General features: G+C 47.8%; 1 long non-coding RNA gene across 4 annotated transcripts; it reads left to right on the top strand.

Annotated features, from left to right (window-relative positions):
• Window positions 1-29,420: 29,420 nt before the first annotated feature.
• LOC125156726 (uncharacterized) lies at window positions 29,421-41,145 on the top strand. Of its 4 annotated transcripts, XR_007148745.1 has the most exons (5): window positions 29,421-29,649; window positions 29,956-30,032; window positions 31,717-33,793; window positions 36,220-36,445; window positions 37,351-41,145. It is a non-coding gene; the product is annotated as an uncharacterized LOC125156726 (long non-coding RNA). The 4 variants fall into 4 exon arrangements; XR_007148746.1 differs by having other exon boundaries at window positions 29,421-30,032; window positions 33,696-33,793; XR_007148743.1 differs by having other exon boundaries at window positions 29,421-30,032.
• The last annotated feature ends 30,135 nt before the right edge of the window (window positions 41,146-71,280 follow it).

Genomic DNA, 71,280 nt, shown 5'->3' with positions numbered 1-71,280 from the left:
AGCTCAGTCATTCTAAAGGCAGCAAGAGATTTCTTTCATTTCTCATTGTTTTTCCTGAAGTTTGGTCTATTTTAGGTGTACAGAGTACTTAACAAGGGGAAAGGAAAAGGTTGTCATTCTGAAGCCTTCCTGTGTAGAGTAAGTGTAAGTTGTTGGAAGAGAGAAGTAATTGGCTATTAATATAAAAATAATACTAAAATGAAAAATGTTTAGGTCAATAAATTGAATGGGTAAGTCCTTTAGGACACAGACTCCAATTTGAGATAACACTTTGCTTTTATATTAAGGCTACTGCATAGCTAGTTAATCACATCATAATGCAAACTTGAGCTATATGTAGCATGAATAAAATAGAATTTCCAATGTTACTATTTTGGCGAAAAGAATTCTTGTGTTTCATTTTTATTAGTATGTGGAATATGCTCTGTTTTAAAATGCAGTTAATGTCAAAGCCTTTTTCTAAAATACAGTGATAGCCACAGTCCAAACTATAACTAAAATACCATTATTTAAATTTAATCTGAATAATTTATTTGTGCTAGAATTTTCATTTTGGGGAGTTTTTGGTTTGGTTTGATTTTAGTCAGACATACACTTTTTTGAGTGTATAGAAATGAAGATTAACACTAGGGGTTGTGTTTACTGGAATCTTTCAGGCTTCCCTAATTTTATCTGTTGTAAATGTTTCAGAAAAACCTTAGCCCTTCCTATGTATAGATTTAATAAAACATCTATATACTTTATTGAGAAAATAGATGTTTTATTAATGAAAGTTCAACCTGTCATTAGTTGCAGATTACCATATTGAACTGAAATGTCTTCTATTTTAAATGTTCTTTGGGTAAGCTTTTTACTGAGTTACCATCTTTTTGGTTTTTTTAATTTTTGGTTTTGAATAGGCATTCTCCAATTTTTTGTACATAGTAGGGCTCCAAATTTAAAATCTGCATATATGGAGCCAGACTTTAATCATTTGTGTCCATATGGGCATATCTGCAATGTGAAGTAATTGTGTTAAAATCCTATTACTTTCTCATCATTTTTTTATGTATACACCATCATTGTTTTTATAGGTGATATCATTAGTAAGCTTAGGTTTTTGTAGACCAAATAAGTACCTTACTTTGTCACTGTCTTCAGTCTTATAAAATTCTAAGTGTGACTTGCTTTTTGGATTCCGTATTATTAAAATTTTAATTAGTAAGTGGGCCATCATCATATTTCCTCTACAAGAATATAATGGTGTTTCTCAAAATTAGATTTACAGTTAGGGTGACCATGCATCCTGGTTTGCCAAAGATAGTCTTGGTTTAAATATTAATTTAGTACTAAATATCAAACTTAAACTAGATATTAAGGTTCTTCATTATAAATCTTAACATTACCTCCTTTTACTTACACATGTCGAGCAGTTCATTGGTCACTTGTCAAACAACCAAGGTCTTTTTTTTTTTTAAATGTACATTTTTGGGGCACCTGGGTGGCTCAGTCGGTCTAGTGTCCGACTTTGGCTCAGGTCATGATCTTGCGGTCCATGAGTTCGAGCCCTGCATCAGGCTCTGTGCTGACAGCTTGGAGCCTGGAGCCTGCTTTGGATTCTGTGTCTTCTTCTCTCTCTGCCCCTCCCCCGCTCGCACTCTGTCTCTCAAGCATAAATAAACATCAAAAAAAAAGGTTTTTTTAATGTACATTTTTTTAAAAACCTTATGGCACCCGTACTGCTTAGGTTTTGCCTTTTAAAGTCTTTCCATCTATTTTTATTTAAGTTTGTTGGTTGGTTGTTTTTTTAAATCCTACTGAGACTTAAATATCTGGTCAAATGAACTAGATTCCAAAACCTTGAAATGCCTTTATTCACAAGCATTCATATGAACTTAATATTGTTTGTGCTGAGTTGTTCAGACTTTATTTTTTTTTTTTTAGTGTTTATTTTTGAGAGAGAGACACAGCACGAGCAAGGGAGGGGCAGAGAGAGAGGGAGACACAGAATCCGAAACAGGCTCCAGGCTCTGCACTGTCAGCCCAGAGCCCGACGCAGGGCTTGAATCCATGAACCGCGAGATCACGACCTGAGCCGAAGTCGGACGCTTAACCGACTGGGCCACCCAGGTGCCCCACAGACTTATTTTCTGACCATCTTTTCACCCAGAGGACTTAAGGAAAATGTCCAGTTGGGATTAGAGGTACTGCCGCTTAGTACATACAGAACATTTTTACTGAGGAGGGAAGGGAGACCTGCAGTCTTGGCTGCAGGTTAGGTGTCCCCTGGGCTAATAATAGCAGTGAACACTTGAGGCAAAGCTTGTGATTTTTGATACAGGAAGTTTTAAAGGTGTAGAATAAAGGCGTTCTCATCCCCGTGCCCAGTATCAGTTTATCCTACTGTTACAATCTTAAACATTACTGTGCTGCGTTTATCACAGCCAGGAAACCAGCATTGGTATTTTACCATTTATATTACCATTACCAGTTTGTCTGTTAATTTTTTTTTTTTTTGTTCTTAAAAGATCCAGTCCAGAATACCACATTGCACTTAGTTGGCATTCCTCCTTGGTCTCTTGCGGTCTACAGTGGATTCTCAGTCTTCTCTTTGTTTTCCATGACCTTGACACTTGAGGTGTGTGGCAGCATGTTGTATAAGGTTCCCAGTTCGGATTTGTTTTTCTCGCGATTGCATTAGGGTACCAGGTTTTAGTGAGGAAGACCACAGATAAAGTGCCCTTCTCGTTGCATCCTGGGGGAAGATGATCCCCACATGACATCATGGGTGATGTTAGCCTTCATGGTGAAGGTGCTGTCTGCTAGGTTTCTCCACTGGAAAGTAACATTTTTTTTTTTTTTTTTTCCCCTTTTTTCAAAGTCCGGCCCTTAACTTAAGGTGAGTGGGGATTTGGCTCCACCTCCTGGAAGGGAGTATCTATGTGTATTATTTGGAATTCTTCTATATGGAAGATTTGTTCTTCCTGTTATTTATCCATATGCACTCTTGATATTATTTATTTTGTTATTCAAATTAGTTCAGCTTTGGCCAGTGAGAGCTCTTTCAGATTGGCACCTGTATCCCTTTCATATGCCCCCTCTTTTTTTGATCATTTCCTTACTTTTTACTATAAGAATTGCATGCTCATCTTGTATTTTCTCTGCCCTGGTCCTCAAATGAGCCATTTCTCCAGAGTCCTGAGTCCTTTTATTAGAGAATGGTGTTTAAAAACCGAGATCTGGGGGCACCTGAGTGGCTCAGTTGATAAAGTGTCCAACTTTGATTTCAGCCCAGGTCATGATCTAACAGTGGGATCAATCCCGGCATCAGGCTCTGCACTGAGCCTGCTCGCACTCGCTCAAAATAAAGAAATAAACTTTAAAAATAAATAAAGACCAAGATGTGGCCACTAAGTAGGAGGTTGTTTTAAGTCACCAGGATATTTATTGAGAATAATACATGTGAAATTGCTTTATAAACTGTAAAGCATAATATAGAAGTAATTCATTACCATGAAAGAAATAAGCAAAGGTCAAAAAACAAAACAAAACAAAACAAAGGTCCTTTATCTTTAGAAATTAAAATGCATTTTACATAATTTTAGGCTATGCGGTTAAGTGGTGTGTTTTATAAATAAGAACTTCTACAGGAATATATACAAGGGAGAAGACTTGTGGGTTAGAGAGGTTGATTTGTGCCTGGAAGGTGGGGAGTCAGCTGGGGAGGAGTGGGAGTAAGTGGGGGGAGTCCAAATGAGGGTGGCTGAGTGAGCAAAAGCTCCGTTTAAGTACATAAAGTTTCTTTGCAAGAAAGTGAGTAGGCCAGCCAGAGCATAAGGCTTGAGAATGAGAGCCTTTGAGCCCATGGGTGGGAGTAGGGAGCAGTCATTAGAATGGGGCCAGACTGCAATGTGTGCACATCATAATAAATAGTTCAAATTACTCCCAACGCTGTCAGGACACTTTCAGGGTTTGGGGGCAGGAGAGTGACACGATGCTAGGAAGACTCATATTTAGCAAATATTCAGTTGGTGCTTTTTATTTTTAATAGAGATCTTTTTACAACTTTTTCGACTTTTTTTTTTTTTTAACAGTATACTGTCTGTGGTTTCACTCTTGATTATGCAAGTTCATTATGTATGCAGATTTACAGGCAAAAATTTTGTCCTGCTATAATGCAATGTTACAGCTGGGCCCAAAGAGCTGTATTTTGAGATGTTTGCTTGGCCCTAAATGGTCCCAGACTACAATGTATCTCTACATGATCCTTTTTGTGTTCTGCTTCATTACAAAAATAACATCTTCAGTGTGTACAGAAATTGGAAGAATATAGTAAAGTTGGGTTTTATGTAGTTGCTTTTTGCACATTATGTTTTCCGTGTCACTTAATATTATAACAGGTGGGGTCTTTTCATGTTACAAAGTTTGTATAGGCCATTTTTGTGGCTGTTTAATGATCCATGCAGTAGATTTGCTATAGTCGGTGTTTTTTCTTATGTTTTTAGATTCCACTAAGTTTGTACGTTAGGTCAATTCAGGAAGTTGCAGTAAAACAACCTTTCATGTTTCTAGAGCTTATTGCTGATCCGCATTTTGTTCAGTTCTGATATTTCATGTTTCTGTATATGTATATGGATTTTCATAGTAACAAAAGAAATTGTATTTAAGTCTTGTTTTGAATAGCCAGGAATATTTCTAATAGAAACGGTTTCTCAACTAGGATAGGAGGTTGTAAAACATTTAAGGCGGTAGTTGAATGACCAGTAAGAAAAATGGCATCATTAAGGTTCAAATTCGCCCCTGCTTTTTCCCAGCTGAGTGAATGTGGACAGGTTACTTCACCCTTCCGAGCTACCGTATCTTGTCACATTAGGAAACACAGAACCCAATCTCTACCTCAAAGGATGGTTCTAACTTAAAGAGAAAATGACATACAAGTTCTTACGCAGTCAGTTGGTGCTCAAGAACTTAGCTCTCTTCCCACTATCTTCCTTCTGCTAAAAGTTAGTACGTAATACGTCTCACACACGCCCTTCTTATTTTTTCCCATTTCTGCTTGTGTTTTTTCTTACCGAAATAGCTTTTTTCCCCTCTAACTCCAGTCTCTTCCTGTGGAAATGCAACCCATTCTTCAGGGCTCAACTCAACTGCTGATGTTTTTCTGAAAAGCAGTAAAAAGGAATGGGTGTTGGAGAGCACTACCTCAGCAATGTCTATTTACTTGCCATGTATTCTGTAAAAGGGAAACAAACCCAATATGATGGAGCCCTGAAGGGGAACAGGATTTCCCTGGGTCTTCACTTGGCCCTGGTCAATCACAACTCAGAAGGCTGTAGGAATTTGCAGTTTGCCAGTAAGTCTGAAGCGCTGTCATTAATTTTTTTTTTTTTTAACATTTATTCATTTTTTGAGAGACAGAGTGAGACACAGAGTATGAGCCGGGGAGGGGCAGAGAGAGGGAGACACAGAATCTGAAGCAGGCTCTAGGCTCTGAGCTGTCCACACAGAGCCCGATGTGGGGCTCGAATTCACAGACTGTGAGAACATGACCTGAGCCAAAGTCAGACGCTTAACCGACTGAGCCACCCAGGCGCCCCTGAAGCACTGTCATTCTAGGAAAGTAATACCAATGAGAAGCTATTCTAAAAAATATAGATAGGTAATCTGTCTTGATTTTCATAAAGCACAAAAGAGGAGATGAAAGAAAGGATAGGATTTTAAATTTTCTCAGTTTCTGGGTAATGAATTGCGTGCATTAGCTTTTAATTGTGAATCCCCTTTTCCTCACCTGCACTGGTTTTTGTGTGTAGTTTTCTAATCTCTTCCCCCAACTACATTTACTTTCCCTGCAATAAGAAACTCTCTGGAAGCACAGTTCAAGCCACATCCCCGCCTCTGAAGCTGTCAGGTGTTCCCACCACATGGATATACCCCCGTGCTGTGGGACTGACAAGTCGTCTGCAGTCTGGTCACTGCACTTCCTGCCAGCCCCTTCTGCTGCCCTGTCTGATCCCATGCTGTTCCTTGAGTAACTCTCACTACCCTTTCCCTGCGTCCACATGATTTTTCTGTCTCTTAACTAGTGTGCCATCTTTCTCGTCCTAACTCTAACTTTTCCTGGCGCCTAGGATCACTCTTTCTAGCTCTCCAGTCTCCTAGGATCACTCTTTCTAGCTCTCAGCCACTTGGAATAGTCTTTTATTTTTCCAGCATGATGTATATATACTGTTCTTTCTTAGGATTCTTAGGAACCAGGAATTGTCTCGTTATGTGCCTACTTGAATGTTTATGATGGAGTATGCAACTGTTCATTACCTTTAAGTGGAATATTCCCTGAATTGTAAGAAGTCGTTCTTGTTGCTTTTGTGGATTACTTTTTAAATTTTTTGGATTTCCTTTTTTTAGATTCCTAAAGTCATACCGAGTGCTTGTTACAGGCAGTGCCATACATGTGGAGTACTTCATGGTTTTCAAAGTCGTTTTTCTTTTTTGAAATGCACACAAAACATGAAGTCGAGGGACAGCTTGATAATACATCTTAATTTCATCAGGGCAGAGTAATGTAATATAAGTGGACTTAAGCTAATTTTGAACTTCTGTACTGATACATTTAATAGATGTTGTCAACATATCAACTTCCATAAACCTCTGTCTTGTTCAGTTTAAAGTGTGTGTGTGTGTATTAGCAGTTTGCAGGTACCACAAAATATGGAGGGAAGCCAATAGAGAATTACAGTTCGGAAAGATTTTAGGCTGAAACACTAAAGTGACACCAACAAGAATTAGTTTAAATGGAATAAACGTTAAGTCCAATTAGGATTAATAAAAATCGTATTGTATGAGCCTAAAATATGGACAGAAATCTGTCTTTTATTTTCTTTCTTTCTTTCTTTCTTTTTTTTTTTTTTTTTTTGATGTGAGAGCCAATGTGTTTGTTATAGGCACATTTTGAGTCATATTTTGATTCAGATAGGATTTCCTTGCTTTAAAAGGTGGGAATGCAGCCTTACTTTAGGAGAACACACATAATTACACACAGTGTTCCTCATTCATTGATAGCCAGTTTTCATGTGAAATTGGTGTTTGATTCTTGGTGTCTTTGTTTTTGGTGTTTTCAAATGGAACAGTGCTTGGCTAAATTCCATTCGGTGGGAAAAGAGGTTTAGTATGTTGAGTTGACTTGAAGCTATGTTTGCAAGGGAGACACTTGGAAAGTTGTTGATTGTTCTAGGGGCTGGTCTAGAAGATCATGGAAGTCATTACCTGACTGTAAGAAACGTCGTCACAATGCTGGATCTGGCCCAGGAGCAGAATGACTGGTTATGGACTGAGCTTCCCTTCCCTCAAGTTCTTAGCAAGGCAGCTGTCTGATCATGTCTGGGACAGCGCAGCAGGGCTTTCTAGCACATGGAGGGAGGTAAAGTAAATCAATTCCAAGATCCCTTCTCATTCAATAATCCTATGATACCAGGGCATGCACAGTGCAGGAGCTATGTAGGTAGTTCTGTACTTGAACAAGCTTTGTCAAGAGAGAAATAGAAAAAGTAGTGGGAAGAACTACTCTTATATTGACTTATTTTAACATAAAAACCACTTGGTCTTTAATTTGTCCTCATCTTTCTCAGATATTTATAAGCTTTACATGGGGAGAATGTTGAGTCAGGATAGGTGTCCGTATGTCTTTATCACATTTGGACTTGAGATGTACATCCAACTATAGGGTATATTTGTGTTCAGTATTTTAATAGGCTCTTAGATCTCAAACTTAGTTTAGAAGTGTTTCTTTCGGGGGCACCTGGGTAGGTTAAGTGTCCAGCTCTTGAATTTGGCTCAGGTCATGATCTCATGGTTCATGAGTTCAAGCCCCACATCGGGCTCCACACTGAAGATGTGGAGCCTGCTTGGGATTCTTTCTCTCCCTCTCCTTCCTTTCCCCACTCACACACTCTCTCAAAATAAGTAAACTTTTAAAAAAATGCTTATTTTTGTCACCTGGTGAATGGTATATAATAATATATATATAGGTTTAAGTCAGGACTATTCTTCATGTCCGTGGACTCCAAACTTCAATTATAAAATTATGCGACTAAAAAAATTCTTGACTGGGGCACCTGGGTGGCTCAGTCACTTGAGCATCCAACTTCATCTCAGGTCATGATCTCACAGTTTGTGAGTTCGAGCCTCACGTCAGGCTCTCTGCTGTCAGCCTATCAGCATAGAGTCTGCTTCAGATCCTCTGCCCCTGTCTCTACCCCTCCCCTGCTTGTGCTCTCCCAAAAAGTACATAAATATTTTTAAAAATTCTTGAATATACACTACTAATGTATTTATAAATTGTATACGTGTGTGTTCATTGTAATTATAAAGCAACACAAAAATAGACCTTAAATTAGGATGAGATGAAAAAATTCTTTTTCTTTTCCGTTTTTTAATTGTGGTAAAAGACACATAACAACATTTACAATCTTAATCATTTTTTAAATTTACTTATTTTTTAATTTATATCCAAGTTAGCATGTAGTGCTAAAATGATTTCAGGAGTAGATTCCAGTGATTCATCCCCTACATATAACACCCAGTGCTCATCCCAACAAGTATCCTCCCTAATGCCCCTTACCCATTTAAGCTCATCCCCCCATCCACAACCCCTCCAGCAACCCTCAGTTTGTTCTCTGTACTTAAGAGTCTCTTACGTTTTGTCCCCCTCCTTGCTTTTATATTATTTTTGCTTCCCTTCCCTTATGTTCATCTGTTTGGTCTCTTAAAGTCCTCATATGAGTGAAGTCATAACGATACTTGTCTTTCTCAGACTGGCTAATTTCGCTTAGCTTAATACCCTCTAGTTCCATCCACGTAGTTGCAAATGGCAAGATTTCATTCTTTTTGATTGCCGAGTAATACTCCATTGTGTATATATATATATATATATATATATATATATATACATATATATATATATATATATATATATATATATATATATATACCACACCTTTATCCATTCATCCGTTGATGGACAATTGGGCTCTTTCCATACTTTGGCTATTGTTGATAGTGCTGCTATAAACATTGGGGTATGTGTGCCCCTTCGAAACCTGTATCCCTTGGATAAATACATAGTAGTGCAATTGCTGGGTCGTAGGTTAGTTCTGTTTTTAATTTTTCGAGGAACCTCCATACTGTTTTCCAGAGTGGCTGCACCAGCTTGCATTCCCACCAGCAGTGCAAAAGAGATCCTCTTACTCCGCATGCTCACCAACATCTGTTGTTGCCTGAGTTGTTTATTTTAGCCATTCTGACTGGTGTGAGGTGGTATCTCGCTGTGGTTTTAGAAAGAACATTTTAATAATTTTTTTCCAACATCCCACTGAATCGTATTAGCAGCTGGAACACACACACCTCACTTTTTTTTTTAATATATGAAGTTTATTGTCAAATTGGTTTCCATACAACACCCAGTGCTCATCCCAAAAGGTGCCCTCCTCAATACCCATCACCCACCCTCCCCTCCCTCCCACCCCCCATCAACCCTCAGTTTGTTCTCAGTTTTTAAGAGTCTCTTACGCTTTGGCTCTCTTCTACTCTAACCTCTTTTTTTTTTTTTTTCCTTCCCCTCCCCCATGGGTTTCTGTTAAGTTTCTCAGGATCCACATAAGAGTGAAGCCATATGGTATCTGTCTTTCTCTGTATGGCTTATTTCACTTAGCATCACACTCTCCAGTTCCATCCATGTTGCTACAAAGGGCCATATTTCATTCTTGTTGCCACGTAGTACTCCATTGTGTATATAAACCACAATTTTTTTTTATCCGTTCATCAGTTGATGGACATTTAGGCTCTTTCCATAATTTGGCTATTGTTGAGAGTGCTGCTATAAACATTGGGGGTACAAGTGCCCCTGTGCATCAGTACTCCTGTATCCCTTGGGTAAATTCCTAGCAGTGCTATTGCTGGGTGATAGGGTAGGTCTACTTTTAATTTTTTGAGTAACCTCCACACTGTTTTCCAGAGTGGCTGCACCAATTTGCATTCCCACCAACAGTGCAAGAGGGTTCCCGTGTCTCCACATCCTCTCCAGCATCTATAGTCTCCTGATTTGTTCATTTTGGCCACTCTGACTGGCGTGAGGTGATATCTGAGTGTGGTTTTGATTTGTATTTCCCTGATGAGGAGCGACGTTAAGCATCTTTTCATGTGCCTATTGGCCATCCGGATGTCTTCTTCAGAGAAGTGTCTATTCATGTTTTCTGCCCATTTCTTCACTGGGTTATTTGTTTTTCGGGTGGGGAGTTTGGTGAGCTCTTGATAGATTTTGGATACTAGCCCTTTGTCCGATATGTCATTTGCGAATATCTTTTCCCATTCTGTTAGTTGCCTTTTAGTTTTGTTGGTTGTTGCCTTTGCTGTGCAGAAGCTTTTTATCTTCATAAGGTCCCAGTAGTTCATTTTTGCTTTTAATTCCCTTGCCTTTGGGGATGCACACACACCTCACTTTGGAAACCATTGTTCTTTGGCATAGAACTTGGGACCTTGGTTTCCCATTTGTTTTTAAGCTGAAGAGCTTCTAGCAACTTAAGGATGCATATGGATCCATAAAAGAGTAAAAGCAAGTGAAATGTATAAAGGGTCCACGCTGCATATAAAACATGCAAAGCCTGCAAAAAGTATAAGACCCAGTGTACCCTTGAAAAAGTAGACTGGTAGAAGGTACACGGCCTCACTTCTTGAGTAGTTAGCCCATTTAGTTTGGAATGTGACACTGTGACTTAAGACTGAAGAGAGAGATTTTCCTTAATGTGCATAATGGTGATCTTTGAAACCATAGAAATGGTGTTTATTTCTAAGGCAGTCTATAGTAAAAAGAAAAAGCTGTGTGTAAAACTTTGGAAAGCCTTGCCGTTTGGAAGATGGGTAGAGAAGGAGCCAGGAACAGTGACTAAAAGAGCAGGTGACAGGGACACATTGAGCGTACCAGGATACTACGGGCTCTGGGAGTCCTGTGAGAAGAGTGAGCAAAGGCCAGGCAGTCAGAGGCGTGAACTGCCATCATTCAGTGAATGCCTGCTTCGTGCCAGGGTGTGGATTAGATGCATTTCTGAACTGCAGCGGTCGTCATCCCAAATGCTGCTCTGAGGTCAAGGAAATGCGGTTTCGGGAAAATAGACGGGTTAGAACCTGGGTAGCAAGGAAGCAGATATAGACCACTGACTTGAGAAGCCCAGGAAGTGTCCTGTGGTAAATGTCCATACCTAAGTCAAGGCTTCCTTCAGAGAGGCCCGGACCCCTGATGGCCAGGGAAACCTGATTGTAGTTCGGCACCAGTGCTCGAGCTTAAAATGTACTTGGCGTTGTCTATTTTTTAGGCACAACTAGCTTAATTTATATTTAAAGTGTTGGCATAAAATACTTAGAAACAAATATGCCAAATTCAAATATAGCATCTTAACCGGCGTTTTCAGTGTTTTAGTCCTCGGTGACATAAAATATACTAGTCATTCTAGGTAGCATGAAAATAGAGGATACCAAGTTATTGATTCATTTATTTAGGAATATATTGACATTACGATATCCTTCCTGGCCAGTTGTTTAAACTATGAGACTTATTTTAGTCTTTTAACTCAAATGTAATAGTGGTTATTTTCTCAAGAAAACTCCCAGAAGTGCAATTTTGGAGTTAAAGGTCTATACACAAGCTTCCACCCTGGCTGTCCTTTGACGTGGGTGAGGAGGCCATGCTTCCCAACGTGTTTTGCGTGGATAAATGGCAGAGGAGCCGTTCGGAAGCTCTTGTTAGCGGTGCAAGGAGGGTATTTTTAAAATCTATGTTAAAGTGTTTTTGTAAAGTTTCGAGCCCTTTGAGGTGTAGTGCAGTGGTTCTCCAAGACCGTGTGCGATGTGCTGGTGTGTGCTTTCACGCTATGAAAAGCAAGCTGTTAACTAGTGATTGCTGTAAAGTACCAAAGCTTGTAGACTCTTTTATGAATTAGAATGGTTTCAAGACTGTCTGTCCCCTGCAAGAACACCACTTAGTAGCATTTCAGCATGCTTTCTTCAGAGGGAAAGAAAGAGCTCGAATTCCATGCAGCAGGTAGAGAACCACACATATAAACTCTAGGTATGCCTGGTTGTCACCGATGCGAATGTGAAATCGCATGTGCATCATAGCAGGAAGAAGATAGTTAAGAGTCACTGATGCGGGGGAAATCGCCTAGGTCTGCGTCAGTCGGGCGAACTTAGATTTGAATCTATCCCTGCCATTGAGAATCTGAGTGACTCTGAGCAGTAAACTCACTGCACATCTCTGAATCCCACTGTTCTCGTCTCTGAAATGAGGGTAACCACCAGCTATTACATGGTAGAAAGGAAAACCCTCAAACGTGGCCCTTGGCCATCTGACAGGTAGCAGCACTCCCTGGAAAAGGAGGTTGTGCAGATACATTCTGGCCCAGGGCATCCGGTCTGGATAGGTGCAGATATTCAAAATATTTGATGCTGTTTTGTGTTTTGAATGGATAGGCGGTGGGAAATACCTGTCTTAATTTGGAGCTTTTCTTCCCTTCCCTTGTTCTTTACAGTCTGGGTGGTGGTAATTAGTTTGTAGACAATAAAAGTAACTCGTGCTTTGTGGTAAATCATTCAGTCCGTACAGACAGATGGAAATAGAAGCCCCTTACTTTTCCATCCATACTGTGAAACTGGTTTTGTTTGTTGGTTGGTTTGGTTTGATCGGTTTGGGTTTCGGCTTCCAAATTCAAAGTGCCACTGTTTTTTAATGGTTTGTTTGCACTGTGTAAAGGGGAAAATTCCCATGACCAGAGTCACCCTGCTCAGCTGGGCCTCTGTGATTTAAAACACCTTGAAAGCTCTAACTACAAAACTCACCAACTCAATATAAAACCGGATTTTAATCGGCCCGCGTTGTGAAAGGCTCTAATTGAAGAGCCGGCCACTTGAGGGAAATGCCACAGCCCGCTGGACACGCCCAACGTGAGGGACGCCTTGCCTCCAAATCCACTTCCATAAGGGTGTTTGGTTGCATGAGCAAAGAACTTGAGGTTTACTAGTATTTTGTTGTTTTGTTCTCGAAAGTCTAACTACAGGCCTAAAAGAATTAATCTTCCTGTTGTGGGATTGATGTGACTACCGTCAGATCCCTGGGGGAAGATAGATTACAAGGAAAACTTGGAGTTTCAAAGGAAATGGTTTTAACGTACCAAGACCACCGAGTGACGCTTACGTCGAAATACAGAGGTTTGCCTTTCATATTCTAAGCTAGTTCTTCATTAACATAACTTGATCTAACATGAAATAAAAAGTCCAGGGTCAAACGTTTTCACCCAAGAGGTTTGAAATTAGGATCCAATTAACCTGTATCCAAAGCTGATTAGTGGCTGTACCAGTCTGACCAGCCCTGCCACTTACCATATTAAGATGCTTCTACCCAGTAGGGAATAACTTAACCGATTATCCCAAATGATGCCCACTCCTCAGCCACGCGATTAATCCACAACCAACATTTGGCAGTTTTCCCCTTAAGACTGAACAGAGGAATGTGATGTATGCTTTAAATGGTCAAATGCAAAACCGGCAATGGCAAATCTCAGGGGAAAACCACACGCTTGCTTCACTCTCGTAATTCTTCTGTATTGTCCTCTGTTCCTTCTCCCTTTTCCATCTACTCAAATCTTCTCTTATGGCAGCCTGAGAGGACACTGCCCCATTTTGTTTGGTCCATGTATCATCGGGTCTTGACGTGGGTACCTCGAGTCGGTCAGTGTCAGTGTCAGCTGTTCGACTGTCAGTGACGGGATCGCTGGCAGTGTTGATCTTACTGAGCTACTGTTCTAACACTGAGATCCACTTATTTTTTCTTCTAAGGAAAGGCAAAATGTAATTCTGCCCTGTGGCTTACTGCTGCTACCAGATGTTTTATCGACCTTTCATTAGCCTCCCAAAGATCTAACAGTCTATTCTTTTCAGTTCTGATCGTGTCGAGGGGAATGATTGTTTCTTGTCATTTGGGATGAAGCAGTATGGTGTGAGAATTTAGAACGTGGGCTCTGACCTCACCTGTGTTTGAGTTTCAGCCCTGCCTTTTCCCTTGTGACTTCAGGTAAGTCACCTAACCTGGCCAGACCTATGTAGTCATCGGCAAAGTAGGGACGATGATGAGAGTTAGTTACCTCTTAAATGGGATGTAAGCACTGGGTGCTTAGAGCGAGTGTTCAGTAAATGTTAACCACACACAATAAGCAATCTACTTTTCTGACCCTGGCAGATAAGCCACTTGAATGGGAAAGTCACTTGATTACTCTGAGTTTCAGAAAATGGGAAAGCACCTATGGGACAATTTGCTCAGCAATTGCCGAGTGCCTTTATGGGACATGATAATGGACAAAACAGACCATCGGTGTTCATGGCGCTTACACAGAAGTAGGGCAAAAAGGATTGATTTTTCAGCCAGAGAAGGTGAAGAAATGCCACGTATACAAGTTATAGAGCCAAATGTGCTTCTCCCTCGCAAGAGAGTAGGTTTTATTCTCCACAACACGAGTGAAGCCTTCTAGGAGCTACAGAGACAACGTCAGTAGAACCAAACAAGGACCAGTAGTTGGTGACTTCATTTACCGAGGGGTTTATAGATGCCTGCGTATGAACCTAACGCTGCCTGTCTGGAGCACGGGCCTCAGTTGTGCCAGAACTGACCAGGTCAGCCAGTGGTTACCTATTCTGCTAGCTCCTGTGGGGACAAAGGTTAAGTGACATCTGGAATGTATCTGAGTGATCTGGAACCCTAGGTGGTAAACCAGAAGTTCCGGGGCACAGGTGGTGTTTTTTTTATCTCTTCTAGTTGAAGGTCTTGCCTAGAGGAGGCATGGGAAGGGAGCAGATGGTTTTACACACAGTATCAGGTAAGAGTTTGTTTTTCTGGACTGCGGTTTATAGTATCAATATTTCAAGGCTCTAAAGGGGCACCTGGGAAACTGATGCCAAAACAGGACTAGAAGTGCAACAGGGTAGGGGACATGCCTGTGAAGGACCGAGGGAGAGGGTAGGAATATTCCTGGAAAGCCTCCAGACTACCAGGCAGGTCTCACGCCTGTGAAGGGAGAACTGATACGAAAGGAAGAACTGGGGAGAAGCGTCAGACTGCCACACAGTCCTGAGAAAGCTTTCTGCCAGGCCCATGGGGTGTTCCTAAGCAGAAGTCGCCCGAGAGAGGCCTCCTGTGCAGGGGAGGGCTGGGCAGTGGTTGGGAGCCGGGTGGGCAGTGGGTAGAGGGTGGCCCCAGAAGGAAGACCGCTGGATCCAAGGGGCCACAACTGGGGCTGTCAGCTGGGTTCCCATGGCCTAGGAGATTTGAGCAGCACGCTTTCACAGGTGCCAGAGATCCTACAACCGCATACCTTTATGGGGAGCTGTGACATATGAAGGTCGGTCCTTAGGAATCTGTAGACAAAAGACCCACCTCTGGATCATCATTCAGTACCAATCAGCCACGTATCAGGGCCTGGGGGTGCAACCCTAGGCTTGATAGACAGGTCCTTGCCTTCATGGAGTTTGTAGTCCGCTGGGAAGACGTATTGTGAAAGTACCACAGGCGTGCCCTCCTCTAGATAGGTGGCCATCAGATTCCTCTCAGGAGGCCAGGTAACCTCGGCCTTGCAGGCTGAGGAAACAGCAAGTACAGAGCCCGGAGGCAAGAAAGAGCCTAGCCTGTTCTAGGACTGGAAGGGCCCCGTGTGCTGGAGTGAAAGGAACATTCGGGATGGTGTGGCATGGGATGAGGTTTGGAGGTGGGCAGGAACCAGATAAGGCAACGTTTTGTCACCTGTGGTGATGCTTTTGGACTTTATTTCAAATGCAGCGGGAAGAATGGAAGATGTTCTGAGAAGGAGAGGGATGTGACTCTATTGGCATTTTGTCAGGAGCACCCTTCCTGCCGTGTGGAGGATCATCTGGAACGTGGCGAGCGTGGGAGTGGGAGACAATTAGGAGACTAACAACAATCCTGGGAGATGGCGGTGGAGACTTGGTCCTGGGTGGTGGCAGGAGACGAATGGGCTGACTGAAAAGATTTTAGAGGTAGAACCAACAAGACTTGCCGATGGCTTCTCTATGAATGAAAGAAAAGGAGGAATCGGAGCCCACTGCCAGGCTTCTGGCTTGGTCAGCTGGGCAGGTGGTGACGCCATAAACTGATCTTATAGGGAAGATGGGTGAGGGGAGAGTTTTGGGAACAGCACGTCAGGAATTTAAGAACTCACCTCTGGACAGGTTTGCGATGGCCATTAGCCCAGTGGCAATGTCAAGTACGTCGTACTTGAAGCACATGGGTCTGGGTGCGTATATGATTCTCAGGGAGGGATTGGCTGAAGATAGAAATTACAGAGTGGTCAAACATGCAGACGGTATTTATTTAAAAAAAAAATTTTTTTTTTTAATGTTTATTTATTTTTGAGACAGAGAGAGACAGAGCATGAATGGGGGAGGGTCAGAGAGAGGGAGACACAGAATCGGAAGCAGGCTCCAGGCTCTGAGCCGTCAGCACAGAGCCCGACGCGGGGCTCGAACTCACGGACCGTGAGATGGTGACCTGAGCCGAAGTCGGACGCTCAACCGACTGAGCCACCCAGACGCCCCCATGCAGAAGGTATTTAAAGCTATGGTACTGGGTAAGACCACTTCGAGGAGAGGAGCCCTGAGCAGAAGCCAGCAGTCAGATGAAGTAGAGGAAGAGGAGTCAAGAAAGGAGAGCAGAACCAGGGAGGAACAAGTCGAGCAGCTCAGAGAGGAGGGTGCCTCAGGGAGGGAGCACTCACTCACTGGTAAGTGTCTCAGAGAGGAGAGCCAGGAAGAGGAAGCTAGCACAGTCTTGGCGGCAGGTGGGCCTATTGGTGATCTGAACAAGATCATTTTGGAGTGAGTGGTGACAAGGGAAGCCAAAAATAAATGGGTTAACGAAGGAACGGGAGTTGGGAAGGTGGAAAGAGCAGGGGTAGAGCGCCCATCTCAAGGGTTCTCTTGTGAAACTGAGGGAAGGGCTAATCACTGGAGGAGGAGAGTCCGTGGAGGCTCAGAGAAGCTTAAATATGTGTGTGTTCTAAAAATGGAGTATGTTCGGGGCGCCTGGCTGGCGCAGTCAGCACCCGACTCTTGATCTTGGGGTGGTAAGTTCGAGCCCCGTATTGGGTGCAGAGATTACTTAAAAATAAAATCTTGAAATAAAATGGGACAAGTTGTAAAAAGAACATCGGGACTAATAGTCTTTGTCCCACTTTGCCGAGATTAGATCCTCAAACAAAACAGAAGAACAAAACCTGCCCGCAGCCACTGGGTACAGACGGCAGGGTCCACAGGCACTCCCACTGGATCAGGACGGTTGGGGTGAGTGTTAGCAGGTAGGAGTCCTTGGAGGTGGTCCTGAGTGGCATCAGTCAGATGTCTCTAACCTAGGTGTGAGGTGATGAGCCGGAAGCTCCTGAGAGTGCTGAATGAGGACTTCGGCAAGGCCGGCCTCTGACGGCTTCGATAAAGACCTGTGGCAGCAGGAGAGAGAAGCATTCCCCTTCCTCAGCAGGCAACAGCAGCAACTAGAGGAAGGGCCAGGTTGGCACGCGGGCCTTGGGAACATGAAGACGGACACTCAACAAGTAACGAGGTCTCCTGAGATCCAGCCGCACCGCACGCTGCCAGTCAAGATTTCCCAGGTGTAGGGCAGACCAGCAACCGGCTATTCACAGCACAAAAGGTCGAGAGCCAAAAGTCATCTGTTGTCATTCCTTTTGTGAGGGTTTTCCAAATTCTTGATTGTTTCTGGCAAGCAGTTGACACTGGAGAGCAACTGTCACGCCAGAACGATGGATTTCTGGTAAGAGCCAAAGTCTACCTGGGAAGATCTGGAAAAACGTGCTTGCCAGAAATTCCATAATTGCACCAAAAGGCCTTTACGCTGACATTTGAAAGTGTGAGGAAAGGGCTCAGGTGAAACTATAAATGTTGGTATTCATAAGAAAGTGTGTGTGGCTGAGACAGAGCAGTTGGAGAATCTGTTAATTTTCATGGAACAATGGGAAAGGGTAAGGAATCTTATATTGGGTTTCAAGTTAGGAGATTGTATTAGGCAAAGGGAACTTGCGATGTTAACACCTGGAATCCCCAGGTACCCCAGAAACAAGGTGAGGACTGGGATATGGAAGGCCTAATATAAGGGGTGACGGGGGCGCCTGGGTGGCGCAGTCGGTTAAGCGGCCGACTTCAGCCAGGTCACGATCTCGCGGTCCGTGAGTTCGAGCCCCGCGTCGGGCTCTGGGCTGATGGCTCAGAGCCTGGAGCCTGTTTCAGATTCTGTGTCTCCCTCTCTCTCTGCCCCTCCCCCGTTCATGCTCTGTCTCTCTCTGTCCCAAAAATAAATAAACGTTGAAAAAAAAAATTAAAAAAAAATAATAATAATATAAGGGGTGACAGGGTCAGTGTATGTCCCCAAATTAGAAGTGAAGTGATGACAAGTGATTTCGCTGTGGGGGTTATTACAAAACTTGAGGACCACAGGATCCAGCATCTGTAGGCCATGGTCTCCGAATCCTGATTCGAGAAAGAGGCAAGATGTAGTTAAGCATGTAGTTCAGTTCTCTGATCCTTTACCAGAATGGTCTACTAAAAGCGCGCGTTTGGCAAACTTGTGACGTGTTGATGATTTCATCTCTGAGATGAAGAATGAAATATGACAGCCTATTTAGATAGACTTTTCTACTAAAAGGAAACATGTATGGTTGCAAGTTCACAGTTTCATACAGAAAAGGTATTGGGGCGCCTGGGTGGCTCAGTCGGTTGAGCGGCCGACTTCGGCTCAGGTCACGATCTCGCGGTCCATGAGTTCGAGCCCCACGTCAGGCTCTGTGCTGACGGCTCAGAGCCTGGAGCCTGCTTCCGATTCTGTGTCTCCCTCTCTCTCTGACCCTCCCCGTTCATGCTCTGTCTCTCTCTGTCTCAAAAATAAACGTTAAAAAAATTTAAAAAAAAGAAAAAGAAAAGGTATTGAGACTAACAGTGGAAAAGGGGTGTGAGAAAAAGAGCAGACACCGTGCCCAGATTCTAGCAGGGAGAGCCTGGGTAAGCAGAGAGTGTGGCTCTAGGGCAGGATGGGGCTCAGCTCTGGGGTGTAGGAGGCTTCGCTTGGATGGGGTGCACACTTTGGTAAGTTTAGAGACCCCTGGGTAGGACTTCATGGCCAGAAAGGAAAAGGGGCCATGGTATAAGAGAGAGAGAGCCCTCAGAAAGGCAGTTTGGTCACATGAAAGAAGGCACTCGGGTACCTCAGAGGCCCCGGGACAGTGACGGAGCACTCTCCTGGGTGGGAGGTACCCGGAGGGCTCCTGAAGCTGAGGCTTTTCCAACTGGGGCTAGTCAGCACTTAGAAATTGTGTTTAGATGTATGGAAACCAATTTGACAATAAATTATATTAAAAAAAAAAAAAAGAAATTGTGTTTAGAGGGCAAAGGTTAAGAAAGGAGGGGCATGGTGTAAAGACAACAGCTGACCAGAAATTGCAGGACACGGCTGGGGAGGGATTGGTAAAGAATCAACCCAGAAATGATGGGGACCTTCCAGAAAACATGGCTTTGTCAGCATCTGTTTCTGTGGTCCAGGATCAGCCTTTTCCCTTTGGATCTGCTGAACTCTAAGCCATCCTCAGTCCATCAGGGTCACGACTAACACTGAGAAGTTCTGCTGTGAATATACTGAACGGTGTCCCACGCATGTGCCACTGGCTAAGGCTGTGGACGGGAGCGTCAGCATCGCTTGGCCTGCAGGTAATAAATGCAGATTCCTGACCACCCCCGCCTTCCTTCTGTCCCCAACCACTTCAGAATGGAGCTCCACCCCCCAGGAATCTGTATTTCAGACATGGTCCTCAGATGATTCTATCCAAAAATAGAGTTTCAGAATCACTAAGCTAAGTAGTCTGCCCCCACCCCTGATGCTCAGGGCCCCCATGGGTATGTGGGTTTACAGCCTGGAGGTTTCTTTTTATCTGCCACAGCTTTGCTGCAGCTGAAGCGACAACAGACAAGATTTCCTATGGAGTAGAGTCTTAAAAAAAGTCACAACTTTTCTAATGGTTCGATATACAGTGATTTTCAATTCTACACGTTAGAAAAATACAGATGTCCAGGCCCCCAGCCCAGATCAATTAAGTCAGGATGTCTGGGGTGGGTTCCAGGGTTTTTTTTTTTTTTGTTTTTTTTTTCTGTTTTGTTTTACCTTTATCTTTCAAAGTGGTTCTGATGTACAGCCAGGGTGGAGAACCGTCCCTGTTTAAACGTTAGAAGGACTCTATTCTTCGTGATACCTTTAGGTCAACAAATAACTCCTTTCCGGTTCCTCTCCATCAAAGATAGCTCTCTGAATTAGAAAGGATGAAACAAATCTGGTTAAAAGAGAACACTCTATAGAGGTGCCGCACAAAATAGATTTGTGTCTCTTGGCCCCAAAAACTTGCTTTCAGGGCGCTGAAAAGATTTGCAGATAAAACTGAGTAGCCATGGGTTCTTACAGGGCATGGGAAATGAGGACGTCAAAAGACAGGAGTCACAGAAACATCAGCCCAATTGTCCCAAAGGTGACTCACGGACAGTACAAGCCAGTAAGTCCGCATCTGTTTCCTGGAAACGTTATAGCATGCTTAATTAAAAAGTTGTGTGACTTTAAAGAGGAATCAGTAAGGAAGAGCAGACCGTTCCTGTTTGGGTAGGTCAGGGAGTGCTGGCGATGGAGATTGTCCCCACATCTGACAAGATCGCACAAAATAACCTCACATGCCATGGGGGAGAGACGTGGACCGAGTTATTACTCAGTTTATGCGAATTTACAGCCTGCTTGAACACATCCAAAAGGACCTCTAGTCCTGTTTCTTTCTTTCTTTTTTTTTTTTTAATGTTTATTTATTTTTGAGACAGAGAGAGACAGAGCATGAATGGGGGAAGGTCAGAGAGAGAGGGAGACACAGAATCTGAAACAGGCTCCAGGCTCTGCGCCGTCAGCACAGAGCCCGACACGGGGCTCGAACTCATGGACTGCGAGATCATGACCTGAGCCGAAGTGGGCCGCCCAACCGACTGAGCCACCCAGGCACCCCTCTAGTCCTGTTTCTAATACTAAGATTCTTTGAAAGCTATAGTTGTGAACCTTCTTATTATGAAAGTGAATTTAATGGAAGGGATTTTGTCCCAAGTGATGTTATACTCTAACCGAGGAAGATACACGTATATATTCTCAGAATTAGAAAGAATGAAACAAATATGGTTAAAAAAGGGCACCATATAGGTACCTGTACAAAATGTAGTTATGTATCTTGGCCACGCATCCCCACACACAAACACATATATTTGGGGACAGGGTTGGAATAGCCCAAGTCATATTCTTCCACATTAAACCCATCTAAAACCTCCCCCTCCCCCCCCGTAACACTGTGCAATAATATGTAACAGACTGTGGCTTATTGGTCTCTTGGTCCAATCTCAGCTGTTGTTTTCGGCTTTAACTTTGGTGACTCACTTGCACTCCGTTCTTAGTTCTTACGCAGATAATAGAGAACCGTCTTAGCAAGAGCTGCCCTGATTTCACTCCCTTGCGGATGTCCGAGGCCCAGCCTGCTGTCACGCAGTGTGTATCCACACTCTCTGCACAAGTTCACCTCCTAACAAACCACACGGGCTCCAAGCATATTCTGCAGACTTAGCAGAAGACTGCATTTTAGAGATGTTTGCTTCTCAAAGAATCTCCTGTTACACACACACACACACACACACACACACAAGCCACAAGGAAGGCTGGGAAATGTCTTTATTTGGGGCAACCAGTAAAAACTGATATTCTATTAAGAGAGGAAGAGAACAGACATTGGAGCACAAATAGTCTCTCTAGCATATTCCTGGAAAATATAACATTTAAGAAGGGGCGGGGGGTGGCTCAGGGAGGGAGGCATCCTCACCTCATCCAAAGAGTGACATCTGGCTTAAAGTACCCAAGTCACCATCAAAAAGGCTTGTGCTGGGGCGCCTGGGTGGCGCAGTCGGTTAAGCGTCCGACTTCAGCCAGGTCACGATCTCGCGGTCCGTGAGTTCGAGCCCCGCGTCGGGCTCTGGGCTGATGGCTCAGAGCCTGGAGCCTGTTTCCGATTCTGTGTCTCCCTCTCTCTCTGCCCCTCCCCCGTTCATGCTCTGTCTCTCTCTGTCCCAAAAATAAATAAACGTTGAAAAAAAAAAATTAAAAAAAAAAAAAAAAAAAAGGCTTGTGCTTTCCCTGGCTTTCCTTTACAGGGAACACCCCTCTGCGACCTTGGGGGCTGCCCTCCTAGGGACCTGGGCCCCAGGGTGTGAGGTGTAAGGTGGCTGTGAAGGAGACCAGAGCTACTGAGCCGCCCCCAATCAGAGCCAGCCCACAGCCTCATTAGCTCATCCCAAGAACCACGGACGAGATTCTGGGCCGGAGCTAATGGTCAGAAACTGGAGGAAGATTCTGCCAGCCACAAAGCTCATTACAAGGAGAAACCCGTTTTCCACACGCACCTCTGCAACACGCGCACAGTCCGCTTTCTCGTCATTGCATGCCTCACCTGGCACCAGAGCATTTTCAGTCAGTTCCCGAGTGCTTCGCTTACACCTTTAGATTTAGCACGTTCTTTCCTTAGTGCTTCCCCCCCCCCCCCACCCGCTTTTATCCCTCCAGCCGCGTAGCACAGTTTTCTCGAGCATTTGAGCAAACCCACATATGTTCCCTCCCCCACTCTTCTTCTTGAAACAAAGAGAATGCTGCTATCGCAAACACAAAACAAAAAAAAAAATGCTGGAGACGATTCTGTCCTTTAGGCCCGCAGGGTGGATCTCAAGCCATGCATTCTTCTACCTGTGTGGAGCTTTAATTAGTGTAAGTGGGAGGTCTGTGCCGAGCAGGTTTTTTTCCCCCGTTAATAATGCTATGTCACCCTGAATGCCACTTGCGGTTTGGAAACCGACAGCGCGTGTTATTAGACAACAGCCACTAGTCCTTCCCCAGTGTGAGCATCACCCAGGGGCAGGCCGTCTCCGCTGATGGCAGCGGAGCCCTGTATTTGAAGTGCCTTGTGGTTTACACAGCGTCTCACGTGCGTGTTGTCTCGCGTCGGCCTCAGGCTCACCCCGGTAGTAAATAAGTAACATCACCCCCACTTTGGTGGGGAAAAAAACCAAGCTAGGAATGGTTAAGTGACAGGATGAGCTAAAACTGGCTCCGATCTGTGTTGCTAATGTCAGATGTTCAAGAACTGTCCGTGGCCAAAAGAGAATGAGTATCTATTTTTAACAATGTTCTTTTCTTCCTGCCACAGTCCAACACTGCCCTAAACTTTGATTTGATGGGATTATTTTCCACCGTCCTCTAAGTCAGGCTTTGAAAATTCTTTTCTGCCTCTGGGTCTTGTTTTGCCTGGAGGTGAGGACGACAAGCGTAGATCTTTCTTACGTAATCTCCAGGTCTTATATTTTTGTTCTCTACCGGACAATTTGTAAAGTCACTCTGAATCTACCATGGTAAAGGAAAACAGTCTCTCTCACTTCTGCTGTTTAAGAACTCGATATTTAAGAGGTAAGGATTACATATAAATACTGCTTATCCAGAAGCCTTCGGAATATTTCATCTCTAGTAGAAATGCCGGATGTTGTGTAAGCAGCATTATCCCTTACAAAGCAGCCTGAAAGGGAATTTTAAAAATTCTATGAAGGTAACAAGAACTGGGTGTTTTTTTTTTGTAGGAAGAAGGTAGTTTGCCCAGAAAATACTTAATCAGTTTACAAGACTGTCCGAAAACAGATTTTCTCATGAACATAGCTAAGAGTCCAATCATTGTTTTAAGGATGCTTACGGATGGAAGTAAATGTTTAGTATTTTTAACACATATTAGTGTGTGTCTGGATAAGTTTTTTTTTTGTTTTTAAAGAAAAATCATAAGGTTTATAAAATCGAAGAAACTTTAAACCCGTGTCATTTATAATGTAAAATTAATGCATTTGAAACTCAGTGGTTGACTCATGGCTCCCACATCCATTTGCAGTTCTTGCTAGCTCATATGGTTTTCTTTAAAAATTAGTGATATCAGCTAAGTGGGACTCTTTCCCACTCCTACCCACAGAGGAAAGTGCTTTTGTGAACGTGTCAGCCCCGCTCTGTCATTACACGCCACCACGGAGGGCACCAGAAGCAGGCTGGCTGTTCATCCTCCATCACCGATGTTGGTACAGCGTCAGGAGCCCAATCCAAATCAGACAGCCCTAAAATTTCTGCCCGTTTATTCCATGCACATAAGCCACCTTTTTGGCACCAAGAAATTTTGTATCTAGACCAGATCTTTGAAGTCTTCCAGTGCAGCCTCTTTATTTTGGACACGGGGCAACTGAGGCACAGAGCGGTCCAGCCATTTGCCCAACATCACACAGCTCATAGGTGAGCCGAGCTCCCAGGTCTGTGTGGCTCCAAAACCTTTGATCCTTCTGCCTCACTGCTGATGATTGGGTCCAGGCCCTCTCCACGCCTTTTCCTGCTCAGCTGCCTTGCACTGGTGTCCTGCTAATTAGGAGGCAATGTCACAGACGGCCGGGAAAGCGTTCCAGGCATGGGAAGCCAGCTGTCGTATCCCTCCCTGGGTCTCGGCTCCACTGTTTGCCATCAGTGTAGGTTTCTCCAGACCGAGCTATTCCATCACTTCTTCCTGCAGGTGCTTCCTCAGTACCCTCTCCCGGACGCTTTCCAGTGACACAGTCCCCTGGTCGGTGCCTCTTTTATGTAAATGGGACCTCCCCAAAGTGGGACTCCTCCAACTTGTTTGTCATCCTTGCATTCCCAATGTCCATCAGTTCCACCGCTGTCCGCCTTGTCTCCCAGCCCCCCAAATTCTGTCGCCTTTGCTTCTCCTCCTCCCCTTCCAGCTCTCGGCACCGAAGCAATTTCTGTCCCAGCTCACCCTCTTTCTATTCCCATGACTCAGTATTTTTTTTTACCTTGACTGTGGACTTAGTCCTTTAACTGGCTTCCTTGCCCCACATCTCTCCAGAAATGCTTTCCTAAACTCCGACAGCTACATGAGGTCTGATGGCTGCTGTCCTCACTCCCTGGACAGAGGAGCTGCCCGTCCTGGATTCCACTTCTGCTGTGCCTCTGCCAGCCCTGTGGCTTTCGGTACATGATTTATACCTTCGGCCCCAGTTTCTGCACTTACAAAATGAAGATATTGAACAAGACAGTCTCTAAAGAGATGCCTCTGGTTCTGAGCTGTTAGGTCTCCCCCCTCTGGTCTTCCCACCAGACTGCTTCCAAAGAAATCTTTCTAAAACACTGATCTTTTTCCCCCCATAATATCCTTCAGTTGTCCCTCTTTTCACATAAATGCCAATCTCCATAGCCTGGCATTATGGACGCCCTACAGGTTGGTGCCGAACCACCCCCCCCCCCTTGCCTTATTGTTCCCCACACTCAAGCCAAACTCAGCTACTTGCTTTTGGTCACACTCGTGCCAAGCTTCCCACCTCTTTGCTCTTATAGCATCGAGCACCGTCTGCCTTGTGCCGTAAGCTTGCCGGCAGGGGCCACACCTTCTTCACCCTTGTCTCTCGCACAACACCAAGCACGGAATAGGCACTGAATAAGTTCTCGAACGAATTTATTCAGCCCCAAAATTGCACTAACGTTTTTTGGCCATCATATCATATCCTTGATTCCTACTGGGCTTCTGGTCAAATAAAATCCTTAAGCTTTTAAAAAATATAATCTTTAATTGAGTCTTCTTTTGTCCTTTCCTTTTGCCCACCCTTTGAGCTGATATTCAGAACTTCATCTGTTAGTTTAATTTTCGTCCATTGTACTTGTCTTTACAAATGTCTTGTTGTTGTTCTTGATTCTCTTATCTACTTTATTGGTTTCCCATTATGTTAGCCACAGGTACAATGGGTATACTGACCGTTCCACTGAAGTTACTGATAGTAATGTTGAACAGGAGAAAGACGAGTATGGCACCTCATTCTCTAGCTTGACAATGACCTCTTATCTAGCAGTTTGGGGATATGGTTGTTTAGACACGTACGACTAGTTGCTCATTTTATTGTAAGTCATTGCGTATAGAGACAATGAAGAATAACCTATACATTCATTCAACTCATTTGTTAGTGATTTGTTATATGTCAGTACTCATTTTATTTACTTCATTTTAATTACTCGTATTTATTAACTCAGTCGTCACACGTGAGCCTGGGTGTTAGGCTTCGTGTAATATAAAACAATGATGAAGATTTGGCCCCTGTCCTCTTTGAGCTGCAGAGAGCAAGTACGACTCCTCCACAGACCAGTGTAGTCCAAGGTAGAATGGGGGTAGGTCAACGGGCTTTGAGAGTCAAAGGGTGGAAAGGCACGTGTCTGCCTGGATGAAGACTTACAGAATGAGTAGGACTGTCGTCAGTGAGGACGAGGATATTAAGTGCAGGCTAAGCTGCTGTACCAAAGAGGTCCACCAGACAGAGGCTTTACTTCGCTGGTAGTTCATTTCTCCCTCAACAGTCAAGGTAGGTGATCCAGGTCTCTCTGCTCTGTCCTCAATATGAGGTTTCCACTTGTGTGTTCAAAGTGACCACTCCAGTCCTCCCCATTGCCAGCCAGGGAGGCAGGGAGATAGAGGCCAAGACGAACCGCTCAGTCGTTTTAAGGATATAACTGGGACGTTGCTTATGTTGCTTGTATCCATGTCGTGTTGGCCGGTGCATAGTCCCATGACCACCCCCAGTGGAAAAGGAGTCTGGGAAATGTAGTCTTTCACGGGGTAGCCCCGTGCCCAGCCAAAACTATTACTTTTGAAGGAGAAAACAGATTCGGGGAAGGCAATTAACAGTCTGCCACAGGGAGAAAGAGAAGGATTCCATGTGAGGAGAAAAACTGTGAAAGAGAGAGCCGGTGGATTAAATTCTCAGCTGACTGGAAGCAATCGGGGACATAGATTTGGATTTAGTAGAAAAGAAGTGAAAACTTAAAGAAGACATGCACTGTCTGGAGAGCTAGAATTCTTCACCTCTGAAGAAAACAGTCAAGAAAAATGGTAAGAAGAATTTACACTCCAAGGGAGGAGGTGCCAAAGGTCGGCCTTTCTGACTGGTGGCTGTGTGATTGGAGGTGGGGTGGAGAGGAGAGGTACGGGAGACTCGCAGCCTAGAAACTGTTCAGAAGACGACAATACTAGCCCGGACGTGAGGAAATAAGGGTGGGGGGGCCGAAAGAGTGGACTGGAAGGAACGAAGTAAGAGAGAAAGACAGCTTGGTTGTCCACATGTGTGCCTCCCGGCAGGCAGCTGGGGGCAGGGAAGGGCAGAGCTGGAGGGCGCCAGAGCCTGGCCTCCTGAGGGGTTCAGAATGGGGGCGAGGGGGCCTCCAGAAAGCTCTGCCTTTGCCGTGGCCGGGCACGGGCTTTGCTGCCTCTTCCCAAGCCCAACGAATAGAACCCGGTTCTTTCTGGGTGAAACAAAGAGCATCACAAGAAGCTCTGTTCCCGAGAAGGCGTTTTGTTCATGAGCAAGTGTTTTTTCTCCATCCGGCCCGATTTTCATTTCTGTTTACGTTCGGTAAGAGCATTACTGAATGTGAAAATAACGTAGCCTGTTTTCCCCTGCCCCTTCCTCGGTCACCAGAGGTAGGTAATCTGTTCTGGAAATGCACCTGTTCTCTGGATTTATATGGGCTCTGATAGGACATGTTTGTGTAACAAGAAAAATCATTCCCTTTGGCAGATACCTTGGTGCCCTGTGTTCTGTTCACGAGGGATATTTCGCATCTGTTCAGTAGTAGCATTTCCCCCACTAACCAGATTCCCTAGGGTGGCCAGGTTGTATTCCAAATCAAGGAAATCGGAGCTTGTCACTCCTAACGGTTGGTCAGGGCCATGTCTAAAGGGTCGGAGCCCTAGATGGAAGTACGCAAGCAACCCCTGCAGATCCCCAAGAGAGGAGAGGCCGACAGTTGGCAAGGGCCTCCAGCGAAGGTCCTTCTTCCCCTCTCTGTCTAAGGCATTCCTGTCTGGAAGGCAAGGACATGCATAATGGCACAATCGTAGCAGCTTTGTTGTACTGAGCACCTGCTTTGTGCCAAGCGGTGGCCTGGGGACTTAGGTGCATGATCTCATTTGTCCCTCATGATCGTCCTATGTGTCAGGTTCTCTCTACCTCCCTTTTAAAAGAAGAGGGATCAGAAAGGTCAAGTGACTTGGGCAAGGTCACATAGGATTCGAACCTCACTCTGCTGGATTCCAGAGTCCAAGCACTTAATTACTATACTGAACTGCCTAGATGGAGTATGTATTCTGATGCTGTATTGGCTGTTTCTCTGCCTCTTGGGCACTATCAGCCGGGACGATGATGCCACACAGGGGGAGGGTTTCCAGGAGGAGATCGGGAAGAACAGGAGCAGGCAGAGCCTGAACCTAGGCCCTGGAGGGAGGTGCAGGGGACAGAAGGGAGCTTAGCTGAGGGAGCACATGAGTCAGGTGGGCAGATTCACTCCCAGGGAAGTTGGGTGGCATGGGGGTGAAGAGCACAGGTTCCGAAAGCAGGGCGCCTGAGTTCACCCTTGCTGTGTGGCCTTGGCCAAGGTAGTCACCCTTTCTGTGCCTCAGTTTTCCCCTCTGTAAAATGAGTATAAGAATAGTATCCATCCCATAGGATTGTCATGAGGATTCGGCAAGGGAATATATCTGAGACAGAGGCTGTTGCCCCCGCATACCCCTCTTTCCTCTTTTTCCGTAGTAATGACTCCCAGTTTTGAGCTAGGCATGTGGCCTCCCAGAATAAAGACTATACTTTCCAGCCTCCTTTGCAACTCTATCTGGCCTTATAAGTATGGCCAATGAGATATAAGCAGATGTTATGTGGCCACTACCTGGAGAGGCCAGCTGGTATCTACTCTTTACGCCCTTTTTCTTTTTTGTCCTTCTTCCAATCTGCTGCCTGGAATGGTGGATGTGATGTCTAGCATTCTGCCTGCCATGTCGAGAATGAGGCCAAGAGTCTTTTTTTTTTTTTTTTTAAGTTTATGTATTTATTTTGAGAGAGTGTCAGTGGGGGAAGGGTAGAGAGAGCGAAGAGAGAGAGAGAATCCCAAGCAGGCTCTGCGCTGTGAGCACAGAGCCTGACACGGGGCTCAAACTCACGAGCCATGAGAGCAAGACTTGAGCTGAAGTCAGGAGTCGAACGTTCAACTGACTGAGCCCCCCCAGGCACCCCTGAGGCCAATAGTCTTTTTTTTTTTTTTTTTTCCAACGGTTTTATTTATTTTTGGGACAGAGAGAGACAGAGCATGAACGGGGGAGGGGCAGAGAGAGAGGGAGACACAGAATCGGAAACAGGCTCCAGGCTCTGAGCCATCAGCCCAGAGCCCGAGGCGGGGCTCGAACTCATGGACCGCGAGATGGTGACCTGGCTGAAGTCGGACGCTTAACCGACTGCACCACCCAGGCGCCCCGCTGAGGCCAATACTCTTAAGGATAATGGAGCTGTGAGCTGGATGGAGCCTGTGTCCCTGAAGAGATCATGAACAGAGCCACTAGACCAGTCGTTGGCCACCTACTTCTGTACTTTTACAGGAGAGAGAAACAACTATCTTAGGTAAGCCACTATTTTGGGGGACCTTGATTACTCTTGGTTGAATCTACTCTTAACCTGTACAACAGGAAAAACACTTAAGTGATATCATAGTGAGCAATTCAACAACTGTTGGGTAAGCGTTATTATTATTGTTATTTTGCATTAAATAATGGATGAGGAGGCTAAATCACAGTTGACCTGGAACAACAGGGGTTTGAACTACACAGGTCCCCTTGCCTGTGGATGTTTTTCAATAAATACAGGGCAGTACTGTAAATGTGCTTTCTCTTCCTTATGATTTTCTTAATAACATTTTCCTTTCTCAAGGTTACTTTATTGTAAGAATACGGTTTACAATACACGTGACATAGAAAATAGGTGCCAGTCGACGGTTTCTATCACAGGTAAGCCTTCTGGCCAACAATAGGCTATTAGTAGTTACGTTTTTAGGGGATCAAAAGTTATACACGGATTTTTGACTGCACAGGGCGATCAGCACACCTGACCCCCCATTGTTCAAGGGTCAGCTGTAAAAGAGAGCTATGGAAAGCAGAGGAGAGAATTGTATCAGAACGCCAGGTTGAGGCTGGTTATTAAAACTTAGCTCTGAGTTGCCTGGCTGCTTCTACTTTGAAATAAAGAGAAGCCTTCTCAGCCTTTTGAGCAGAGGTTTCCTGTGGTGCGGGGGGTTTTGTAAGGCAGTTGAGTCTTGCACTCCTGGATGGGGAAGAAATAAGTTCATTAAGGAAGCCATTGCAGGAACCCAGGTAGGAAGTGTTAAAGGATGATGGCAGTGGAAAGGGAGTCAGGGAAGAGATATGGAAGAGAATTCAAAGGAGCTAAAGAGGACTTGACAAGAAATAACTATGGGGATAAAGGAAATGCAGATGTCAGATATTACTGAAGCTTCACATCCAAGCAATTATAGTAGTTGCTTCCTTCAGATGTCTGCTACTAAAATGCTGTGTAACAAACAATGCCATAATCTCAGTGCATTACAACAATAGGCATTTACTTATTGCTTATGGGCGTGCAGGGGGCTATGACTCTCCTGGGTGAATGAAACTAGCGAAGTGTGGCTCCAAGCTGCCAGTTGTATTCAGGTCTGTTCCAAGTGTCTCCTCATTCCGAGAGGCTATCCAGGCAACTTCATCTTGTGACAGGTGGCAGAAATGCAAGAGACTAAGCCAAGCCATGAAGGCATATTTAAAACCCCTGCTCACATCACTTCCGCTAATTTCTATTAGCCAAAGCAAGTCATGTGGCTAAGTCCAAAGACAATGGGGCACGGAACTATCAGTCAACTCTTCTGGTGCTGGAAGGGTCACATGATGGGAGGAACAAAGACTAGGGACCAATAACCCAACCTGCCATCACAACTAAAATAAGAGTGATACCCCGACATGGAAATGCGCAGTAGGGCATTAGGTTTCTTACCACAAGGCACACCTGTGCTATGACAGACATCTGACCAGCCGATGGGTTTTTTCCCCCTGCATTTTTTATCTTTCCCTCGTCCCCTCACACACTATAGATAGGGTCCTGCTCTCTGTCCTACAGTCGCTCCTGAGATCAGCCTTGCAACGGACATTAGTGGCTCGGCCATCATAACAGCTATCAATATTGGACCGCTACTAGAAATAAAAGATTAGAAGAAAATAGGCCAAGAAGGTATTATTATGGTGTGACTCCTGGCTATTTTAGGTCTTTGCGGATTTTCCAGACCTTCTTCGATGACCGTATACAAATTTTATAATTTCAAGAATTCTTTTAAATGATTTTTGAAAAAAAAAAAAAATCTTGTCATCGGCTCAATTCTATTGCCATCCTTTGCCAGTAAATATCTAAAGAAAAAGTCTATGTGAAGCATTAGCACAGTGCAGCTGCCAAGCCAGGCCTTCCTTGTAGGAACACACTCATCAACTAACACGAGGGTAGTTAGTGTCATTCTAATACTAATTTCTCAGACATGGTTTGAGCATTCTCCTCACCCCCTAAATTTGGGGGCGGTGGGCAGGGAGATTTTTAGATGGAATCCAAAAGAGCCAACAGAGTTTCCTCTTTTTTTGCCTCTCTTTCTTCCTTTAGTTGCTGTTTTGGCCGTCTCAGAACAAAGTCAGGCAGGAAGTCGGCACAAGATACCTACCAGCTATGGACTTTGTCAGTTTTCCAAATGCTCTTCTGCCCCAGGGATGCACAGACCCTCAGGCAAAACCACCCCTGCAAAGAATGCTCTGCTGGGATCACTTCCGCCAGCCAAAGCCCCATTCTCTCAGGCACAGGGGAGCAGGTTTTGACTCAAAGGAGCACCGGAGCCACTGACATAAACCCTGCTGTGACCTTGCCCCCACCCACCACCCTCTCCTTTCTCATAACTAACCTCCCATAAGACTCCCAGAGCCATTGACCTCCTCTTCCACACTTCTCCGCAGGCAGCCTGGCTTATTCCTCCCACCTCTCCCTCTAGGGATCCTACCCTATGAGTCATCAACAAACTTCTTGTCAAGTTCAAAGGCCAGTGCCCTTGGCCCCTTGGCTGTACGTGAAATCCTCAACTGTTCATTCTTCAAACTTTTCTTCCCTTGGTTTCTATGAAATCAAGCCTCTCCTAGTTCTCCTGGTCTCTCTCTGAACATTCAAGTTCTTGTTTCTTCCTCCTCGCAGCCTTTGCTTGTTGTCCGGGACGTCGCCCTCCGCCCACCGGTGTTCTCTCCCTCACACCCTCTCGCCACTGATTCTTTCTTAGTGTCAGCCATGATTTCCATGATCTACATGCCGATAACTCCAGCCCAGACGTTTCTCCTCTGACTTCTATTTCCTGGAGGTGCTGGTCCTCACATGGGTGTCGCGTGGGCCTGAGATCCGCCAGGTCCAGGGCTGAATTCATCTCCCCATCAGGGCTCTTTGGCTGCAAGCAACAGGGACTGACCCTGACTTGCCAGTGCACGGAAGAGACTAATTGGAAGGATTGCAAGATGGTTCCTAGAATCAAGGGAATCACTGGACAGCCTGGCGTCTGGTAGCCTGAACAAGGCCACTGCCCAGATTCAAGTTCCCGAGAGCAAATTTGACACACCCAGCTCAGATCATGGCCCCACTCCTTGGGGTCTGTAATCAAAATAAAGTGGAATGAGAGACGCAAAAGGTCTCAGACAAGACAGCAGCCACCAAGCCTTCCAAGTTTGTTTTTCTTCTGGACCAGAAGGGAGTCTCTCTCTCTGTCTCTCTCTGTCTCTCCCTCCCCCTCTCCCTCACTCTCTCTCTCCCCCCTTCCCCCAACTCAGGTATCTCAACGCCAGTCAGTCATTACATTCTGAGATTTTTAAAGTAGTTCTCCAAATGATGGCCTTCTCCATCCCTTGGACCTCTGGCCTCCTTTGGAGTCTTATGATCTCTTGGCTTGATGACTACTGGTGGCCTCCTAAAAAGTCTCTGCTCCCTCTCTTGTCCACCTCAAGATTGTCCTCCACGTGATAGCCAGAGTGATCTATCTAAATCCAGAGCTAGCCACGTGACTCCCCTGTTTGAGCTCCTTAACCTAGAGGGTGAGCTATGGGACTGGCAGCCCACATTTCTTGTTACCAAATAAAATTCTGCGGGGACCTGGCCCCTACCCACAACCCCTTCGCTGCAACCTGGTTTTTGTCTGTTTGTCTGTCTGTCTGTTTTTGCTTCTGGCACTCCCTCTTCCTGCGTGGCTTTCTTCTCCCCCTACCACTGTACCCCCACCTGGCCGTTACCAGTTTACCTTTAAAAATCGAATGAGGCTTCACGTCCTCAAGGCTGCCCTCCCTAAGCCTTTCCTGACATTTCACGAGGTGTTGAGGATCCCTCCTGAGCGCTTCCATAATGCCCTGAGCATATCTCTATGATCACCACACACAACCCACTGTTTGAGGAGTATCTGTTCAGGTGCCTATCTCTCCTACTATCTACACATTCTTGAAAAGCAGGGATAAGACAAGGCATACATACAGTAGGTGCTTAATAAACGGTGGGGTTTGTTTTTGGTTTTTTTTGAATGGTCACTGACTTTGGTAAATCATGTAACATCTTCTGGGTTGCAGCTTCCTCACTGCAAAAAGGAGATAGGTCGACCTCTCCCGTGTTGTGCGATTAAGTGAGATGATATAAATGGAACGCCTTGCATGGTGCCTGGCACGTGGTAAGTACTCAATTAAAAGTCACTTTCCTCACCGCCCAAAGCCCCTTTTCCCTCACCAGTAGAAGAGAAAAGAATGCTTGGTGCCCTCTGCTTAACAGTGCGTTTCCTCTACTGGAGTGTAAGCTGTATGAGAAAATGAGGCCAGGCCTATATTATTAATTGCTAAATCTTCTGCAGGTGGCAGGTGCTCAATCAATATTTTTAGGATAAATGAGTAATCAATATCTGTGCTTATCTGACCCTGCATTTGTGCCTTCAATGAACTTAATGTTTTGTTTCCTTTTCCCATTTAAAAAAAAACAAAAAAACCCCACCATCTTCAATTTCTTTAGTAGGCACGGTTTCCTGTTGCAAACCAGCCAAGGCTTGGGGAAGAAGAGTCACCCCACCCAGGCCCGCGCCACAGTCCGGGCTTTTGCGAGCCACGCTGTAGCCCTGGGCAGGGTGACTGCAAGTGCCCTGGGGAGGGGCACTGACACCCCTTCACCTGCTGACTGGCTTGGAGCACATGCTGGCTCACTGACGCGTACTGGCCCATTTAATACCCCTAACAGTTGTGGGTGGGAGGTACCCTCCTCCCGCTGTATCAGGCAGGCTCCCAGAAGGGACCGGTTAGTGTTCGCAAGCCGGGGAACTGAGAAGAGTTTAATGAAAGGAATTTTGTAAAAGGGTGAGCAGGGTTTAAGGAGTCGGCAGGGAATAGGGTAAGTACCCCAGGGCTGGCGGCGGCAGAGTCCTTATCACCCCCCAAAATAAGAGGAGCAGCCAACCCACAGCATCCCAGGAGGGAGGGAGCCAGGACCATAAATACCCTGGCCTCTGCTTCTGCCTGCAGGGTGGGTGGTGGTGGGGGAGAGGGGCGTGATCCCCGGTGCCAAATGCACCCCGGACGGTCGGAGGGGTGGGCTTTCCAGGCCCCGGGTAGGATGAGAAGAGTCAGGAGTGACCATTGTAACTAAGTTAGCCAGCACTAGGTGAGGCAACCCCTGCTGTCTAGCTTTTAACCTGCCCACTCTGCTCCTCTGTCTCTGAGGGGCATGTGACTCCATTTGTCTGGCCTCCCATGCCCACTAATTGTGCTTCCATTGAGACTAGGGCAGACGGCAGCACTCTGGGCTGTTCTGGAAGCTTCCGCGAGGACCCTAAGAGATAGTCATGTCAGCATGGGACAAATGGGGAACTCCCAGATGAGGAAGGAAGGCAGTCCAGTCTTTATAAACACATACACATACCACACACACACACACACACACACACCCCATGCTGCTCTGTGAACATGCGCGCGCACACACACACACACACACACACACACCCCCCATGCTATTCTATGAATATACACATGCACACACACACCCAGGCTGCTTTGTGAACACACCCACATACATACACACACCGCCCCCATGCTGTTCTGTGAACCCCTAGGAAACCACCTGGTAACTCAACTCCAGGAGCATGGAGAATGCATCAGTGGACCCACCCCAGCACAGGCCCCTGCGGCAGTTAAGATCCTGGCTTGGGAATCAGACTCCCCAGGACTTGAATCCTGACTCTACCACCAGCTATGTGAATTTGGGCCTCATTTGTGAAACGGAAACCGTCATACCAGTAGGGGTGTTGTTAGGATTTAAATGCAACAGGCAATTTGCTTTGCACTCATTAAATGTTATCTACAAACCCCATCACGGTCATTTCTGCAGCTTTGCACTACCGTAACTTTCGACCTAATTGCTGACTCATTACAACTTTCAGAACCCTTTAAGAATGAATACTTCTACAACTAAGGAAAAGGATGATGATATCTGGTAGGGAATTTTCAAGCATGACTGTTACACAAACCCAGTGGGCCTGGCCACGCAAATATTACCGTGCCTCTTTTAAAGATGGAGAGAGCAACTAGCTCCCAAGGAGACTAAGTGACTTGTTCAAGGTCACACAGACAGTAACTGGCTGAGTCAGGGGCATCCCACTGAGGAGGCAGCACCTGCCAGCCGGCCTCCGCGGAAGCAGGTCTTCGCCCCCCAGAAGGGGCCGCCCTGCGCTCCCACGTTGGCTGTGGGAGGCCGGATCGCTTAACAATATGTGTTTCCCCAAACTGTCATTATGTCCTTGTCGGCAACAAGGAATATGTGAGCCACTTCCTGCGAGCAGGGGAGTGGCGAGGGCCCGCGGTCGGTCGGGTTGGCCTGTCCTCCGCGCACCGCCCTGCGGTCTTCCAGGCCCCAGACCGCCTCTCGGGGCTTCTGGCTGCCGGCAGCGTGTCGGCTTCCCTGGGGTTGTCGCTGTGGTCAGGGACAGCGAGAGGAACCTGGCCCAAGGCTCCGCGTACTGGAGGTGGACGCCTGACAGCGAGAAGCCCATGTCTGAAAGCACGGCGTGCATTAGCATCCTCTCCTTCAGAGAGAGCTATTTTTGTCTTTCATCTCCAGAAACCGCGTTCCAAGATCAGGGAGGCAAGTGTCAGAAGGAGAAAACGGCCAGCGTCTGGAGCTCAGAAGAGAACAAGCCCCTGCTATTTCCTCCACGACAACGACGACAACAGTTGCCCCGGCCGCGACGGAGCTGGCTTCCCCTGCCCTTGGGTACCACACGACGTCCCGCACCCCCATCATCTTTCTGTGGGATTTCTCTCCACACGCTCCACGGAGGAACCGGGTTCGTTGCCATGGTTACTAGCAAGTCACGTGGCAGCCTGGCTACCTAGCGGTGTAGGAGAACAGTGGGAGCCGACGAGCGGGGGGGGGGGGGGGGGGGGAAGCATCCCTCCCCCACATCGGTGGCTTTTTCTTAGCCGACCCGCACGGCCCCAGAAGTCTTCCTCATTTCTGACCTGCCCAGCTCTGGGGTGAAGGGCCAGCCTTTCTTTGAGCAGCAGTATTTCCCTTTCATAATGGGATCAGCACAAGCCGCCTTCAAGGGCTTCTCCTTCTGGTCCAGGAGCCCCTCTGCCCCTCCCCAACGCCTCCTTTCCCTGACTCCTCACTCACACACACACACACACACACACACGGGTGCTGTAATTAAATAGCTGTGTTGAGTGGGAACGGGTGGAGCATGCAGCCTACACCCCTTGAATAAGCTCTTTTTAAAAAAATCTGAGGATGGCATGAGTCAGGGAATTTCGAAGCCGTGATACAATCAGGACAGCGATGCCTCCAGGGGGTGGTGGCAGGGAGCATGGACTCACCCGGATCGTCCACACACCAGGCAGGGTCTGCTTTCCCAGCCACGGCCGTGAAGGGGGTCCGCAGAGCCTCAGACTTGGAGTCATGGAAGTGGGTATATTCCGCCAGTCTCTGCCGTGGCGGAGCAGTCCTGGCGCCTGGCCATTGCCTTCCGGGGCAGAGGAGGTCTGGGGCCTGGAGGAAGCTCTCCAAAAACAAAGCTCTCTGCCTCCTCCCCCCACCCCCTCCTTCCCCACAGAACCAGGCCACGTTAGCAAGTTAGCGCGAGCCCGTGCTCTGAGAAGTTGGTCAGTGAGTGGGTGCACCTTAGCAACAGCACGGGCTGCGAGCGCACGTCTTTCTTTCCCTGACGGTCACAGTTGCCTACTTCTTTAGGTTCAGGTTACATCGCATCTTGTCAATTCCACCAGACTGGCTGGCGTGCTTTCTTTCCCCGAGGCAAAACCAAAGTCTAGATGATGGAAACAGACCCGGAAGAGTCGGCAGGCAGCAAAAGGCAAGGCCTGGGAGGGATGCTGGCCCAACTGTGCTAGGTTGGTTCCGAGGACTCGCTTCGGGACCCCTGCCTCAAAGAGCAAAGTGTATTCCGGGAGAAGAAGCAGACAGCTTCCTGCACGTCACTAACCTTACGAAGCACCGCAGGGCAAAGACCGAGGAGACCAAAAGTAAGGGGGCAGGGATGCAGCCCAAAGGGGTGTGAGACTCTATCCAATGGGGTACAAAATGCAGAACTTTTTTTTGTTTTGAATCTGCTTTGGTACATGTATCATAACGTACATAACTGTGTCCAGTAGGCTCAGTTTGGGCTGAGATTAAGAAAGAAGAGCATAGCCAAAATGACAGGAGCTTCAGCAGGAAACAAGTTAATTTGCCCCTCATGTAAATGGACTCCGGAGGCAGGCCGCTCGGCTGGTGAGCTGTCTTTCCTGGTTGCTCCAACATTCTCAACAGGCAGCTGCCACTTCACTATCCAAGGCTGTTGCTCATGGCCAAGCCGTCCTGTTCACGTTCTAGGCGGCAAGGAGAAAGAAAGGAAGAATCACATGTGCCTCCTGTGAGGACACTTCCTGGAAACTGTACTGTCCGCATTTAGCATTTACCTAGCATTTTGTCACATGACTTTGCGAGCTGCAAAGGATCCTACGAAACGTCATCTCTTAGGGAATGCTAAACGTGCCTATCGGGGAATGCTATTGAAGGAAGCATGGACAGTGGGGTGCCACCCGCACGGGTGTATACTTACAAAAAATAAATGCACCTGTTAGGGGCATAATCAAAACTGTGGCCTTTGGGGTAGAGTTCAAAGACCACTGCTATGGATTATATACCCTAGAAGTACATATAACTGATTGAAGGAAGGAGTGAGGGATTTTTTTTTTCCCCACCACCTTGCATCCATCCATCCTTCTCCTGGTAAAGCGGTAAGGTGCGTTTTGTGTGTGGGCTCATCTCTCCCCCATTCTCAGCCATGCCATTGTGAGGGGGTCCTAATTCGCCTTGGCTCATCAACTTCTCCCACACCCTTGGCCAATAGGATTGGTGCGGGTTGCTGAGAGTCAGGTCCAAGATTTACATTCAGCTCCTAGAAGGGGCACAGTGGACATAAAGCTCTCAGCCCATGAAGTCTGGAGCCACCCAAACCCCCCTACCACCCAGATAGGAGAGCACAGCCCTCATCTAGAGGAGAGGGGAGAAGCCACACCGAAAGGACCAGGTCTTGGCGACCCCATTTTAGCTCCGTCTCAAACTGCATCGAAACACAGCATCACTTGTGGTGAGGAGCCGTATTGGACCAGGTACATGAGGTCAACCCCTACAACTGGCAGAGTAACCAGGTGGAAAGAGCCTGGGACAGGTGACTTCCTGGAGCAGAGCCACAGTCTCTGGCTGGATGTTGATGTGAAAGAGAAATCAATTTCCATCTTGTTAAAGCGATTGTTTACATAAGAGTCATTGTTTTAGTGGCTAGACTATAACCTAACGGGTACACATGTATTATTTCATTTAATTTCTTTTTAATGATCTTATTTCATTGCCCAAGGTCTTACAAGCAAGTGGGTGCAGGGCGAGAATTTGGGCCCAGGACTGGCTGACTCAGTATTCTCTGCTCTTGCGGGCCCTCGGCTAACTCTCTTCCCTCCATGCTGGGTGGGGTCACACCTTTTACTCTGTGCTGTCGTGTCTCTTTGCATGTGGCCGCTTTGGAGCCAGAAGCTGTGCGGTTCCCACTTGCATTGCCCCGGTCAGGCTGGGCCCTGGTGCTCCATAGCTGTTGATCCAATAAATAATAAATGGTGTTACTGAACTTCAGAACAGATCTAGCAGGCTGTTGGAGGATCAAATGAGATCATGTTTGAGAAGAGGTTTTGAAAACTACACAGCGGTTATAGTTAGCCCTTTTGTTAGGAAATCCCCCATATTAGGGGCAGGAATGTGGCTGTTTCTGGCTCTGCCTTTTGGTGCCTTCCTCTGAGAGACAGGCCTTGGGGTCGTGTTACTCTTAAGAGTCAGAGGGCACCTTTGAGACCACTCAGATGTACCTCCTGGTGCCCTCCCACCCCCCACCCCCACATCAGGTGCACTTGTCCTCTTGATGGCTTCACCAAGGGGTCAATTGGTCAGTGACCCTCCCAACAGCTGGGCACATGGGCAAAATAGGACTCGACAGTGTAGGGTAGGGGACAAGTTCCGTTCCGCTCCCCAGATAGATCCATGAGTTCTCTCCTTTTTGCCTCTGCACGTGCGCTTTCCTCCCCAATAGTCCGAAATCCTCTTTCTTTCTTTTTTTGTTTTTTTTTTAAAGTTTACTTATTTATTTTGAGAGAGAGTGCAGGAGGGGCAGAGAGAGAGGGGGAGACGGAGAATCCCAAGCAGGCTCCACACCGTCAGTGCAGAGCCCGACACGGGGCTCCAACTCACGAATTGTACGATCACGACCCGAGCCAAAATCTTCGGAGCCATCCAGACACCCCCGGAGTCCTCTTTCAAGTTCAGGCTCAAAGTCACCTGCCCTGTAGAAGTCTTCCAAGTTTGGCAGGGGCATTTAGGTGGTCTCCTCTCTTTCTTGCTGTGTCATTTTGTACTTAACTCTATTATAAGACATATCAAATTACATTTTTATTTGTGCTTTTTTATAAACCCACTTCCTCACCCCTCCAAACTATCACCATCACCCTTCTTACATGAGATTTTCAAGGACAGAGACTTGTCTTACTCTCTTGATTCTCCAGCACCTACCTCAGTACCTGGCACCTGTTGATAATTTAATGAACGCTATTGAAGGGATGAGTGAGTAAACACGTGAGCAGGGGCTGAAAACTTGGTCCCTGGCATGAGACAAACTCATGTCCAAATCCCCTTGACGAATCATACTCATCCACTCATTCAAATTTTTAGTGAGTACCTATTATATTCCAGCCACCCTGCTCGACATTACCATAGGGCAATCGGGAGGGATGGGGTCTCTGCCTCACAAGCTTATATCTGAGGGAATGGTAGAGACTGAAAAGAAAAAAGCCCATCAGTAAGTAAACAAGTCTCTAATATGTCCTCCGAAGGCCATGAACGGGGGGAGTGTGACAGTGGACCTGAAGTTGGGGTGGACTACTTTGAGTGACGAGCGGGCAGGGAGCATCCGAGTGAGTCCCGAAGAGTGGGAATGAGACGGCCTTTTGGAGGGCTAGGGGGAAAATGAGGAACAGCCACCAACAGAAAAAAGGTTCTTCTCTCTCTAAGGCTTAGTTTCCTCATCTGGACATTGAGATAATAATAGCATCCGCTACATGGTTTTTGAGAAGCTTAAATGCATTGAAACACAGCATCCAGCCAGGCACACAGGAAGCGCTCTATATGTTTTAGCTCTTATTGTCAGTTATGGGTCATGCGACAGAAAGGAAGCGAGGGTGAGGCCATGTGGCCCTCTGTAATTGCCACTTCCTTTTCCAAGGTTCCAAGCCATCTGTTAAATCACCCACGTAAGAATGTTCCTGGGGAATTAAAAAAAAAAAAAAAGAATGTTCCTGGGCACCAACGTCCATCTCTCTGGTCTACGGTCTCTAGAACCTCTTTCAAATGCGTGTACATTCCTCAGGTTGGCAGAGAAAATAAACCAAATGGAAACTTGTCTGTGAAAGCCCTAAACGAAGGTACTTATTGCTACTGTGTTCTTTCTCCGGCGTTTCCCCATAGTCTCTGGACACCCCATGTTCTGGCTGGCGGCACACCATCTGGTTAGCCAAGGACCTTCTTAAGCCAGGCCCCTGAAACTGAGCGTGGAACTGCCAGCAAGCTCTGGCTGAGCCGGGACCTGGCCTGAGGCCTGCAGACCCAGCACAGCCTCACACGTAGGTAATAAGTTAGTAGCAGAGGCAAGTGTATTGCCTCCCCCTTAGAACAACCAGATTTTTCTCCAGCCTCCTAAGTTCTAGCAGGTGAGACAAGTTTTGCCCTGTGACTCCACAACCATGGCCGTCTTTCAAGGAATTTCAAGACACTCACAAGGCTAGTCTTCCCTCCTGGGCAGACGGGAGGATCTTGGCATTTGTAACAGCAGCAAAGAGAAGGGTTCTCGGAATCTCAGAGGCAAAAGGCATCCCTGCAGTTCAAATTTTTCTGAACCCGTGGTTTCTCCGATGAGGGGTGCGTGCGTGCATGTGTGTCGTGTGTGCACGCACATACGTGTGCGTGCAAGAGAGGACAAAGAGTGCTGGCTCCATACTCTAAAGCCACTGACTCTTGTAGATACGGTTATTTCACGTACACATGTTTTCAAGGCTGCCCTTAAATGGTAACATCAGCAGAAAGATGCCAAAGAGTGTGGCGGTCCAAGGGCTTAATTACAGGGACCTTTGTCCGACGAACATGCCAATAATTTGCCTAGCTGAATGATTCAGCAGTAATCCTGCCAGGTTCCCAAAAAAAGCCCATATCTGGGATGACGTAATGTCTCTCCAGCCTGATGCAGCCATCTCCCCACACCCACCGTCACACATTTACCGTCTCTTCTTAGGAGCCACATTTCCATCTGTGAGCTCTTCACTTGCCATCTGCATTGTGACAAATATGTATTTTATTATTTAAATGGTATTACAATGTACAGTGTTGCTAATCTAGCCCGTCATGTTTAGAAAGGCAGTAGAAAAATGAAAACCGAAAAAAATCCTAGCCCCTGGTGAGTTCTATGTCGGCAACTCATGCCTGCAGAATGCCTCCCAGTATCTCAGGTTGGATATTTGATCTGGGCACCCCATGAATATTTATACTTTGGGGCAAAGTGATTGGTTTAATTTGTCACTGGAAATTGAGGTGACAGTCTCGATTTGCGAAGCGGTACGCGTGGCAGGGACTGTGAAGGTAAAGAGACTCTGGTCCTACCCCAATGCACTCTGTATGGAGCTGGAAGATACTTTTGCTTGCCTACCTCAGATCCGTCAATCTCCCCCTTCTTCCTGACCGGACAGGTGCTCGGGGAAGGTGTTCTTCTCCTCATCTAAACTAATTTTGGTTTTCCTTGCCACTCCTGGCTAGACACTGCATTCATTTTATTTCAGTTTATTTCAACGAGGAATTAAAGGAGTCCTGCTGCGCGGGATGGGGGGAAGGTGGTTCTGAGAAAGATTTCTTTCCTGATTAAAAAAAAAAAGATCCAAAGAATAAGTAGCTTCCTTTTTTGACCTCTGGATGTTGTTATGATGCAAGGAACTCCTGCAGCCATCCTGCAGACGTGAGGGGAGGTAGCTGGAAGAATGACAGAGATGGCGAAAATCTGAGTCCTCGATTGTTGATAAGTCGATGATAAACCAACCCAGAGCTGCCTCCACTTTTAGACATCTCATTATATAAGATAATAAATCCTTTGTTATTTAAACTGGTTGGTTCAAGGCTTTCTGTTCCATAGAAGCTGAAAATGTCTTAACTATGTGAGGCAGTGACTTTCAAGCTTTTTGGTCATAAACCAAAGTGAGAAATATGTTTATGTGTAATGCACTCTAAAATGTTCCATTTTTTTTTCTACTTAATCTTTAAAAATTCAGGTCATGACCCAACACAGTGATTTCAAAACTCACTAGTGGGTCATGATCCACATTTCTGAGAAACAGTCACAGGGCACATAAGCTAGTGTGATATAATGAAAGCATAATGTGGTTAAGTGTCACAAAAGACATACTAACACAGTGCTGATCACTTTGAACTTGGGGAAACAGGGAAGCTTTCGCGGGAGGGCCAGACCTTGAAAAATACCTACGTTTGGGGGTTCAAGGAATGGGATGAGAAAAGACGAGATGGTGAGAAGTGCAGACACCCTCCAGCACCAGTGTGTAAATGTGGGCAGAGGTTGATGTATGTGATTTGGAGAGTAGTGAGAAGTAAGGTCTGATTCTAGTTAGAGAATGTGCAGCCTTGAATGGCAAGCAGATGAGAGGCCGGATGAAGGCGTTCAGAAAGGGCCAGGACTAAGGAAGTCTAAAATGCTGGCAGTTGCAGCCTGGGTTGGGTCTGTGTCATAGCAGAAGCTCAAACTGGTGGCGTTTAAAGCTTGAGGCAAGTGACAAGGGCCTCCGCTCTGGGAGGTGAGCCCCCGCTCTGTCCCTTCATTCTGCCTATACTCACTAAACCCATCTTACGTGCTCTGCCTGTGAGCTGCTTTCGGCGATGGGCAAACAGCGAGCTGGCCTTTCTAAGAATTCAGCCTGGCATCCCCCACGTGAAACCGACAGTGCCGATATTGTGATTCTTCTAAAGAAAACCCACAGGGTGAGAAAGAGTGGCCGGTTTTCCATTTCAGAAAGGCCAGCAACCCCCAACTTCTCATTGTTCTTCTTGCGCCCACCTACTTGCCTTCTCATGAGTTCGTTCACATTTTGTTAGATCTCGCCCCAGAAGTCGGGCTGAGCCTTGCTGCTTGGCACCTCTAGTGGGAAAAAAAAAAAAAAAAAAAAAAAATCAGTGGAGGAGGATTTGAAATTGTTGGTTAAATTGGATGTTTGTGCTATCTGTGGATTTTAATTACCCATGTCGTTCCTTCTCTACTCTCTCCCTGAAAATCAAGAGTTGATTCTCATGATGGAAATTAATCAGAACTAGTCTGTGACTTCTCTTTTATTATACCCACAGACCTAAGGGATGGGCAAATCGGAGAGGAATTTTACCAGAAACCCAAATACTGGAGAATAGAACCAGATTATAATAAATCTAAAGCAGAGGCAAGTTTATTCTTATCCTCCCCCTTTAAATTAGCGACTGTTTTTTAATGTGTAAATCGACATGATCGGATTTCTGGAGCCTTGTTTCTGCCTTGACATTTAACACTGTTCGCGATTTGGGCAAAGGTCCCTACATTTCTGCCCCGACTGGCTCCAGACAGAAAATCACAAATAATACATATCCTTTGGGAGCACAAAGCAAGTTCATTGCTTCATTTGGAGTGAAGGACATTTCCACGATGAAAAGCACCAGTTTAACCGCATTTGACCCCAGAGCATATGAAATTAAGTGATGAGTTAGCATGATTACATTGGTTAATTATCTCATCAATATCTTCTTCAAGTGGTTTATTCGGGCTTTTCTTTGTAGAACTTTTCAACGCCTCATGTGTTTGGAACTTCAGAATGGAGTTCACACAGTGAATAAGTGTGTGAAGGAAAGAGTAGAGAGGTGGGTGCTTTCCTCTCAAGTCCAAAGCCACACTATCCATCTCCTCCCAGTCCTGCTTGTGCTCCTGGCTTTCCTGCTTGGGTGCTCACAACCCCCATCTTCCAGGGACCTAGTCCCTTTGTGTCATCCCCGGTGCTGCCGCTCCTCACTGCCACGTGCAGCTGATCACCAGCTTCTTGAACTTGTCTGCCTCCCCTCTGTTTCTGCTGCTCTCACACTGAATTCAAGGGCTCAGCGCTGCAATCTGCACTGAACGACTGGGCCAGCTTCTTGGAGTGGCCTTTCTGCTCCATTCCTCTCCCGTCTCAGTCAACCCCTTACTTGGCTACTGGAGTGACGTCCTAAATCCCAGCTTCAAACCGGCCACTCACTCCCTTGCACTGCGTTCCTCAGTGACTCCCCATCCAAATCCAAACTTATTAACACAACATTCAAGACCCTTCAATACTGAGCCCCAGCGCCTCACCGCAGGGTTTTCTCCCACGATGCCTGGTTCACGGACCAGAGTGAAGGGCAGGGTAGAACCTCCTTGTATGTCATTGTGAAGAATTGATCATATTGTATCACGATTCCTCGGAGTCTGAAACACCTTCTAGACTCTAACCTTCAAGAGAGCAGGGGATGGGTTTTCACTATCAGTGTCTACCATTGTGCCAGGCACATGATCTGTACACAATAAATATTAGTTGAATGAATGCAGATGTAAGAAATACCTCAGAGTTTCTCGTTTGAAATGGAATTTGCTTACCAATACCTAATATAGCCTTTTAACTTTCTACTAACATACGTATTCAGGATGCACAAAACAGTAAGCGTTCATAATCCCACCATAAGTTAAGACAATTGGAAAATCCACTGCCTGAATTTGGAGGAAATTTAGGGTAATTCTAAGTCTTATACGGCCGACTTGAGACTCAAAGTCGGGCACAGGACCTACTCCATGACGTCAAGCGATGTAGGCCTATAATGCCAAAGAAGGAAGCTGGACATTTTATTTCTCTCTAGATTTTTGTCCTTTGGCCTAGAGGCCTGAGGTCTGGCTTGCCCAAAACGTCAAGAATCCATTCTTCAATTACTCAGGTTCTTTGCTTCAAGACAGAACTTCATTCTTTTCTTCCCAAGCTTACTAACAGTAAGCTCTCGCTTTCTGCATTTGTTTAGACACTGCGAGTCCCAGTTTAATAAATATATTCCCAGAAAACAGTAAGTGGAAAGTTGTGTACATGTATACGTGATGGCAGCGGGTGGGTGGGCATAGTTTATGGCAGTTGTGCCCTGGGAGAGTGTAGTCCCAGCACATGGGGTACCTTTGGGGATGACAGATACAGGAAGAGTTCTGGTAACAGTACATTCTGGGGACTATGGTTGTATGTGTGTGTGTGTGTGTGTGTGTGTGTGCACGCGTGCACATTTCACGTATTCAGGATGTCGACAAACCAGGTACTAGATGCAGGAGAACATTCTGATTCAACCTTACGAAGCGGGACTAAAGGAGTAACTACTTTCTGGATATTAGAAATTGCACCTAGCTGTGCACATTATACTCTCTTTCAGTTGAAGACCCGAGGAATGGATTCCACCAACATCCAGACGGGCAGTGAGGGGTGCCAAGGGAAAGCCACACTGCATCTTTTGGCAATCAGTAGACCCGGACAGATCACTCACGGACCGCGAGATCGTGACCCGGCTGAAGTCGGACGCTTAACCGACTGCGCCACCCAGGCGCCCCAGGACATGGCCTTTTAAAGCAGAAGTTGATGAGGAAAGAGCAGGTTTAAACGACATGAGGACAAAGTTAAACCAAGGACCACCGTGGGAAGGCTGAAAACGCAAGGTCACATGGTGCATGTGACGCGAGCAAAGTTAGCAGTGGTCAGAGAGCACCTACTGGTTCCTGCCGTTACCGAGGGAGAAACAAAGGCAAGCTGAAGAGATGCAATGAGCAGAGGCTTCTCTCAAGGCCTCGGTGACCGGGTCACCATATCCACGAAGCTTTGCCCAACAGCTATGTGTTCAGTAACGCGTTGAGTGCCTCCTAGGTGGTAACAGCCTGGGTGCTATAGGCCATGATAAGATGGTGGTCAGATGGACACAGTGCTCGCCTTCCTCAGGGGTCCCTTCTGCACCTTTGGCCTGGTCCATCTTTGGCACCTTTAACATTCCGTTGTTTGGGACCGCAGACATAGCCGCCCCCCTCCCCCAGGAAGGACATTCTCAAGGACAGGATTTCTCCAACAACAGCAGCTCAGAATCAAGCCCTCGAGAATCCTCTGGTGTTGGTTTTCTGACCACACCCCCTAAGGCCTCCCGGGAGTCCAAAGTCCACTGTTATTGCGGATCTGGAATTACCTGGTATTTCCTATGCACGTTTATTTTTCTTGTGGACATTTATTCAAAAATGATCTCTAGTAACTTACTTTAATAGCCTTTTCCCTGACTTTAAAGGCAACACAAACCCCTTTGATATATAAAAAAGCATAAAGAAAAAAAAAGATGTCTTCTATAAGCGGTAGCCGCTGAGGCCCACCCCACTCCATTTTGACCTCAGCCACACCTATCCTGAGCACTCAGAACAGTGCTTGACATGGAATAGACACTCAGCAATCAGTATGTGTCAAACGGACGGTCAAGAGCAAGTCCCATGGTCGTCATGCTGGGCCGCACATCAGACTGAGGGAAGGCGCTGTCCTGGTAATCGCAAGCACCCCTCAGCCACGCTTTCTGGCCTCACGGTGGTGGCTGCTGTAGCCCCGGGGAGCTAGAACCTTATCTCCACTCTCAGGACTGCCAGCACCCCTGGGCCTGTGGCCCCCGGGCACCTTGTATAGCTGGAGTGGTCCTAGGCCTTCAGGTCTGTGGGGAACATAAACCATCTTCAAGCTTAAGAGTCCTGGTTTTCCAGGGGCACCTGGGTGGCTCAGTCAGTTGGGCGTCAGATCTCAGCTCAGGTCATGATCTCACGGTTTGTGAGTTCCAGCCCCGCGTCGGGCTCTGTGCTGACAGCTCGGAGCCCGGAGCCTGCTTCAGATTCTGCGTCTCCCTCTCTCTCTCTGCACCTCCCCAACTCCACTTTGTCTCTCTCTCTCTCTCTCAAAAATAAATAAACATTAAAAAAAAATTAAAAAACAAAGAGTCCTGGTTTTCTGGAGTTCTCCATGCATGATGCTGAACCCTGCACCCTTTAGAAATGGAAAGAAAGGACCCCTCCCCCACTGTCTTTTCTCATAAAGGTGGAAAGCTGATGGCCTTACCGACCTATGACTTGGGTTCATGAAATTTTTAATGCTTTTAATATTTCTTTAAGTTTACTTATTTTTGAGAGAGAGTGTGTGTGAGTGAGCAGAGGAGGGGCAGGGAGAGAGACAGAGAGAGAGAGAGAGAGAGAGAGAGAGAGAGAATCTCAAGCAGGCTCCAAGCTGTCAGCACAGAGCCTGATGCAGGGCTGGAACCCACAAATCATGAGATCATGACCTGAGCTGAAATTGAGTCGGGTGCTTAACCGAGTGAGCCGCCCAGATACCCCACGTGCTTTTAATATTTTGATTGGTTTTCATGTGTTGGTGCTTGTTTTAAATGCTCTCCCACTGCCCGCTTAACTGTGGTTTCGCCTGAGGAGCTTGCTCTGTTTCACTTGTTTAAAAATTAAGCAATGAATTTTTGAGAGAGAGAGGGAGAGGGAGACACAGAATCCGAAGCAGGCTCCAGGCTCCAGGCTCCGAGCCGTCAGCACAGAGCCCAACGTGGGGCTGAAACCCACAAATGGTGAGATCATGACTTGAGCCGAAGTAAGATGCTTAACCACCTGAGCCACCCAGGTGCCCCTCTGCTTCACTTTTAAGGTGCAAAAGCAGAATGATTTATTTGGAAGGAACCTGAGCAGGAAGTCCTGCCCACAGCAGGACACAAACCCCTCGGCCTTCCTGTCTCCTCAGTGAGTACAGCAGGACTTCCCTGATGGCCCCTCTGGGGGATGAGTCCCTGAGTGGGAGCTTGTGTGAGGTTGGCTCCCTCTCCTACCCCCAGGGAAGGACTGGGCTCAGAGACTGCACCCTGACATTGGGAGAGAAGTCTAAAGCTGTGAGGGACACACAGGTACCCAGTGGAAGCCCCACCACGGGGAGGGACTCGTGGAAAGGTAGGTAGCTGTCTCTGTGGCCCCCAATCCCAGCCCCCAAACAGGGTGGCTCCCTTTACTTGGCTCTTCTGCGCTAGGCCCGTGTGACATTTCATTAGCTTCCAGGTTGCGCAGCCAGCACAAGCTAGGAAGCCACCCAGAAAGGCGTTCAAGGTGACAGTGCCTAGCAGCGGGCTTATTCCCCCTGCCCCGCAGCGCCCTCCCCCCGCCCCCTGCCAGCATTGCCAATCCCAGAATGCCACTTTGTCACCACTCCCAGAACCCATCAGTTTGGCAGCCCTGGACTGATGTAACCAAATTCATAGAAAATGATGCATCAATCAGATGGTCAGTGTATCTGTCCTGACCGAGGGTGCTCCTTTTCGGGGACCCTAGTCACCAGCATGGGGAGCCACCCCCTGCCAATTCTTCCCAGTATCCAAGCAGCCAGGAGGCCACATCGGTCATCAGGGGGTTGCTGGGTGACACTGGAGTAGAAAGCAGGACAAGTAGGTTTGGTCAGTGGGACAGCGTTCTTCCTGCTCCGCGGCCCAGCCCCACTTCTTTCTTCCCAAAGGAACCTCGCTTTGTCCAGGTTCCACCCTCCTCTGTGGAGGCCCGGGTGTCAAGGAGGCGAGTCCCATTCTTGGTGCCACAGGTGCATCTTGACCGCTCTGAATAGCGGCTCTCATTCTGTTAGATCCAACAACCCTCTTTTCACGGCAAATGTTTTTACAGCTTCCTCTGTACTACACGGAAATGAAATCTACAGATAATACGGTCTATCTATATGCATAACTTCCAAAAATTCACTAACCATATTACAAAGTGTTATGCCTTAAATGTGTCCCCCCAAATTCACAGGTTGAAGTCCTAACCCCAAATGTGATGGTGTTAGGAGGTGGGGCCTTGGGGAGGTAATTGGCCGTGAGGGTGGAGCTCTCTGGGATGGGATTAGTGCCCCTCGAAAAGACCCCCGAGAGTTCACTGTCCCTCTCTGCGTTATAAGGGTACAAAGAAAAAATGACCATCTACCCTCATCAGAACCTGATCGTGCTGCCTCCCGAATCTTGGATTTCTAGTCTCCAGAACCGGGAGAAATCAGTTTCTCTTGTTGATAAGCTAACTGCCTGATCTAAGTTGCCAAGTAGAATTTAAAAGGAAAATAATTGGAGCTGGGGGTGCCTGGGTGGTTCAGTCAGTTGAGCGTCCGACTCTCGATTTTGGCTCGGGTCATGATCTCGCAGTTTGTGGGATCGAGCCCAGTGTTGGGCTCTGGGCTGACAGCATGCAGCCTGCTTGGGATTCGCTCCCTCTCTCTCTCTCCCTCTCTCCCTCTACCCCTCCCCCATTCACTCTCTCAAAATAAATAAATACATTTTAAAAAATCAAGAAAGAAAAGGAAAATAATCGGGGCACCTGGGTGGCTCTGTTGGTGAAGCGTCTGACTCTTGATTTCAGCTCAGGCCGTGATCTCATGGCTCGTGAGATTGAGCCCTGAGACCGGGAGTGCGCTAACAGCTCAGAGCCCGCTTGGGATTCTCTCTTTCCCTCTCTCCCTGTTTCTCTCCCTCCCTCCCAAAATACATTAACAAGCCCTTAAAAAAAATAAGAGGAAAATAATTGAGAATAAAATAGGACGTATGTCAACATGCAAGTGCTGGGCAGGACCACGCTAGAAGAAATGCATAACGACGTTCCAGGTGCTAGGGTCCCTCCCCAGAATCCTTCTGGTCTGGCAGCTCCCCGTGCAGGCCCACACAGGCTTGTTGTAGTGGAGACTCGAATTCCATGAATGGCGTTGGCATTGCTCATGTGATTTTTCTAAAGCAGCGAACGACTCCTGGAAAAGTTCTGAACAAAACCGAGCACGGTGTTCCTTTGACGTACGCGGTCGTTGCTCTCCTGGAAAATACGAGGTATTTTTAAAATGCTTTGGGTGCATAGATAAAAGAGAAGTAGGTTTTAGCTCAGATGATTTTGAACAGGTTCCCCCCCGCCCCCCCGTGGGAACGTTCAGTGAGATGTTCAGAAATCACGTAGCTCACAAGCATGGGCTTGTCTCACACACTTCAGGGAGTTCACCACCCCTGGCCTTTCCGGCTCGACGCGCTAACGGTCATGGCCCTCCCTGAATCCTCCTGACCACCGAAAATGCACCCCTCCCGGCTGCTTCAGCACCCTGGCTGAGAGCCGCAGACCCAGCACGTCCTGATGCCCCCCCATTCCCCTTCCCCATGACGAAGCAGGAGACGAATTCGACTGGAGGCCTCTGGCGCGAGGTGTTTCTGCCCAATGAAAAGAGACAGTGGAGCCCAAGTAGCAGATCTCACTGCCTGCGAGAATGCCAAGGTCCAAGCCAGGCTCAGGAAATAAAAAGGAAGGTTTGGAATCATGGAGAAGATGACTCCAATATGCTCTAGGAGGAGTCTGATACTCACTCTTCCTATGGGCAAAGGTGCTTTTTGAAAGGAGTCTGGGGGCGCCTGGGTGGCGCAGTCGGTTAGGCGTCCGACTTCAGCCAGGTCATGATCTCGAGGTCCGTGAGTTCGAGCCCCGCGTCGGGCTCTGGGCTGATGGCTCGGAGCCTGGAGCCTGTTTCCGATTCTGTGTCTCCCTCTCTCTCTGCCCCTCCCCCATTCATGCTCTGTCTCTCTCTGTCCCAAAAATAAATAAACGTTGAAAAAAAAAATAAAAAAATAAAAAAAAAAATAAAGGAGTCTGATCTTAAAAAGCTAACTCCTCTTTCCACCCATTTACCATAGTTCAACAGGCAAGTTATGGGCTGAGGAAACGATGTCTGCGGGCCTGCAACCCGGCGAGTTTGAGGACAGCCGGCCTGAGGAAGAGGCCATCACGGCGAGCGGAGGGGACAGGTGGCGAGAACTGGGGTGTCCGGTGGCTCAGAATGAGCCCCTCGGTCAGCCAACCTCCATTCTGCCCCATCTCCGTTCCTTCGATATGTCAAATAATTGTGCAAACCGGTGCAGTTGGGCGTTTTCTCTTACGACAACCAAAAGCGTCTTCCTGATAAGTGTTCATATTCTGGCTGTTGGGAGGTCCCCTTTCTGGGCTTTCTGTAGAGAATTTGCCCCCTTTCTTGGTTCTACCTTCAAGTGTGGTGGTTAAGGAAGTCTCTGGGTTCACATTCCACCTCTGTTTTTATCGGCTGTGTCCATTGAGGCAAATCACTTCGTCTTTTGAGGTCTCATTTCCTCATCTGTCAAACGGGGGCCATAAGAGTTTTCTGACTCTGGGGACATGGGGATTAAATGAAATGAGTTAATGCAACAAAAGCATTGCAAACTGCCTCGCACATCCTTGAGGTTGAGTAGGTGCTAGTTGTGATTAGAGTCTTTTTAGTTTTTTGCTTGGATCTCTCTCGGCCGAGAACGCTAGAAATTCAATTCCCACTAATTCGAGCAAACAAAGTCATTGGCAGCCGCGGGCCCCGAGATGGGGTACCGAATCAGGAAGAGCTGTTGAATCAAGCCCCGAGGATGGGATGGGGAGCTTCTAGATGAGAGGTTGTGGCTTCTGGCTGCCCGTAAGAATCACCCAGAGGGTTGCCCAGGCTGCACTCAGACCAATTAACTAAAAATTTCTGGGGTCGGACCCAGACATCAGCGGATATAAAGCTCAGGGGATCCCCGCGTGCAGACGAGGCTGAGAACCGCTGCGCAGATGATCTCTTCATCAGACTTGCTTCTCTCTGTCGGGTTCCATTCTACAGAAAGCTCGTCCCGCCATGGACTCAGATGTCTACCCTCCTATCACAGTCTCGATAGAAAAAAAAGAAGCAATTAACAAAGCATCTTTCGGTATCTGCATTCTGCATGTCAGAGGATTTGTCCTGCTTCATCCGTCTCCTGCTGGTCCTCTTTTCTTTCTTTCTTTTTATTGATTGATTGATTGATTGATTTTTGAGAGAGAGAAAGATCAGGGGAGCGGCAGAGGGAGGGAGGGAGAGACAGAGAGAGAGAGAGAGAGAGAGAGAGAGAAAATCTCCAGCTGTCAGCTCAGAGCCCAATTCCAGGCTCGAACTCACACAATGTGAGATCATGACCTGAGCCGACCTTAGCTGAAAACAAGAGTCCGATGATTAACCGACGGAGCCACCCAGGCGCCCCCTCACCCCTATCCCTGCTCGTCCTTCTTATTCTGATCACTGTTGCGGAGGGCTGGGGTACAAGCCACTCCAGTGACCGGGAATCTTGATCGACAACACACCAGACGCATTTGGGATGAGACAGCAATTCCCTCAAAGATCTAAGAGGATCGACCAGGGGAAAATTGTATGTATCATCTAATTAAATAAAACTGGTTACACGTCATCTTGGTTGATACAATTAATTGTCAGCATGTTTTGCTTCAGCCATTTTCCCTAATGGATAGGATTTGGGCTTGATGGGGTCTTTTCTTCAGGTGTCTTAGCCACCGCAAGTGACAGGTTATTGCATCGCTGGGACAATGCCTGGCTGGTCTCTTGGCTGCCTGGACGGGGATTACAGGTTCATCATTCCCCGGAGCTGCTTATTCACTGACTCCTTGTCCCGCCCACAGATGACTGATCTCATAGGTCACCTCTTGAATTCACTCCAGGATAATCTTCTAACAACACTGTCACCTGTAGGTACTGACTACACGGTATTTCGATTCCAACTGAAACCCAAATTTCCATTTCCTCCAACTTTTGACCTCTCTTTTCCTTTACTCACTTATCTTCAGGTGGAGGAGCTCTTGTGGGAAGGCACTTTTTTAAAAATTAAAAAAAAATTTTTTTTTAATGTTTTATTTATTTTTGAGACAGGGACAGACAGAGCACGAGCAGGGGAGGAGCAGAGAGAAGAGAGAGAGAAACACAGAATCCAAAGCAGGCTCCAGGCTCTGAGCTGTCAGCACAGAGCCCGACGCGGGGCCCGAACTCACAAACCGTGAGATCATGACCTGAGCCGAAGTCGGACGCTCAACCGACTGAGCCACCCAGGCGCCCCCACTTTTTTTTTTTTTTAAACGAAAGATGATTGGAGGGACACATGGAATCCTCACTGGTGCTTATCCACTTGTTCTGAATAGCACTTACCATATTCCCTTTTCTAAACTGGACATCATTGGGAACAACAGAACACGTTCCCAGCCTTCCAGAAAGCGGAGGATTTTTTTTTTTTTTAATCAGCCTGGGTGTGGTGTATCTGAGGAGAGAAAGCACAGTAAATACCTGTACATAATTAGCATCAGTGCCGACCTAATCAAACATCCCCAGCCATGCCTATCTGCATCCCCGAGGGTCTCCAGCGACTGTGGTTGATTTCTGCCGCCCTGCTGTTGCACATTTGCTGAATTCAGCTTTCCTTTAGGTTTCACAAGGTTTTGGTTACACACCGAGCTGTTAATTTTGATAGCCGTGTTTCCCAACCAGCTAAAGTCATTGCTGCCACGTGACAGATGGACGACGGAGAAATGGCTGCAAGGTGGATGCAAGAGGAGTGATGGACAGAGGGCCTTTGCCAATGTGCGCTGCCTCTGGGGGCTTTTCTTATAAAGGAAATCTTGATCTCTTGGTTCTTCAGTAGACACCTCACTACTTAGTATGTAGATACGTGTTACGAAACCGTTCTCTTCCTGTTCTCACTGGCAGAGTTTCAGATGAAGTGAAAAGGGCCCCCCAAAGGGCTTTGCTCCACCACTAGATGGAGGAGCACCTTCACCCCTGCAGCCCTGGAGACAAGGGCCCAGGGAACAGGAAAAAGATCTGCTGCTACCCTCCCCCCACCCTCCCGGGTTCCTCCCAGCACCGGGCAGGAAGCCACCTGCCGCAGCAGCAACGGTCACCGGTGGGGTCACACTCATCGTGCGCTTTACATTTTGAGATCTGATTCCTGCGTGAAGCCACAGCATCCTCTTTGGTGTTCTTTGAAAGTTCTGTGTTTTTCCAGCTGTTCCACAAACCTTTGTCGGCCAGGACGGCCTTGCACATGGCTTTCCAAAATTACCAAGGCCACCGACATTCTTTCCACCCACAGTATCCGCACTGACCCCTCCACCATTTGTTCATGCAAATCCTTCCCCTTCGAACCAGTGTTGTCTCACTTCCGCGTATCACAAAGGCTGTGCGCACCACTCAGAGCACGAGTGGCACTGGAAAGGGGTCACCGGGCGCAGCCAGGATTAGTTTTCTCTATTCTTGAGTGTCATATAAATAGAATCACACAATATGTCCTTTTTTGCGTGTGGCTGCTTTTGATCAATACGTCGTCGGTGAGATTCAGCCATGCTAAGCCGAATCCTATCCCATTATAGAAATAGACCACAATTTGTCAGTTCCCTTCTTGATGGACATTTGGGTTATTTCCGGTTTTTGACTATTATAAATAGGCTGCTATGAACATTTTTGTCCAAGGCAATTTATGGATGTATGTACTATACTCCTTTCTCTTGTATATATACACAGGGGTAGATTTGCTGGTCCTTGTAAAGTGTGTGCTTAGCTTCATTAGAGACCTCCAGCTTTCCAAAGAGGTTGTTTTCTTATGTTTAATCTTTGCAACAACCGTAAGCGTTCGTCAGTCAGTTCACCGTTGCTTATTGAGCACCTACTATGTGGCAGGCGCTGTTCTAGATGCTGGGATATAGCTACGAGTGGATAGACAAGGTCTCTGTCATTGAGGCACGTTCTCGCGGGGTGGGGGGTAGTCAGGCAATGTAACAGAAAAAAAAAAACAAAAAAGGGTAATATGCTGCAGGCGGTGCTCTAGGCCCTCGAAATGTAGCCGTGACCAAAACAGATGAACAGACTGCTGTCACAGAACAAGAAGAAAAGAGCAACCAGGAGGGTCTGGAGGAGAAAGCAGAGGCCAGGTTAAGGAGGACCGGATAGATCATGGAAATGATTTTATCCCGAAGCAGTGGAAAGTCGCAGAAGGGCTGTAAGCAGAGACATGAAATGATCTAATTGACAGCGATGGGGTCGAGGAGATTCACTAGAAGGCTGTGTGATCCAGGCAGACTCTGGGCCAAAACTCTGTCTGCGACGGTGGAAGCCGTGACAATGACCAGAATTCAGGATATACTTGGGAGGTTGCGCCGAGAGGACTTAATGAACGATTGGTTATGGGGTGAGCGAAAAGAGGAATACAATTTAGATTCTAGATTCTTAGCCTGAGAAACGGGGTGGGTGGTGGTACCATGCCCCGAGACTGGGAGGACCGGGGAAGGAAGGAACTTGACGAAGAAAAGCAAGAGTTCCATTTTGCTAAATTCGAGATGCAGACGAACGTTCGAGTGGAAACGTTCAAGAGGCAGGAGTTCGCGGGAAATAGTCTGAAGACCTACCTTTGAGAACCATCAATGTGTAGATGACTTTCAAAGGCCCAAGGCTGAATGACAGCACCTGGGAGGAGAGTATAGGCCACGAAGGAGCCGGCGAAGAGTCTTGGAATATACTGAGAATGTCCAGTTCCATTTTACAGATGGGGAAACCGAGGCTCAGAGGAGAGAAGCAAATTGCCCGAGGTCACACGGTGTGACAAAGTTGGTCTTATTTTAGAGCCTGCGTACTTACCCACTTCCCTTTAATGCCTGAGGTTTCTCACTTCTGCCACTTAGATGCCACATGACCTAACGTGAATTAGCCTTTCAGCGCCCCCCCCCCCCTCGTTAGCTCATCTACAAGGTGGGGATAACAATAATTATGCATACCACATAGGGCGGTGTGAGTATGCAATAAATGAATATCATGAAAGCGCTCAGAACGGCGTTGGCACACATTGGCGTCCGCTTGTGTCGTTCCGCGAGCCACGGCTAAGCACACGCAGGCCTCAGAGGCGAGAAGAGGTAACACGTTCCGAATCTGCATGGCCAAGGGGCGCCGGCTCAAGATGCCGGGGCCAGGAAGGTGTCGGGCTGGGTCTGAGGGAGGTAGGGACTCTTTTATATTTGTTCCAACAATCGGTCCCAGGGGCGAGGGCGGCCCCGGGCCGTCTCCCTGGTGCGGATGAGCCATGCGACTTTGGGATCAGGTCAGTAACTGCGTGAGGGCGGGGCTGCAGGCAGAGGTCACGGTGATGGGGTGATGGCCGCAAGGAGCGAAACCAAGCCTTGGGAATAGCCTTAGCCCCGAAAATGCACAGAAGTGTAGGCAGGAGGCCGGCTTAATGCCTTCTGTTTTGTCCTTGCTAGCATCTGATGCCTAACCATGTGGGGTGTAATAAATACATTTCGTCTTTGTCCCCAGTTCTTGGCACAAAGATCTCTAAGACTCTTGGGATTTCCTGAGTGACAGGAGTATCTTTGGGGGCCCCCCGGGGAGTATACCTGAGGTTATGCTAATGAGGTGATTCAGCTTGGGAATGCCAGATCGCCTCGGGATGGGGCTGGCCACCACAAGCAAGGTCCAGCGATTAGAATGTTGGACCTTCCAGCCCCACCCGTGACCTTTGGGAAAGGGAGGGAAGGGGGTGTTGGTGGCTGCAGGTTAAACTCTATTCAAGCTCCCGAGTAACGAGATTTGACGAGCTTCTGGTGGGTAAACACATCCAGGTGCCAGGTGGGTGGCACACCCCACTTCCATGGGGACAGTAGCTCCTGCGCTCCAGACCCTTCCAGGCCTCACCCTATGGACCTCTCATCTGGCTGTTTATTTATCTCCTTTGTAATAAGCTGGTAAATGTAAGTAAATGTTTCTCTGAGTCCTGTGAGCCACTCTAGCAAATTAATCAAACCTGAGGAGGGTGTTGTGGGGGCCCCCCAATTTATGGCCAGTCAGAAGCCCAGGTGACAGCTTGGACTGGCAAGTGACATCTGGCGTGGAGGGTAGTCTTGTGGGAGGGAGCCCTTCACCTGTGGGATCTGATGCCATCTCCGGGGAGTGTCAGAATTGAGCTGAGTTGTAGGCACCCACTCAGTGTCCGCTGAGGATTGTAGAATTGCCTGGTAGTGTGGGAAAACATGCATCAGACCATGACTCAGGGTTCCTCCAATTAGCACCTAGGCTGTAAAAGCTGAATCTGAAGGCAAAGGAAGAGAAAGATCTGGTAAATGTTGAATGTGTTTTTTGCACATGGTGCAAACACCTGTTTGTGTGTGTGTGTGTGTGTGTGTGTGAACAGCGTCCCTTGCCCCTGTTCTTGGTAATGGCAGCCCTCTCTTCCTTGGAGTTACCGTCCCATCCCCCACCCAGTGTCATTCGTGGATCCCATCCCCCTGTCCTCAGTGGTTGCCTAAAGGTGGATGCGTGATCCCAGCCACACCAAATCAGAAAAGGGTCCTTTGGCTTTACAGATATTGGGAGAATAACCTTTCTTTCTCGGGGGGTTGCTGAGCTGCGATGACAGAAGAATGGAACTGTCTGCATCCATACCTCCCTTTGCCTATCAGCCATTAGGAGAGAACAAAACCAGAAGAGAGAGAGTTTTTGTGGCTTTAACGGAGCCTCTGGCTCAGTGATGGGAGTCCGTGCTTGAGCTGCTGTTTGCTTAAGCTAGTTGGGGTTCCTCACAACCATAAAGGACCAACTAATTCATGTTAAGTTCCACTGGTGCCAATTTTCACAGTCTTAGCTGAGACCCTCCTGAAAGTAATTCAGCATTGTCATTTGGTTTCATGAATGATGAACCTAGAAGGTCGAAAGTTCCAGCCCAAGGTCTTATGGCATTAAACAAACTGAGTTTTGGCACACCTGGGTGGCTCAATCGGTTAAGCATCGGACGTCAGCTCAGGTCATGATCTCATGGTTTGTGAACGCAAGTCCCATGTCAGCTCTGACAGCATAGAGCCTGCTTCGGATCCTCTGTCTCCCTCTCTCTCTCTCTCTCTCTCTACCCCTCCCCAGCTTTGCATGCGCACGTGCGCGCTCTCTCTCTCTCTCTCTCTCTCAGATAAACATTTTTAAAAAAACATTTTTAAAAAAGTCCTGTGACTTGGAGTGTATCTAATCTATTTTTAGTTTATCACCTTCCCTGTAGACCTACCCATTTGCCCATATAAATTCTGAAGTCCTCGGGGGATCTCCATAAGAAAGGAGTGTGGGGGCGCCTGGGTGGCGCAGTCGGTTAGGCGTCCGACTTCAGCCAGGTCACGATCTCGCGGTCCCTGAGTTCGAGCCCCGCGTCGTCGGGCTCTGGGCTGATGGCTCAGAGCCTGGAGCCTGTTTCCGATTCTGTGTCTCCCTCTCTCTCTGCCCCTCCCCCGTTCATGATCTGTCTCTCTCTGTCCCAAAAATAAATAAACGTTGAAAAAAAAAAAAAAAGAAAGGAGTGTGATCAGAGTATTTGGGGAAAAGTGGACACCAAATAGGCAATACATTGCTTAGGGACCTGGGACATCTGTAGACAAGGAGATTGGGGCAAAGGAGTCAAGTAACCCTGGGTTGAAATCCTACTGGATGGGATCAAAGCAAACCTTTGGATTTGGGTTTCTACAGTTCTGGCCCCAGTAAAAGGGTCCAGTGAATTATGGGTCCCTGAAGGGTTTAGCAGATTTCCAGACTCTTATGGATTCCAATCTTCCTGGAGAGAGTAGACCATTGGGTGGTATTTGCTTCGTTCATACATATTTGTATGTATACATGTATGTGTGAGCATCTGCACGTGTATATGTATGTATGTACACACACACACACACACGCACTCACACAGGTTCCAGCCTCACACATTTCCCCAGAAAGGGGGATTTAAGGAAATGGCAAGAAACATCAGAATTCCTTAAAGCCTTCTGGGGAATCATCTTCTGGACTTGGCCCCCTTTCCTGTGAGATTTTCCTTTCAAAGCTCAAAATTCTTTTCACAGCTCCTGAGTAGGTGAAAGCCACTGGAGAACAGTCTTGTATTGTCTTGCTTTCCTTTGGGAGGCAAGGTGGGAGGATTGAGGAGCTGGGAAGGTGGGGGAGGGGTCCATTTTCCCCAGCACCTCCAATCTGGCAGGGCCGGGCTTAAAAAGCTCCAGAAAATGTAGCATTTGAAAATGTAGCCAGGAGGAGAGTAGACCCAGGAGGCCCAGAACTAGAAGCAAATGTGGGTTTTCGGTGTTATTCTTGTCTTTGCTAGGCCAATCACTCCTCCTCCTTGTTCTTGCTGCCTGGAGCAGAGATTTTAAAGGGCAACTCTCTCCTTGCTGAAGCTTTTGTCTGCCCGGGGGACTTCCTGCGCCAGGGAGGGAATCGGGAGAGAGGACCACGTTCCTATCCAGCCACCTCACTGCCAGAGCAGAGTCAGGTGGAGTTTGTGCCCTGCGGGTGAGTGGCCCTTTCTCCACCACTGTTTCGCTGGTGGCACAATCAGCCTCTTAGAAGATGCTAATGAGATTCTGGTAGAGAGCTACAGAATCATCTGTGGCAGATGGCAGAAGGTTAGGTTCTGATTTCTCTTGTTCCACTGTTGTTTTTCTCTAAAAATGTGCTAACCAATGTGCAGCTTCCTTGGGCTTGATTTTGACAAAGCCGCAACTTAATTTTTTCATCCCTTTCATCCGTCCTTCCTCTAATCATAAATATCTTTTTAGAAATGAAAGCAAAGCATTCAGTTTCTTCCTGCTGCCCTTCCCCTGCAGTCTGCATTTTTTTTTTTTTTTTACACCAAAGAAATCACTTAAATTCTCTCTGAACCTACGACGATAATATACACCCGTGCTATGGATGCCCCCTGGTAACACGTAATTTCATTTTCTCATTGACTGGGGCAAGGTTAGGTTCTCATGTTTTGGTTAATTTTACACTTCCTCAATGGAAAGATATAAAAACAAAACAAAACAAAACAAAAAAGACCATAAGAGCCAGCAAAGGGAATGCTACTGTTTATTGAATACCTTCAACATTCCAGGCACCGTGCTGGGTAATATATGGGCAATATTTTAGCTATTCTTCGCATTAATCCTATACGGAGGCACTATTCTTATCCTATTTTACAGGAGAGGAGACTGAGACTTGGAGAAAGAGACTTGTCCAAGATGGGGGGGGGCCAGGAAGTGGCAGAACTGGAAGCCGAAGCTAGGAAGCCTCACTCCAAAGCCAGTGCTCTCACTACATTCTTGGCGTTTTCCTTGATGAATTTCAGTTGCACCAGTGCTGGTGGTCTTTCGGACTCAGGGGCACTTCTCCTGATTTCAACCCTCCTTTGGAGACCAGATGTCAGGAGGTTTATTTACAGTGAGAGAGTCTGACGCTGCTTACGGAGGCATTGGCTTGGCCTCCAAGATGGAAGGCAGACCCACCGTTTCGCCACTGAGGAAATGAAGGTCCAGAGAGTATAATGTCTCCGTTATCTATTGCTATGTGACAAACCGCTCTAAAACTGAGCAGTTTAAGCCACGAAACGATTTTATTGCTCCCAATTCTGTGGGCCAGGACTTTGGGCAGAGCTCATCTGTGCCGTGTCGGGACTGTCCCATGTGGTGTCAGCCAGGTGGGGCAGACACCCTAGGGACCTTGAGGCTGACTGCTGGCTCTCTGCCCAGCAGAATAGCCTGCACCTTACCTGGTGGCTCAGGCTCAGGGAACACAAGGCCTCGGCCCAGAACCAGAACAGTATCCCTTCTATCTCCTTCCATTGGTCACAGCCAGTCCCAGGGCCAGCACAGATTCAAGGGGGAGGGCATCACCTCTACCTTTTGATGAGAGGACCAGCACATGCAAATAGAGATGGCCTGTGCATGGTCGCCTTTACAGACAGCACCACACATGCTGACTCATCAGTGGCAAATATCCAAGCGTGAGGCCAACGTTATGGAAAATCGCACTGTGGCGGCTTTCCTGGAGGGGAAAAGATTCCCTTCAGAATCCGCATTCTATTTGGACTCCTTCAGCCCCAACAGGTAAACGTGGAAGTTATTTTAGAGGGGACGGGGGTGGTGACACTCATCTAATCCTGTGGGTGGTGATATTCTTGTGGGCCCGTGCTGAGTCCGGTGACCACATCATGCACTGGGGGGAAGGGAGTGGCACCTCCCCTGATCTGGGCAAAGGAAAGGGGGTGCAGATGTGTATCCTGCCAAGGCCACAGAAGTGATGTGTCCAAAGATGTTGCAGAGGCTGCCAACATGATCAGAGAAGAGAAAGCCCAGAATGATCAGCCCAGTGAGCCTCTAACAAAAAACAGATGGGGGCCCCTGGGTGGCTCAGTCGGTTAAGCGGCCAACTCTTGATTTCGGCTCAGGTCACGATCTCGCAGTTTGTGGGATCGAGCCCCTCGTCGGGCTCTTTGCTGACAGCCCAGAGCCTGCCTGGGATTCTCCCTCTCTCTCCCTCTCTCTCTCTCTCTCTCTCTCTGCCCCTCCCCTGCTTTCACACACACACACCCCTCTTTCAAAATAAACATTAAAAAACAAACAAATAGATGGATGGCCTAACCAAGAAGATTGAGAAAATTGAGGAATTTCAGGCCTTAATGGGCAGGGCATTCGTAATCATTTTTTAAAGCTCATCCACCAATTTGAGTAAGGAGAAAACACAAAATCAAGGTCAAAGGCAGGAATATGTACCTGGGAAGGAAAAATAAAGTGGATTATGACCGGGTGAAGAATAATTCAAATTTAGCGGCTGTTAAGAGCAAGAGGGAGCCTAAGAGATCAAAGTTAGTCCAAACCCCATTTTATGCATGAAAAAGTTGAGGCCCAGGAGAAACAGAAGTGAAGGGCCTGCCCCAGCTCCCGCAGCTCAGTTATTCGTGCATTGTTAATGAGCACTTAGCAAGCACTAAGTGGCAGGCATTTTGCTGGGTGATGGAAACTCTCACAAAACTGACTGTCCAGGGGAGGAGAAAAGGTCGTGAAAGGCAATGATCACAGAATAATGCAGGGAACACGGCACCAGCAGGGCTCAGGGTGGACCGTGGGTGTCCCACACCTCAGCTCTAGGCTCGTTGCTTGCTTGATGCCCGTGAGCTCTGGGCATCAAGAAGAAAGCTTGTTTTTAAAAATCCGGCCTAATGGGGCGCCTGGGTGGCGCAGTCGGTTAAGCGTCCGACTTCAGCCAGGTCACGATCTCGCGGTCCGGGAGTTCGAGCCCCGCGTCAGGCTCTGGGCTGACGGCTCAGAGCCTGGAGCCTGTTTCCGATTCTGTGTCTCCCTCTCTCTTTGCCCCTCCCCCGTTCATGCTCTGTCTCTCTCTGTCCGAAAAATAAATAAACGTTGAAAAAAAAAATTGAATAAAAAAAAAAAATCCGGCCTACTGAGCTGCCCATTGGAGCTACATCAGATCAGAGGCCTGCGCTTTCAAAGGGACTGCAGTTTTCCAATCTCATGTGCATTTGGAAGAGAACATCCTAAATGTGCCTTGTGCTCGGGCACTAAGAGAGCATTCACACGTCTCGGGACTAGCACAACGTCACTGCCCGCGGACGCCACCACCAGTCCCGAGGGAGGCAGTGAGATTTAATCCGGAGCTTCTGACTTCCAACTCCTTCGCTGGACTACCACCTGAGACATTTTCTGGCTGGAGTCCACCGCAAGCAGGCATGGTGGGCCCTTCACCAAGTCATAAAGTCGGTTTGAAAGGGGTGTTTGACCGAATGGGAGCGCAAGAGGTTTGGGAGGAAATGGCAAGTTGCTGGTGGCTTCTACCCAACCCCCCCAACCCCCCCCCCCAGACTTCAGCATTCCCTCCCTTCTACCAGTGGTTCTCAAAGGTCACTGCCCCTTGGAATCATCCGGGGAGCTTAAAAAATCCCTGTGTGATTTTTTTTCCACCTATATGATGGAGCGAGGGGAGCACAGACCTGGGTGTTCCTGGGGAGCAAGCCTCCGGCTGCTCATCTCTCCAACGGGAGAAATACCAAACACCCTCGGAGGACTGGCTGTGTGTCAGTCGCTAATAAGAGGGCTTTACAGGATCGCCTTTCTTAGTTCTGACAACAATCCTTTGAGTTAGTGATTACAGCTCCACTTTACAGATGAAGAAACTGAGGCTGGAGAGCCTAAGTCACGGTGCCCAAGGTCACATGACTGGCAACAGGCTACAGCCTCGCACAGCCTCCGGGGAAAGCCTGCACACTTAACTCCTCCAAGGGGCAATGGGACAGACAGGCAGCTCCCCAGGTATAGTCATCTTCTCTCCTGGGGCCATCCCCTTCCTGTTCTCTCTGTCTCCGGGGATCCTGACCCTTGATGGCCACTGCTCTCCAGCCTTCCGTGACTCACCACCTGCTCAGGTCACTCTTCCTGCTACCATCGGTGCCTGCCTCCAGAGGGACTGTTCTCCCAGGGCCTCAGGCCTCCTCAGGGCTCTCATGGGGACCCTCCTTATCCTTCATCCCTCCAACTCAGCCGGCTTCCTTTTCTGCTCCCCATCCCCACCCGACAGTGGAGTTTTGGCTTCAGCCCAGCAGTCCTCCTATGAGGGCAGAGAGCAGGGAAGAGGGAGCCTGGAAGGTTCCTTCCTCTACTTGTCATTTCCTGGCTGATTCTGCCATGAGGGCCGATAGAGAGCTTAGCCATCCTCAGAGAGCTGATATTCACTGACAGCTCACTGAGTGCCAGGTGCCTTCCATACATCATCTCATATCAAACTTGCCAGAAACTTGCAAGGTCACTATCACACCCCAATCTCACGCATAAAGAACTGGGGTCTGTCTTCCTTCACCAAGCTAGGAGAGTGGCAGAGGTGAGATTCCAACCCCTGGCCATCTGCTCCACGGCCCACATCTTCTCCATGACATCACAAGAGAAAGGTAAAGGGACAAGGAGCACTTATAGAAGTGTCCCTCAGCCCTAGATGTACCCCCCAGACCAGCAGCCTCAGCATCACTGGGGAGCCTGTTAGAAATGCAGGCTCGCAGGCCCCGCCCCACACCTACTGAATCGAAACCTGCATTTTAACAAGATCCCAGGTGATTTCAATGCCTATTAAAATTTGAGAAGCCTGGGTCTGGGTCCGTGGTCCGCCCTCCGCAGCCCTGGCTGAACACTGGAATCACCTGGGGAACTTTGCAAACACACACCCGTGGTTCAGACTTCAGGGGGCTGGGGGCAACCTAGGCATCAGAGGGGTTTGCTTCTGTTATGTTTCGCGGTTTAGCTCCCCAGGTGATTCTAAGGGGCAGCAACCTCTGAGACCCCTGTCAGGAAGAAGGGACAGGCTGAAGGCTGTGGAAGGTAGAAGCCACCAGCGACTTGCCGTCCCCTCCCAAAGCACAGCGACGCAGTCGGGGGTGGGAGGCCGGGGAGACCCGGTGCCGGGGCAGTGCCCAGCCGGGTCTCCTTCCCGCCGGTGCGTGCGGCTGGGCAGAGACCGGCTGCGGAAGGACGAGGGCTGGGAGCCTCCTTCTCAAGAACCCCGACTGTCTGGACGCTGGGAGGCCGCTTCGGGTGAGTTCGCGGGGTGCCGGTCTGCACCGAGAGCCCGGCGCCGGGCGAGCGGGGCGCCGCGAGCAGCGCGCGCAGGCGCAGAACCGCGAGGCGCGGGACGGGGCGGCGGCTCCGGCCGGGAGGGGGGCGGCTCGGAGGGCGGGGGACGGGGTGCGGCCGGGAGGGCCCGCGGGCCTCCGCGGAGGGCCCCGCCCGCCCGGCAACAGCCGCCCGCCGAGGCCGCCTCCGGGAGGGGGGCGGCGGCAGGCCGGCAGGTGCGGCGCGGCCCCGGGAGGGCGCGTTCGAACGGTTCTTTGTTTCCTGTCCGGCTCAGCCCCAGGCCCGGGCGCCAGCCGGCCAAAGCTGAGTCACGGCTGACTGCTGGGCGTGTGGCCACACGGCCCCCTCCCGGAAGAATGCGTTTCTTTCCTGAAGCCGGCTCCTCTAATGAGCTAGCAGGGACAAAAGCCAGAGAGGTGGCTTCTCTCCTACAAAGCCCTGCACTCACCCTGGGCAAGTCCAGGACCAAGGTCACCCCCACCCAGCCCCCACCCTCGCAGCTCTCACACGGCCCTGAGCAGGAGCTGCCGTCCCCGAGGATGCCACCTCCAAGGGGATCATGATCTGGGGGCTCAAGGCAAAGCTTCGCGACAGATCCGCAGCGTCGTGGTTCGGGCAGGTTTCTCTGGGGCTGCTCCACCTGCCCGGGGTGTGGGGTGCAGGCTGAATGGGTCGGCTTGGGATCACCTGGAGGACTTGTCAGAAATGCACTTTCCCCCAGCCTTGTTCGCAGAGGACAAGATGAGAAGAACCGGGGAAAGGCGTGGAATCTGCATTTTAACAAGTACCCTAAGTTTTTTTAAAGCACGTGGTCAGTACACTTCACTTGTGAGTCGCTGATTATGTAGGAGTTCCCGTCTACATGCGTCAACCACAAATGGGCGTCGCTGAATAACAAAGTTGAGTCCGCCTGCGGAGATAGAATTAGCAGATAACAAGACAATTGGCAGAGGTGGGAGTCAGGCCAGGGTCCCCAGGCCCCCAAGCTTGTCTTTAGTTTATAAGCCCAGGTCAAACCTGCCCTGCAGGGATTCCCAGGGAGCTTCTCCAGAACCTCCTTTCTACTTTTGTGGTATTGAATACCACCTGAAATAAAGTGTCAGCTGGCACGTTTACGCCTCTATTATCGGGATGTCTTTCCAGTTTGGTATGTGGATTTGGGTATACTGGAGCTTAAGCCTCTATCAGCCACTAACGGTCATTAACCCCAGAAGAATCTGTTCTGTCTAGATAGATGTCAGCTCAGGTGGATTTTTAGATGATCTCTACTTTGAAGCTGCTAGCCTATCACAAAAAGATAAAGAAAAAATTTACTGAAAATTAGGCTTAGGAATACATTTATCCCTTTGGTGGGCAAATGTTATCCTGTCAACAGCCCATAATAGAAAAAAAAAATGAGCATGTTGTATTTTCTACAATGAAGGCAGATGACCTTGGCTCACATCTCAGCTTTCCCACGTATTGGCTGGTAACCTTGAGTAAGTTTCTAACTTCTTTGTGCCTCAGTTTCCTTATCTGCAAAATGTAGTTGTGAATATTTTTTGCTTCCAGATGTAAGATTTGCAAGTGTCGTTTTGTGTAATTCCTATTTTCCAAATGAGGAAACTGAGGCTCAGAAAGGCTAGATACCAAAGTCACCCCACCTCGGCATACACCTGTTCCCTCCCCCATTGACCACATCTCTTCACTGCCTCCTCGCTCCTGACTGGCTGTCAGACAATAACTGTGCATATTCTCATGAGTGCACTCTAATGGCTAACATTTTTTTTTTAAGCAGTTACTATGTTCCTTAAACTAGTGTAAACACTTAAATTCTTGCCACCCTTCCATGAGATGAGAATTGTCATCATCTCCCTCTCTCAGGACAGAAAACTGAAAGAGATATTTGAGATCACACTGCCGGGAAGGGGCAAAGCCGGAACTTCCGTGCGGCACTCTGGCTTCTGGGCCTGGGTACTAAACTGCTATACTGTGTTGCCAGTTACATGTATTACGTAAGAGGGGAGGGAGGCTCCCCACTCTCCTGATCCACCAATACAGCAATGCTGAGACTTTTTCCTTCCCATCAGCACTGCACTTCTGGGTGCAAAGGCTCCTTCTACCGGAACACTTGTAACTCTGCCGGGCCTTTGACAATTGGTGTTTATGTAGGACAGCTTAGAGGGGCTTTGGAAGAGACTTGCGTATAGGCCAGCATTGAACCCCCTGATTGCCTGCAGGCAGGCTTCCACAGAGGCCCACCCAGAGCAAGGGATGGACGCTGATGTGGCTCCCTGCTGAGGGGCTGGTAGTGTTGTCTCAATGCTGATGTGGCTCCCTGCTGAGGGGCTGGTAGTGTTGTCTCAATGCGGGAACATGGTTTGCAGGCTCAGCCTCCACCCATCAGCTGGTCTCCTGCACGGCAGCCAGCCTGACCCTCCCCTATGTGGTCACTCTTATAACACTGAATTTGGGGGTGCGTGCTAGGATATGGACATTAGGGGCGACTCTGGTGAGGTTTCAGATGTAAATAAGGAGCATGTTATTGGGAACTGGAGAAAAGGTGATCCTTTTTTTTTTAAAACTGTTTTTATTATTTTTGAAAGAGAGAGAGCATGAGCAGAGGAGGGGCAGAGAGAAAGGGAGACACAGAACCTGAAGCAAGCTCTAGGCTCTGAGCTGTCAGCATAGAGCCTGATGCGGGGCTCAAACCCATAAACTGCTAGATCATGACCTGAGCTGAAGTCGGACGCCTACCCGACTGAGCCACCCAGGTGCCCCAAGGTGATCCTTGTTATAAAGTGTTTTGTGGAAGGTGAAAGTTGTGAACTGTGAAGTTGAACATGCAGCTGACGAGATCTCTGAGCAAAGTGGTGAGGGAGACGCTTGGTATTACCTGAACCCTCCTAGAAAAATGCAAAAGGGGAGACATGAACTAAAGAAGGAATCGTTAAGCAAAATGGAGCCAGAGCTTGGAGTCTTAGAAAATGTTCAGTCTGCATAACTGCAAAAAAAAAAAAAAAAAAAGAGAGAAAGAAAGGTATGGCTGAACAGCCACTTAATAACGCGGGTGTGAGCACAGATCTAATCAGCCAGCTCAGTGGAAGCCGGGAAAATGATGGGGTTATACCAGCAAAGACACGGCCAGTTTGAACCGAAGGGAGCAAGAGAGAGCAGGACAGAATGAAGGCAAGGTCACAACCTTCTTGTATGCTACCGGACCGGCGTCTGTCAATGTGCACTGTTCTTCAAGGAAAAAGAAGGGCCCTAAAGGCAGTTGAGAGGTGATTAGGCCATCACTTTGCAGGCCAGAAAGTCTTCTTGAGGGAGCCTCCCTCCCCGACTGGACAAAACTGGCAGAGGTGGGACCATTGTCGCAGGGGGTCGGGAAGGCAGAGCACTGAACCAAAGACCTTATTCTCCAGCCTTAAGATCTAGTGGAATTTGCCTTGTTAACCTGTGGGCTTGCCTGAGATCCATTGCCCCTTCCTTCTTTCCTGCTTCCTCCTTTTGGAACGGGAATGCCTGTCCTGTGTCTGTCCTACGGGTGTATTTTGGGAGTATGTAACTTAAATGGTTTCGCAGGCTCACAGCTGGAGGAGAATGTGGCCTCAGAATGAACCCTAGCTTGAGTTGCCTGCATCGATTTAGAGGGTATTTCGATGAGACTTTAAACTGGAGATTTTAGAGTCGCTGCTGGAATGAGGCAAGACTGGGATAGAATGGACGTATTTTGCATGAGAGGACACAAATGCTATGGACCGAGTCGCGCCCCTCACCCACCCCGGGCCCCTGTGACGGTATTTGGAGGTGGGGGCCTTTGGGAGGTAGGTAGGGTTAGATGAGATCCCTGTCCTCGGCCTACTCACCCTGTCGCTGCCGTGTGCGGGCACAACACGTGTGCCGTCTGCAAGGCAGGAGGACGGTTCTCACCAGACGCTGGCCCCGCCGGCACCCTGATGTTGGGCTTCCAGCCTCCAGAACTGGAAGAAAATAAATCCCTGCTGCTCAAGTCACCCAGTCTACAAGATTTTGCGATGGCAGCCCAAGCCTGCTAAGACAATTCTCGAAGGCCTGTTCTGAACGTTTAAAAGCCTTGACTTCTCGAGGCGGCAGGGATGCCTCTAACAGACTTGGGAGAAGCTCTGTGCAAGTTGCTGGGGGCAGGGGTGGGGTGTGAAAAGGGAAGAAACAAAGAATACTGTCTCACGGCAGGGCATGGTCAGGCACTAGGCTGAGCTCCACTCTGGGGTAACACTGCCTCTGGCCCACAAACGCCTGGGGAGAGCTGTTATTTCTGGCTGGCTGTTGACCAACCAGCTCTCCGGGCAGCTCGTACTTGTGCTTTTCAAACGTCCCTTCTAGGACACCTCATAAAGCACGATTCAGTGCCCCGCGAGCTGGGAGGACGCCTGTGGCTCAGGACCCGCCGTGTGCCTTTGCTTGGGTCTCTGCCGCCTGAGCTCTCCAGCATGAAGAAGACCTACCCGGCCTAAACTCCAGTCGTCCCTCAAGACTTCTCCCTGCCCATTCCCAAAGTCCGTGCAGCCTCCAGGCAGTGTCGTCAATAAGAGAGAGAACTGATCTGAGTTTTACTTCTTGGGGATAAACAGAAAAATGGCCCAAAGCTGGGCAGCAGCTGGGGGAGGAGGAAGGGAAGGCAACCAACATTCCTGAAGCTTCTGATAGACGCCAGTTGTTCCACCCTCAGGCCGCAGGGACCCCCATGGCACCCTGGGCAAACGGGCAGGGAGAGGTGAAGCTGCTTGCCCGAGATCACCCAGCTAGAAAGGGGCAGAGGCGGGCGTGAGGGGAGCCGCAGGCCATCCTAAACGTACCCCTGTCCCCAACACTACACTGCCCTCAAGGACCTAGACCGCCAGCATCCACTGCGGGTACCCAGCCACTCGGCGCTCTCCTCCGTGCTGCACCTGCAATGGTCTGGGAGCTCTAGAAGAAACACTGGGTGCCCGGGTCTATCCCCCCAGTTCCTCACTTTGCGGTCTGGGGTTCAGCCCGGGATTGGGCTTTTAAAGATTTCCAGTGATTCTAACATGCAGCCAGGACTGAACTCCACTCTCCTCAGGGATCCACATTCCCTCCCTCTGTAAAATGGAGCAAATGGTACCTTCCGAACACCGTGTTGTAAGGCTGAACTGAGAGGCCTAGGCGGGGAGGCCTGGGGAGGGACGGGACACCCTTGACAAGGGCTACGGGAGCCCCTGTCCTGTGCCCCGCGTTATGCCACGGATGGGTTTCCCTGCACGTCGACTCAGCTGCCTCCCCTGAATGGATGGTGCGCCACCCTCCTTGCATCCGCCCAGCTCCCTACAGCCCGTGGAACCCTTCGCTCCGTGAGACCGTGAGACCGTGGGACGGAGGCTGCCACATCGTGGTCCTCAACAAAAGCCTGTTAAACAGGCGGATGGATGATGTCCTCTGACCTTCACAACAACTTTGAGAAGTAAACCGGGGAGAGTTCCTTACCTCCCCTGATCACCTACAAGACGTGGGGAATCCAAAGTCAAGTCAAGGTTCTGGCACCAGCTGTATGTCCCAGGGACGCAGTTCCGAGAACTTCTCAAAGCTTTTGTTTCTTCGTTTTGTAAACGAGGAGTGTCTAATAATTCCTTTGTCATAAGTCTATTCTGAAGAGCTGCTGAGACAATATATGGGGAAAACTTTTATATAAACTGTTATTTGATGAGGGAATTGAGGTTTGGGGAGGCTAAGTGATTTGCCCACGGTCACACAGCTAGTAAATAGTGAAGCCAGAACTTGAACCCAGGACCAAAGAATGTCTGGGCTTTTCTCATTCCCCGTATAGAAACACAGGCCCACATGTACTTAAAAATTTTTTTTTTCAACGTTTTTATTTATTTTTGGGACAGAGAGAGACAGAGCATGAACGGGGGAGGGGCAGAGAGAGAGGGAGACACAGAATCGGAAACAGGCTCCAGGCTCTGAGCCATCAGCCCAGAGCCCGACGCGGGGCTCGAACTCACGGACCGCGAGATCATGACCTGGCTGAAGTCGGACGCTCAACCGACTGCGCCACCCAGGCGCCCCCCCACAACCGACTGCGCCACCCAGGCGCCCCCCCACATGTACTTTAAAAACAAAAACGAACACTCCAATAAGTACCTGGTTGTAGAGAGAGATCCAAATATTTGGAGTCTTAGGAGGCTCTGGGGATTTTGGGCTCCCAAGTTGCTGTGTTGCAGTGA

This window comes from Prionailurus viverrinus, chromosome F2, assembly GCF_022837055.1.
Source record: "Prionailurus viverrinus isolate Anna chromosome F2, UM_Priviv_1.0, whole genome shotgun sequence".
NCBI lineage: Eukaryota > Metazoa > Chordata > Mammalia > Carnivora > Felidae > Prionailurus > Prionailurus viverrinus.
This window is presented reverse-complemented; position numbering and strand designations above follow the sequence as displayed.